Source organism: Vigna unguiculata, chromosome 2 (genome assembly GCF_037176805.1).
Source record: "Vigna unguiculata cultivar grain cowpea cultivar isolate G323 ecotype 2 chromosome 2, ASM3717680v1, whole genome shotgun sequence".
Classification (NCBI taxonomy): domain Eukaryota; kingdom Viridiplantae; phylum Streptophyta; class Magnoliopsida; order Fabales; family Fabaceae; genus Vigna; species Vigna unguiculata.
The window spans coordinates 7,005,839-7,077,927 of NC_140793.1; the positions used below are offsets into that span (position 1 = coordinate 7,005,839).

Here is a 72,089-nt window from a genome sequence, read left to right on the forward strand (position 1 = left end):
GGTGTTGAGTGCATGAAGATATGAATGTTGTGTGGAGGTGCTGGCGATTCTTTAGAGAATGGAGGTTGAAGATGAAAATTAGATTTTTGTAGTGGATGGCCTGGATGAAGGAGAAACTAGTTTAGAAAGGGTGAAAAGTAATGATTATGGAGAATCGTGAAGGTGATTTTGTGTGTCTCGTGCTCTCTCTTAGGAAAAAAGTGGTCGTGATGGTTTGAGTTGATTCTGCTTTTTGTTGAATGTTATGTCAGTATGGTGAAGGAATTCAGGAAAGATGGAAGGAAAGTGTAGGTGGAGAAGAATGATGAATGGAAGTGGTACGAAGATGGAGTGGGGGAAGATGATGGCGAAGGTGAGCCCCTCCTCTCCACTGTCTTCCTTTTTTTACTTTTTTTAAGCATTGGTTTAAAGGATGAAGATGGAAAAAATTGAGATGGTTGTGTGGTTAACTATAGAGGTCACAACAGATGGTGAAGAAGTGTGGTGATGGCTGTGTATAGGTGATTCTACTGTGTGAAGAATATGAAAATGGTAGTTGTTGTGTGGAGTAGTTGAAAAAAAATTAATTTAATTCATAAAATTAATTTTTGTCACGTGGACAACACATGTTAACGGATGTAAACAGGTCATACAGTTTACCATAAGGTTGTTTGTCACGTTAGAAAAAATTTAATGCCATTAGAGACTAAATCCATTTATTTCTAAAATTAGGAGACCAAAAAGAATCATAGTTTTAAACAACGACCCATTCCAATTTTGCATTATAGTTTAGAAACTAAAAAAATATTTAATCCTATTTTTTTCATTTTCTTTTTACTATTTATAAGAAAATCTTAAAAATTGTTTTTAATATTTATAAGCTTAATAATCCATTTTTCAATTTTGTGTTAATAGACTAATTCAATCAATTAGGAATGGCTAGAAGATAAAAGAAACAAGAAAACACAACAATTTTTATACTGGTTTGATTCACTAAATCAGTAGAGTTACAAGAATTAAGGCAATACCTATATAATTCAAGACCCTAAAGACTAAGGAGCTTGATCTACAAATCAATAACTCCCCCTAGATGCAATTCCTCCACACAATTGCACCTAGACCTTCACTCACACAGTGAATCAACAGTGAATAGAAATACAATCTAAAAGAAAAATAAGGAACAAATACACCTATATGAATATGTAGATGTGACATTCGATCCTAATGCCAAGCTTGACCATCCAAGATTGAATCCATCGTCAATCTTCTTGAATGCCCAATAGAATGATCTCCCAAGAATGCAAGAACTCTGTATATCTCAATCTCTTAGAAAAATCTCTTCTTAGTTCAGTGATGCATAATTTTGGGGTGGATTTTAGATTTGTTTTTAAATCAGAGTTATGCTGATGAGATTAGTGGATTAGGAAATTTAGCTAATCGATTATCATGGGTGAATTTTTTACTGCATCAGTGCAGTGCCTTCTAATAATCCATTAATTAAATATCTAATCCATTAACGAGTTATGCATTTGACATATTCAAGAGTCTAGTATCTAATCTATACAGTTCAAGCTTGGCTTATATGTAATCTTATGTATACATCACCTATACAAATGATAAGTTCAGGACTAAGCCTAAAGTAGTGATACAGGGTTTTTGTATGACATTGGACATATCAAAATCAGCTTTGTTAAATTGAGCAGGCTCCCCCTTTCAACACAATCTAGCCTTTCCAGCGTAACAAAGAAAATAGAACCTTGTCTTGCCCTCATGCACACTCGTCTCAACATTTGCTCCTTTCTCCATTTCAGCTCAACTTGGATTCTTCCTCCTTCTGATTTTCATCATTTTTTTAAATAAAGGCCAAATTTGGTATCACCGTAGAGTCTTCTTCGAATGCTACTGAATGTTTCCTTCCTCCGCGTAAGTTAAAAATTTCAAATCTACATCTTGTATCCAAATCCACAGATTGTAGTAAAATCCACAGGTTACTTGTGGAATATTCTATTTGTTTTCTTCACTTTTGACTTGAACTCTCACCTCCTCACTATTATGTGTCACATTTGTGTTTTTTTTTGTGTTTCATGAAATTTTACTAGTTGTTCATAAACATTGATGTTTCATAGTGCTTATTACATGAAATTATGAAATATGATGTGTGAGACTTGACTTGATGTATTATTGACATGAGAAGCCAAGGTGATTTGCTTCTTGAAGATTTGATGAAGATTGAATGAAGCTCTTTTGAACTATCTTGAAGCCATAACCATTGGAATGAAGCCTACATTGATGAAGGAAATGAGATTTGATGATATCCATGGTGATCAAGGTTGGAATGTGTGCTCTCCATGTAGTTACATCATTAAGAAAGTGTACTTGTAGTTTGTAATTCATGTTGTAGACCTTAAAACATTCATTAGATGTAGTTTGGTCTTTGTTGTGTTTTTAATCTGTTGAATGGTTTTTTAACAGGTTAAAATGTCTCTTTTAATCTGTTGAATGGCTTTTCAACAGGTTAAAAGGTTGGCTGCAGTAGTCTTAAACTGCAACAAATTCAATCAATTGATTTAGTTTTTAATCGACTGATTTCACTTAAGACAAGTGAAATCAACCGATTGATTTGAAAATCAACCTGTTGAATTTCGTAACAGTTTGACTATAAAAGCTGTGATTTTCGAAAGAGAGGTCTGTTGATCATTTTAGAGCACGATTTGGTTCTGGAAACTTGTGGAAACTCTCTCCTTCATGATTATAGGTGTTGTAGCTGTTGAAGATTGATCTTGGATCAATTCTTGGAGCTTTTGGCTTGGTTTGAAGCTTGGAGAAAGTGGTTTGTGGTAGGCAAGGTTGTGCTACCACTAAGGTTTGATCTTTCTTAAGCTTTGTGTGTGTGCCTGGTGGTTTTCCAGGTCTGCAAGAGGGTTCTTGTTGTGCTAGTGTGATTCTTGTGTGATTCAAGAGTCTTTTGTGGTGTTTTTGCATATTTTGGAAGTGTAAGGGTGGATACTTTGCAAAACTTTTGAAATAGTGCAAAGTCAAGCTAAGGTTGCCTTGACAAACTGGATGTAGCTCAGATTTGAGTGAACCAGTATAAAAATTCGTGGTGTCCTCTCTTCTCTAACCTTTCTCTCTTGCATTTTCATTTTAAAGTTTCAAGAACTTGTGCTTTAATCATCTTTTTCAAGTTCTTGCATGTTTTCATAACATCTAAAGCATTGAGCATGTTTGTATAATCATTTGGAACTGATCTTGATCATTCTTAAGCATTGTTTCTGGTTTAAAATTCAAATTCGCATTTCTGCATTTTTCCTAGTATTTCTGTCGACTGTTTTTCAATTTCAATCGATCGATTATACCAAAACAGAATCTGTTTAGTAAAATCAATTTGTTAACTCTGTTTTTGATCGATTGAAAGTGTATAGTTAAGTACTGTTTGCATCCTAACTTGGTGATCTATTTGATTCAATTAAAGGTGGTTTTTAGCTTGTAAAGATAGCCTAAATTTTAAATAGCCAATTCAACTCCCCCTTCTTGGCTTTTCAACCATTTCAAAACTAACAATGTTGCTATGAGATATGATTGATTTTGAAATAAAATGTGGAATATAAGGGAATTTCATGGAGTAATTCTTTTGGTTGTAATGTAGTGTATGAAATAATTTATGGATTCAAGTAAGGTTACATCTTGACACTTTAATGATCATTCAAACTTATATATAGTAGAATGGTTCATGTGGTAAAAGTAGCATGAGTTCCTAGTATAAGGCAAGATAATGAATGACCTTAGATGATCATGAATTAACCTTGTGTGTGGTAGGATGAAATCCATTGGCAATGGTTGTGCAGAGCAATAAAGACCACCACAAGTGCAAGTTCCTAGTGATTCCGATTTCATTACATGTATCTGAATAATTGAGTTAAAGTGTCTTTTGTGCTTAGTACTTGTTAGAGATATCATATATCTCCTAATTTTAATTCTATTGATGGATATATTATATATTTTATTCTCTTGTATTATTATCAAATATTCATGTACTATGATGATATATTAGGTTTTATTTTTTCTCTTATATTATGGGATATTGTACTCTATATATTGGACAAGTTTGCAATAGATCAATATGAAAACTATATTTTAGTTGCTTTTCATCAAACACCTATTGTGCATATTTTTCCTTCTTATAGCTTATACATATCTAATATGCTACCAGAGTCATTACCTTCTCTTCTCTGATATCTAACATGGTATCAGATGAGAAAAAAAATACCTTTCACAATTTCTCATTTTTTTATTGATTTCTTGCCATGGCGAATCCTACTGGTTCTCCCACAAACCTCGTGAAGGGACTGTTTTCTCACGATGTTGACTTTCTCACCGTCTCAGCTTCTTAAGGTTCTCGAATTTCTTGAAGTTTCTCGTTTTTCTCAAGTTCTCATTTTTTCTCAAGTTCTCGGTTTTCCTCAAGTTATTAGATTTCTCGTTCTCAGCTTTCTCAAGTTCTCGACTTTCTTGTTCTCGGCTTTCTCAAGTTCTCGGCCTTCTCAAACCAATATCTCAAGGTTCTCGCGTTCTGAAGGTCCTCGCGTTCTCAAGATTCTTTTCATCCGGCTACTCTCCAAAAACTACTACTTTCAAGCTGGGCCTTCATAAGCTTCATGTCCATCTTGAGAGGGGTGTTAGAGATATCTTATATCTCCTAATTTTAATTCTATTGTTGGAAATATCATATATTTTATTCTCTTGTATTATTATCAAATATTTATGTACTATAATGATATATTAGGTTTTACTTTTCTCCTTATATTATGGGATATTGTACTCTATATATTGAACAAGATTCCAATAGATGAATATGAAAACTATATTTTAATTACTTGTTGTCAAACACATCTTTTATATATTTTTTCTTCTCATAACTTATACATATCTAACTGTACTACATAATACTTATACACTTATATTGAGATAACTTAATTATTGTTTGATTAATTTAAATTCACTAGCTTAGTATTTTTTTTTTTAAAAAAAGAACTCCTTTTTTATATTCATAATTTTCCTTTGAGTTGTTTGTGCCTTATATATCATTTTTTTTAATAACTGTTCTTTATATTAAAATATATGATTTTTTTAATAGTATTTTTTTTACTAAATAGGACGTTAAAAAAAACTTAAATAATTTCTCCAACAGACTAAATGGCTAATTTAATCTTTGTTCTGTATATCTAATTTTAATATAACTTTAGCTTTTCTAAATGTTTATTATTGTCAAAATATTTTATATATATATATATATATATATATATATATATATATATATATATATATATATATATATATATATATATATATAAATTGAAATAATAAGATAGATAATAGATTAATTTTATTTGACCTATTTTTTGTAAGGCCCATTAAAATGTCATATTTCTTTCTGCCCTATATTAAAGGACTGCCCCATGTGAGTTGGGTCTAAGGGCTGGCCCAAAGGGGAACTAGACCCTAAGTTTGCCCTACCTCACGTTTTCCTCTCACTTTGCTAAAACAGATTTCCTAACTCCTTGAGCAGCCGTCACCCTCTCCGCTAGGGTTCAGTCTTAGGCCTCCGTCGCACTTGTTTGAGCCAGTTTCGTTCCACGTAAGTTACCTCTCATCCCATACCTCTCTTGTTTAGCACAGTTGCTTTGAGTTCCAACTAGGTTCGTACTGAGTAGCTTCGTGTCTCTTTGTTCTTATGTTTCCAGCTCACTGAACTGCTCTAGGAGCTACTATGTTTCTCTGTTCGCCCCCAAGAACCCATTTGTTAGCCCTTTTCCAGGTAAGGGAAGCTAGGGTTCACCCTTTTGTTGTGTGTATTCGGTTTATGCTACTGTTTTATAGTTATAACATGCTTGGTGTGCTAATACGAATATGTGAACGACATTATTGAACCATGTGTGGGCTGTTGTATGCTTGTACACGCGAGAATAGTGGTGAACTCTGGTTTTCTTGCCCAAGCGAGCATGTCTCGCCTATGCGAGATCAACAGAAGCTCGCCGAAGCTGCTTCACGCGAGCGGTCACTCAGGCGAGAAGGGTCTCTCCTAAGCGAGATCCCGCGTGAGGCTACTGTTCCTCTTTTCGAGCCCTCGCCTAGGCGAATGGGGCTCGCCTAAGCGAGAGCCTCTCGCTTGAGCGAGGAGTTGGGCGATGGCAGTGTGATGCTTGGTTGTTTATTATTCTTGGATGATTGGTACTTGCTTGGGTGTGATTGTTATGATGAAAAACATGTGATGAACTGCTATATATGAGTGATATAATTATGGACGGTGAATGATGGGTATGGTATGAACTTGGCATGTAAACTAAATGAGATGGTTGGTGTTAAAGTGGCATGAACTGAGATCCCATAACTATGGTTTGAGAGAAAAGGATGGGTATGGAACCACTGGGAAAGAAATGAAATAGGTGAATTATCAAGAGTTGGTATGTGATGTATATGTATATGTGTGATAACTCTTTCTTGATTGGTCTGGTATGCTTGGTCCGTGTCAGTATGTAATACCTTGGAAATCTCTAGGTGGGATTTCAGGGTCGTGCTTTAGTGGTCGGGACGTAATTTCATGGCCCCTATTAGTGGGTGTCCATGGTAGTGCCCCATCTATATAACTTGGTAAGGATTGCATCCTAACACTCTACGGGGTCAGTTAGTCTCACTTAGAGCGGACTGACTCATGTAGTGAGAGTAGCAGGAGGCTTGAAACTCATTAAGGGATAACCTTGTGTGTGAGGGAATTGATTCATTATAACACTTGTAACACATAGCTCGGGGGTGAGCAGATGTATCCACCACAAGTGCAAGCATCCGTTGAATCCGACCAGGTTATATGTATCCAGATGAGTCGAGTCGAGTCTTAGTGTATTGAATTGAGGAGTCATAACATGCTCGGATGATGTGTGTATAATTGACTGCGAAAGTATATCTGATTGCATGATAAAACCACTTTTGGCTCTAGCTTACCCTTCTGTTTTGTTGTGTGTCCTGTTGTGTGGCTCTCTCTCTTTTGCGATGATCGTTAACTTGTTGACGTGAGCAGATGCGAGGAACACCCGTGGTCAACAGGGAGGTGATGGTTCTGCTGCTTAGCCTTTGGATTGACTTCTGCTTTTGGGCTTTTCATTTGGGGCTAAGGCCCATGTATTGTTTTCTCTGGGAATTTGTTTAAGTCATTATCACTCTCTTACCTTACCTTGTACCTGGCATCGTGGTATACCTCTTTTGTTCATCCTTTAAGTAATTGAGATATCTATAGGAGTGACGTTATACTCTTTTATTTTTGCTTCTTATATTATACTGTGTGACATATCTTTTATTTAGTTTTATTAAATAAATAGGGTGTTACATTTTTTTTTTGGGTAAAATTAACGCAGAGTGGATTATAAATTTTGATATCATCATTGAGTTATTTCATCAATTTTTATTTTTATTAACTTTATTTTTATTAATATTTATTAAAAATACACTTAAATTTATATATAAAATTTAATTAGTTAATATTTTAAATTAAATTAATTAAATATCTATTATTTTTATATATTATTTTATTTGAATTATTAATTAAATTTAATTATAAATTTAATAATTTAAATTATAATATTATTATAAATTTATATTATTCAAACTAGTGAAATTTTACATATACGAGTACTCACACTTTTATAAATTATAAATTAAAATATGTATAGTTTTATTATTTTTATGAGTAATCAATTAAAAAGTAGGAAGAAACAATAAATTGTATATATATATATATATATATATATATATATATATAATTCTTAAACACTAAACTAATTGAGGTGCTAAATTGTGATGAAATTTGCACCTAATAATATTATGTCATGCTGCTTATAAAACATATAACCCTAACTGAGAAAAAAAAAGAAAAAAAATTATCTCTGCAAAAAAATATTCTGATAGTGAGGGAGTTGGATACTAGAGAGAGCATACTTTCTCATGTAGGGGCACCACACCCAAACAAAACACTGTGATACTTATCATCATAGAAAAAAATTTATTATTATCATTATTATTTATAAAAAATAATGATAATAATTTTACAGTGAGAAACAGCGAAGACAATTTGAAACCTTATCCGTCACTACTTAAAAGTGTGAAATTGCCGCTCTGTCCCTGTTCGGTTCCTCTTGTCCTCTTCCTTTCAATTTTCTTTTCAAATTTAAAAAATAATTGACACGTGGTGTTTCAGGAATTCATCAAGTGTCCCTCTATATCCTCTGTGCTTCTCTCCTCATAAATCCTATTTCTCTACTATCATTGCCATTTAAGATTTCTTACCATTTTATTCATACATTTTTCCAACAAATTGTAGGTAGGAAAAATTGTGCCTGTAACTTATTCAAATGGCTTTCTATAATGAATATTTTCATTTAAATTGAGAATATAATTGCATACATTTCAAAATTTCTTTGAAAATGAGCATGAAAAATATTTTTTAAATAGGATTAATTAAATATCCTTCTGCAGAAAATAACTTTGAAGTTGACTTTTGTGTAAGACCAAAATGATCTATTTTTAACTCTCTACTAATGATATTAATTATAATAATGAAAGATTATGAACTCGGTCATTTAGGATAAATTTTGAACCTTTAATTGAGTGTGGTTGTCCACACCACCTGTGATATTTTCAATTTACCATATTGGATAAAAAGGTTTCATAATTAAATATTAATATAATAGAGTGACTTACTACTTATAAAGTTTAGCTCCACTTGTTTAATTTTCATTTATTCCACTGTTCGGTTTATAAATAGAAAAAAAATATTTTTCTTAAATTTGGACTAGTTTTATTTATTTATTTGTCTTTAAAATATGATAATTTTAATTAATGTCAAATATGTAGTCTTACCATTATTGATAAAGACAATACTAAAAGAATTAGTAAAATTCAATATATTAGATTATCTTCATGAGATGCATGAATTTATTTACTTCTATGAATGAGTACATACATTGACACCATTATTATTTTATTTCAAATATAAATATATCATTATTTTTAAATACTTTTTTAAAAATTAAGCAAAATTTTAAAAGGAAAATATAATAAAGTGAAATTTTGTTATGACAATATTCATCAATAGAAAATGTTAAACGAATTTCAATTTATGAAATGCATAATTTATTATCATTGTGGTTCTTAAACTTTGTTAACTTCTTATAATTAGTTTTATAATCTTAACAAAATAGAAGATGATACTAAGATAACTGTTAGCTAATTAAGTTATTTTAAGAATTACTATAATATAGTCCCACCAAGTCAAGAAGGAAATAGGATTCTTATTTTAATATTGATATACATATTTTTTTAAAGTAATGTTTCTTGGATAAGCACTGGATCCGGGTCCACCAGTGATGTGGCACGTAATTCAATGTGACATCCAGCTGTCCACAGCACTGGGCCGGGGCTCCGAATTCGAAGCTCCATTTTTCCACTTGAAGGTTATCCTCTCATACCATACTCAGCCAATCACACTTTCTCACATCACCAACATCAATGAGTCTATATGACGTGGCCATTTTTTACTGGGTCCAGAAAAGGCTCACGCTATTTTCGGTGTATCAGAGTGCCACACCCATGTTGGGGACATAAGATTAGGATGACATATATTAGTATCAAAACAGCAAGGAATCTCAATGCAGAGATGAACGGTTAGGAATATGCCACGTGTACAGAAGATATAGAACCCAATGAATACGCGAAACGTGGCGTGACCTACGAGCTTTGCAGCTAATTTCAGACAACCCTCGCAGGTGGGTCCCACACGAAACATAATCCTCGGTGACGGACTTGCCGAAGGACAAAGGATAAGGACGAACTCATGAGACATTTGCATGCTACTTTCCGCACATAGGGCAAACGGTGTACGACGAATTGAGAAACGTTGATTTTGATTACTTGAAAGTCCTGTGTAATGATCGAAGGGTGGGGAAGTTTCCATTTTTGATTGATGGGGTTTTAAGAGAAAAAGAAGTTGTTTTTAGTGGTTGACCCACGAAAACAAGTGAGCTTCCAAAAGTATCACACTGTTGCATGCTGTCTAGGCTCAGTGGAAAGAGATATCATGGGGTTGGGTGGCCATTGTGGATCAGTGAGAAAGCTCTTCCAAAAGATAATTCAAGATTTTTTCTCTTTATTTTCTTTGTAATTTATATTATTATTACTACTACTATCATTTTTTATTTTCTTTTTCTTTTATTCTACAAGGAGAAGGTTTATTTTTCTTGAATGGAGTGGATTGTGGATTATGGATGTGGATTCTAAATTTTTTTACATTCACCGAATGAAAGTGAAATTGGAATTCAGGACTCAGCCAAACTGGTAATTTTCTTGAACTGTTAGTTAATTCCATTTGAGTTCCTTGTTTTTATCTTTCGTTTGCTCATTTGGTCTTTTAGGCCATCTGGTTCTGACTTCCAAGTTCAGTCCATTTATGACATCAATCTCTGGAGGGTTGTTTGGTTGCTGTTTCTTGTTGTAGCTGTTTATGTGATCTGAATCTATTCCATTCCTTTTGTTCTCTCTCTTTCTCTCTCTCCTTCTCTCTCTCTCTCTCACACACACATACACTTGGATTGCTAGTTAACTACATGTTTCATCTGCCCCTTGTTTTGATCCCTTTCTCCAAGCTCGTCTTCAGACAAGTTCTGCACTCTCCTTTGATGCCCTTCATTGTTACTCATCACAGATTCACCACCTCCACCTCTTGCCATTTCATGCTTTGCAATTTCTCTTTCACCCAATTCAGGACCAGTATTAGTTGACCCAGAACTCAAAACGAAATCTTTTTGAGTTGGTGGCTCACCCCCACACTCTTCTGTTCTTCATCCATTTGGTTTATCTGGGTTTGCAAACCCTTTTCGGTTAAACGTTATTTGGGCCTTGTTTGTGGCATGAATATTGGTGGCTATTGAGGATTACCTTGGATGGAACTTGTTGATTATGTGGGTATTTAGTGTATTTGGAGACCCTGTGAGTTAGCTTGTGAGCGATTACAAGGCTATACAATACAAGGATGGTGTCAAAATCCTATTCAAACCTATTGGAGTTGGCCTCGGGAGAGGCTCCTTCATTTGGGTACATGAACAGGAGAATTCCAAGAATTATGACCGTGGCTGGGTTGATATCAGATGTTGATGACGACCCAGTGGATAGTGTTTGCTCTGATCCGTCGTCGTCGGCGACGCACCGTGACCGGATAATCATGGTGGCTAATCAGCTTCCCATAAGGGCTCAGAGGAGGCCAGATGGGAATAGGAGTTGTTGGTGTTTTGAGTGGGATGAGAATGCCCTTCTTCAGCTCAAAGATGGGTTAGGGGATGATGATTTAGAGGTTATTTACGTTGGATGTCTTAAGGAGGAGGTGCATCCAAGTGAACAAGACGAGGTTTCGCAGACACTTCTTGAGACCTTCAAGTGTGTTCCAACTTTTCTTCCGGCTGACCAGTTCTCCAAGTTCTATCATGGCTTCTGCAAGCAGCAATTGTGGCCACTGTTTCATTACATGTTGCCCTTGTCACCAGAACTTGGTGGCAGGTTTAACAGGTCACTGTGGCAGGCTTATGTGTCGGTTAATAAAATTTTTGCAGATAGAATCATGGAAGTTATCAACCCTGAAGATGACTATGTGTGGATACATGATTATCATCTGATGGTGTTGCCAACTTTCTTGAGGAAGAGGTTCAACAGGGTGAAATTGGGGTTCTTCCTTCACAGCCCTTTCCCTTCATCAGAGATATACAAGACATTGCCTGTTAGGGAGGAGATCTTGAGAGCCCTCCTTAATTCGGATTTGATAGGCTTCCACACTTTTGATTATGCTCGCCATTTCCTCTCCTGTTGCAGCCGGATGCTAGGCCTTACCTACGAATCAAAGAGAGGTTATATTGGGATTGAGTACTATGGTAGGACTATTAGTATCAAAATTCTTCCTGTTGGTATTCACATGGGTCAGCTTCAATCTGTTTTGAAGATGCCTCAGACTGAGGACAAAGTTTGTGAGCTGATCAAACAGTTTTCTGATCAGGGAAGGACATTGTTGCTTGGGGTGGATGACATGGATATTTTCAAGGGAATAAGTTTGAAGCTATTGGCCATGGAGCAGCTTCTCATTCAGCACCCTGAGTATCAGGGAAAGGTAGTGCTGGTGCAGATAGCCAATCCTGCTAGGGGACGGGGGAAGGATGTGAAAGAAGTGCAGGCAGAGACAAAGGCCACAGTTAAACGGATTAACGAAACATTTGGGAAACCAGGGTATGATCCTGTGATTCTGATAGAGGAGCCTCTCAAGTTTTATGAGAGAGTTGCTTACTATGTTGTTGCAGAGTGTTGTTTAGTAACTGCAGTAAGGGATGGAATGAATCTCATACCGTATGAATATATCATCAGTCGTCAGGGAAATGAAATGTTGGATAGAGTTTTGGGTCTAGCTTCCTCTCCTAGGAAGAAAAGCATGCTGGTTGTGTCTGAATTCATTGGTTGTTCCCCATCTTTGAGTGGAGCAATCAGAGTGAACCCGTGGAACATTGATGCAGTAGCCGATGCAATGGACACTGCTCTTGAAATGGCTGATTCAGAGAAGGAGCTTAGGCATGAGAAGCATTATAGATATGTTAGTACTCATGATGTTGGGTACTGGGCTAGAAGCTTCTTGCAAGATTTGGAAAGGACTTGTCGTGATCATGTGAGACGAAGGTGGTGGGGGATTGGGTTTGGATTAAGCTTTAGAGTTGTTGCACTTGATCCAAACTTCAAGAAGCTCTCAATGGAGCACATAGTTTCAGCATACAAGAGGACAACAACTAGAGCAATCCTTCTTGACTATGATGGTACACTGATGCCTCAATCATCCACAATTGATAAGAGTCCAAGCAGTAAATCCATTGAAATCCTTAGTAGTTTGTGTAGAGATAAGAACAACATGGTTTTCCTTGTTAGTGCAAGAAGCCGAAAGATGCTTTCAGAATGGTTTTCTTCTTGTGAGAATCTGGGAGTTGCAGCTGAGCACGGTTACTTTCTTAGGTAAGTGTTGCCTCTTGAACATTGGTGCTTTCTTTAGGTATAGTTACAAGTTAACATCGCTTTCTATATTATGTATGGTTTCAGAATGAGGCGAGATGAAGAGTGGGAAACACATGTTGCAGCAACAGACTGTAGTTGGAAACAGATTGCAGAACCTGTGATGAAACTTTATACTGAAACAACTGATGGATCCACCATTGAAGACAAGGAGACTGCACTTGTTTGGTGCTATGAGGATGCAGATCCAGACTTTGGATCATGCCAAGCTAAGGAACTTCTTGATCACCTTGAGAGTGTGCTTGCAAATGAACCAGTAACAGTCAAGAGTGGCCAGAATAATGTAGAGGTTAAACCACAGGTGTGTACAACAATATTCTCTAGGAAAGAGTTGTTTTGGTACATTCAATATATTTCTTGGATATTGATATCAGTGGCAGCTTCATCAAGATACTAGTTAGTGTATTAAATTTCTTTCACCTGTTTTTGTTAAGTAACATAAAAGGAAACATAGTGAATGTAGATCCAGTCTTGGTTCACTTTTTGCTTTGTGGTTCTGTTTTAGAGAAATTCCAAGTGTTTTCTAATAAGTAGATGTGGTGATGCAGGGTGTGAGCAAGGGACTAGTGGCCAAAAGGCTACTCTCTGCCATGCAGGAAAATGGAATGTACCCTGATTTTGTTCTGTGCATAGGAGATGATAGGTCTGATGAAGACATGTTTGAGGTGATCACCAGCTCGATGGGCGGGCCGATCGCCCCACGGGCCGAAGTTTTCGCCTGCACCGTATGCCGAAAACCCAGTAAGGCTAAGTACTATCTGGATGACACAACTGAAATAGTGAGATTGCTCCAAGGCTTAGCCTGTGTTTCAGAGCAAGTAGTTTCATTTTCTTCAGAGCAAATAGTTTGTTAAGGTGGTGATATGGTGATGGTGAGAGGTATTATTATTAATGTTATTACTGTTATTGTGCTTGCTTTACTTTGTCAATGAGAATGTAGGCTCAGTTGTGCTGCTCTTGAATCTTAATATATATTATATAAATATATACACACACAACTAATGTTATTGGTTTCTTTGATATTTCCATGTAAATTATCCTAGTTTTTACTGAGAGAAGTTCTGTATCGGATTCTGCTCCTTGAAATGCTTGATTTCTATCAGGAAAACTTGTACATATAGTTGGTTCTTTTCAAACCATGAACTCTTTGTTGTTAAAGTAACTTACACATTTGTCATAACAGTGAAAATCAACTATTCATTTATTAAAGTATAAATGAAAATGGGTACAGAAGGAAACCTTGAATCAAAAAGAATTATTGTATTGTTTTGGGTGTAGGAATGAAGTTGTAATTTTTTTTCTTTTTACTTTTTATGTTTAATTAAAAGTTACAATTGCAATAACAAGTTGTTTTTATCATTGTTAAATTACATTTCCTTCTTTCTCTTACTTGAAGTTTGAGACTTTTAGAGGATCAACACTTCTCTGATGTGCCTAATTATGGCCAAATTTTCTTGAAGTATTCATAGTGGTTGAATCTAGAGGAGTTACTTGAAGTTTTAGAACATTGTTTGTCTCATTTTTTTGGTGCAAGTGTTTGTCTCATTTGTATGTTGGACCACTTAATAAACAAGGTAAGATATTATTGATTCATGAACTTAAGGGACAAGGATTTTATTATTAATGTTTTTTAAAGTAAGGTATTAGGTATAAATTTGTGAACAGAAAAAAAAATATACATGAAGAATTTCTTTTCTTAAATATATATATATATATATATATATATATATATATATATATATATATATATATATATATATATATATATATATATATATATATATATATATTTCACAAAGGCTAACTAGTCTACTTAGAACATTAGTTAAAGAATTTAAAGTAGATTTTAAAAGATGTTATTAATACTCATCCACACATTTGTTTTTCAATGATTTTTAAAGTAAATCTTAATAAAAACACATTTTGTGTTGGATTAAAAGTGATTAGTGTGGGTTGAGAACAAATTAAAATTCTAACTCAACTTGTCACTGACTAAGATATTATTTATTTATATATATATATATATATATATATATATATATATATATATATATATATATATATATATATATATATATATTACAATTCAAATGAATTTAGCTCCATGAAAAATTATTTGGATTGGAAAAGTCGATATTTTGTGTTGAGAATATATTTAGTTATAGATCACTTATACAAAGTAAATAACAAAAATAAAAAATACGAACTTGTAAAATTCTGTAAATAATAATTAATAACAGAAAACTTAGATCATTAATTTGATCTGAAATAATTGAATTTATAAATTATAAATTCAACATTGAATTTAATCATCCTTGAGTTTAATTAGTTCGATTCGAATTCAACTGGAATAGTTTAACATCATAACTAATTTAATAAGTTGAATTGAAATTTTTAAATATATGAAATTAATCCAAACATATAAACACTTAATATTCTAAGTACAATGGTTTGAAAGATAATTATGCCTAATTTAACTTCTATTAATTAATTGAAATTAATGCGACCTTGCTATTATTAACGAAAGTTAGGATACTGTTGTTGGCAAAGCTCAAAAGTCTTGTGCATCAATCTAACCCTACATTTATTTAGTTGGTCCCCCAAAGATACAATTAATATAAACTTTTTATTGGGAGTTGAATAATTTTATTATTAAAACAGAAAGACTTGTGATTTTTAAAATTTAAGGTCAATTTTATTAGTTTTCTATCGCTTCATGTTTTTTAGAAAATTAAAATTAATTATATATCTTTTACCCAGTAAGAATTAATTTCTTAATCGTTATGAATAATAATTTTAATTGTTCAAAACATAAATTTTTTCAATAAAAATTCGATAAAAAATTTTACACACTTTAAACTCGATTAATTTTTTTTATTTTTGTTATACAAATTATAAATGGTATTTTTTTAAATGATCCATAATATTCTTCTTCATAATTATTTCTATAATAACACAAAGAGGAAAGTTATATATGGCAAACAATTAGAAAAAGGAAAAAAAAAAAAAAGAGAAGAAGAATACTTGATATTAATCTGAGATAAAGTTGATTTACGAAAAAAAGAGAGTAGGAGATAAAGTAGATTCATGGAAGAAATGGATGAAAGGGAATACTTATCGTGCATTTTACCTTTTTCTAACAAAAAATAATACTAATATTTATTGATAAAAAAGAAAAATAATTAATTTAACATGATTTTATTATCATCAACTAATCAAATATTTTTAAAATATGGACGACTTAAGTTATTATAAATAAAAATAAAAATTTATTATTATATGAAACCCATTTTCGTAAAAATAACATTTCAAACTCGCATAACATGAGAAATTATTAAACATTGGATTTAACTTGTTTTGTAAACCAATTTCCTTGTTTGGAATGTATGATAAAAATAAAAAGAAGTAAACAAAAAAATAGAATTGTTTATTTGAAAAGCCTTAAATATGAAATATTTCTTTATTTGTTGTTAAAGTGAAATAATTTGAATGAACATTTTATTGTACAATGCTAAGATATATAAATCGTGGGGATTTTATTAGAAATACGAGTATCAATATGTCTTTGTCTCGTTAACAATTAAAATTAAGCTTAAACACATTAATTAGTGATATTTTCTATTAAAATTTTCTTGAAAAGCATATTTTATTTTAAAATAAATTCATGTTAAATTTTATTATACACTTTGACATCTTAGTTAAGTTTACATCTCAAAGCACATTAATCATTTGCCTTCACAATGTAACAAATTATTAATAATAAATAAAAGAAGTACACAAAAAAGTTTAAATAGTCATTTGGTCTTAGTTTTAGTTAACTTTTTTCAATTTGTTCATAGTTTAAGAAGGTGTAGGAAATTTCCAAGATAAAGTGGGTGAAGGTTTAAGAAGGTTCGAACCTGAAATTGTAGTTGAGGATGTGGGTGAAGGTGTAGAAAATTTACAAGCTCAAGTTGGAGTTGAGGATGTGGGTGAAGGTGTTGGAAATTTAGAACTTGAAGTAGGAGTTAAGGACGTGGGTGAAGTGTAGAAAATTCACAAGCTCAAGTTGAAGTTGAAGATGTGGGTGAAGATGTAGGAAATTCACAAGCTCAACAACATAAGTGAAGCTTTCAATAGTGTTATTGTTGATGCAAAGGAGTAAGTCGATTATCACCATGTTGGAGGAGTCCGACTATATATTATGAAGAGGTGGTCTAAAAACAGACCCAAGGTCAAGAAGTACGAAGGTGAAATCTGCCCTAAGATTCGTACCAGAATATCGAAAGAATAAGAAAAACTAAGTATTGGCTACCAAGGTACATTCATATGGTCCTATTATTACTTAAGTTTTTTCAATTTGGTCCTACTTTAGGTGATTAATTTTTTAATTTGGTCATACTCTTAATTTTTTTTTCAATTTGGTCCTACTTCTGGTGTAGTTGGTCAGGTGATAAATTGTTTGAAGTTAGGCATGTGTCACATGTTGGAGACATGTACATCATCAATACAGAAAGCCATGAATGCAGCTGCAGGAAATGGCTTATCAGTGGGATCCCATACTGCCATGCAATTGCTGCCATGAACTTCCTCAATCTAAAGGCAGAAGATTACATTCCCATTGGTTCAGACATATAACATATGAAGAGATTTACAACTCCATAATACTGCCTGTCAATGGTCATCTTTTATGGGAAACAACTGCCTTCCTTGATGTCCTACCTCCACGTAAAAGAAGGTTGTTAGGGAGACCAAAGAAGAAGAGAAAGTTGGAAGCTTGGGAACTGAAGAAAGATAACACCCAAATGAGGCCAGGTGGCCATTAAAAAAGATGTTTAGTAAGTCGAGCACTTAGGCATAAGAGAAATACTTGTCTAGCACTTCCTCAGCAAGGCTGTGAAGAATGCCTCACTGAACCTTCAACACACCCAGATCCAGCACCACAACCAACTCAACAAACACCAAGTGGAGCTGCAGCACCCAGTCCACCAGCAACACCAATTGCACCACTAGCACCCATTCAACCAGCAGCATCCACTCCACAAGTAGTACCAATTGCACCACTATCACCCAATCAACCAGCAACATCAGCATCACCCACTCCACTAATAACAAAACTTATGCCACCACCAACAAGTGCAGCACCACCAAGAGCTGCAGTACCACAACCATCGTATGACATCAGAAAGGTGAGGCCAAAAATGTAAATACGAGGGCCACCACGTCCATGATTGTGGATGTTGTTTTAGGAGATCAAACTTTTGAATGTATTTTGTGGAAAAAAACATTTTGTTTTTTAATTAATTATTTTGGGGGGAAATAATGTGATGTTTTGGGAGATCAACTCTGGATTGTATTTTGGTTTATCAAATTTCTATTTCTGGATTATGTAATGTGTACTATTTTGGTGGAAGGCTTAAAAGCCTTAATTTGGAATGTAGCAACTCTGCAATTTATCACATTTGTATTTATGAATTAAGTATTTCGTGATCTACTTATTTGTCCAATTCTGGCTTTTTCATTTCATTTTGATTTGGTAAATAATTACTCTTAGTTTGGAACATAATTTAAAACTTTACAGAACATGTAATTATACCAAAAGGAATCTCATTCATTCATGAATAAAATTACAAGTACAAAAATCATAATCATTCAACCTAGCTAATGGGAATTACAACCCCTCAAAACTACTATGTTCATTACAACCAGAAAACATATCACAGCTAATGACAATTGCATTTGTTTCTTCCAAATCCTCACTAAATTTTCCAGAACAGCGATCTTCCTCCTTTGCCTAATGATAATGGCATCTCTTCATCAACACCATCTTCGTAGCACCATTTGAAAAAATTACACCCCAACACATCTTCACTTCGTCTTTGTTTAACAGAAAAACAACAGAAAACATATTCAAGTACCATAAACCCCGTTCTTAAACCTCAAATTGAAACATTGAAACAAACCTTAGTTCGCACAACCCCAAAATTTTTTACCTAAGCTTTTTGTAGTTCTAGTTGTGCACACCACTACAATGTCTCCGCAATCGCAAATGGGGGGTACACAATCAAAAAGCATCCATTACTAATTGTCATGTATATTTGATGTATTGTTTAGGGTTTCATGTGTTTCTGTGCATTTATTGTTTGAACTTGCAATTTACGCCTCAACCATGACTTTTAATATTTTTAACAACTTATACTTGATCTAATATTATCTTCTATTTACATCTATTAAATGTTAAATCCTACACTTACATTTTATAATAAAGAACATTTTTTTTCCTTAACACAAGAAATTCATCAAAACCTCCCTTAATAACTTCAATAATTTCAAGTTAATGTTAGCCATGATTAAGAGGGCAACCTATATAAGTTAAGATATTATGTATAATGTTCATATTTTGTTATTGTACCTGCTAAATCTGAAATAGACTTAGTGTAGAAACACTTAATTTTTCTATCTCCCTTTAATGTGTATAAAGGTTTATTTATAAAGATAAAGGTAGTTGTTTTCCACTCTAATGCTTAAGGATAGTGGGGGTAGTGATACTATTATTAGGGTTTCTTATTCTAAGTAGGCACAAAGGCCAATACCAAACCCAATTTTTGTTAACTTATTGTACTTGTCTAAATATCGAGATTCAATATCACGAACGGATCAATTATCAATTTTCTTTGGTTGAGGTTTTATGTATGATTAAGACTTTTAGTGAAAGGTTTCATTATTAAATATTTATTGAAAGCTTGTTGGCTTTATAATACTAAAAATGATTAGTTATTTTATAATTTTGTTCTATTTTTGTTTTTTTTTTTGTTAACGAATTTGTTTGTTAAAACTTAAAAGCAACATATGTATGGGGTTCTTGAGGTGAGGTATACTCTACAAAGTCTTCTAAAAAGCGTCAAAGAGTCCATGTCCTTAAACTTGAAGGTTACTCGTCCTTAAACTTGGTCCATTGACGTAGTTCGAGTACATGTCATCCTAGAGGGTCGACATGTACTCAATCAGGTCGTATACCTTTTGGGGTACTCCGGCCATGTACCGCACATATGGTATGCTTTATAATTACACTTTACCTATACAATGCATGAGATTTTTGGAAAAATTGTAAATAAATTTTATTTAATATAAGTAATGAAATGTTTGTAAAACAAATAACCATTTTGACTTTTTTCTTATTCGTATATCAAAAAGACTTTATCAAGTGATAATTAGTTATAAAAAATAATATGCATTTCACTATTTAAAAGTTGAAATAAAGAAAATATTAAAACATAAGAGCTTATCATTTCATGTTGTTCACAACAATGAATTCATGATAATATTAAATGATAATTAGTTCAAAAAATGGATTCAGCACTACACCATTTTTCACTTTAGGTAATAGAGAACTTGCCAACACATATAAAAGATGTTGCCTAAACATATAAAAGACAACGTTTTACCATTGTAGTTTAAAAATGGCCAAAGACTACACTTTTTTATAAGTGCGGCTTAAAGATTATAAAAAATCAAATATGATAAAGTGTTGTTTATTTGTACCAAACTTTTTTAAGTGTTGCCCTTATAATATGTGGTCAAAACAAAGCAAATGTTGCCTTCTATTTTCTCGTAACACAACATTACACAAAAGAAAATTGTTAAACTTTTTACACATCGAGTAAAAGCATATTCCTTCCTACTGGCCAAATCATGTTTTCACTTTTCCCCCTCAACACTTTTCAATTAAATATTTTTATAATTAAATAATTAAAAAACTATAATTTTAGTAAATTTTATTTCCTTTAATTTTTTTAGTATTTTCCCTACCTATGTTATTTCTAAACCCTTAGATTAACTCTCGTAGGAACTCTCACTACCTTGTACCATACAACCACACATGCTCTTGTTGCATCTGCTGGTTTATTGAAGCTTAGACCATTGCAGAAGCGAGAATTTAATTTGGTATGCTTTAGTAAAAAAATTTAGGTTTCTTTTCCATTTCATTTTGATTTCTTCTATTCAATTTTTTTTTGCTTTAGGGATTGTATTGTTCACTAGTTTCTTTTTTGATACGGCTAATTTTTCTTTCTCTAGGGTGAGGGAGTTCCTTTCAAATTTCGCAAATGCCAATGAGCGAACAAGGACGTGAGGAACTTTGTAGGCAAGACTGCATATGATGTGGTGGTGGATAATAGACAAGACTCGCCTAAAATTCTCAATCCTCGTACATTTTATATTGCACCCATTCTCAACAATCCACTCCTATCTCCAAACATATATCACTTCCAATGAAAATACATTAAAAAAATAACACATAAAAATATATAGCAGCAGAACATAAATAAAGTATTTTCTTCCATCATCTCAAAAACTCATATCAATTAAGCTATCATGTGCTTAAATTTCAATTGCATAATTTTTATTCATTGTTCCTACAGTTTCAACAAACTCAACTTGAAGCATGAAAAATACAACATATTTATTCACAGAAAACTTCATCATAGCTGTATAAAATTCACATAATTTCAACACAATCACCCAATCACTAACATATCCACTCCTGTTATTCCACCCACCCACACATACACCAAACACTCAAAAGACACAAAAGCCCCAAATTTTATTTTCGACAACCAAAACTCAATAGTTTTTAAAACTTATCAAATTCATTCAATCTCAAATATCAAGAAAAGAATTTTAAATTATTAAGTCCCTTTATCTTAAAGAAAAAGCCTACCCATGTTCTCTTTGGACACCACCACACTACTTAAGCCTGACCTATACACACAACAAAATCCCTAACGATGATTGGCTTGTGATTCCACGACCAGCATGGAGTAAGGGTGCATCTAGAACACAAAGGAACAATATGCAACTCAAGAGTTTTCATGCCTTGGAAGATTATAGTGGTTTCCTAAAAGAACATATTTCACTCACCTGAGGAAAATTGATAGAAACATTTTTTATAGCATGTTGCAGCGATTCCTTCCTTTGCTTCAATTCTTAAAACCGACGGACGGTGTTAGATTCTGAAATGAGTAGAGTAGAGGGAAGAAGAAACTTTGAAGAGGATGAGAAGGAAAGTCACACACACACAGAGGAGAGGGAAGGAGAAACTTTGAATAGGATGAGCAGGAAAGTCACACACACACGCACACACACACATTTTTATATTTTATTTATTTATTTACTTCTTTTTCTACTTTTTATTATGGTCACTTTTTCATTCATTCACATGGCTTAAAAGCAAGGGGCCTAAAGTGTCATTTAATTTATCCATTAACTAATATATTTAAAGATTTTTAATTGAATTTTTATTGAAAAAATTGTTGTTAATGAGACTGACGTGAGTATTAATTATGTGTTTCCATTTTGAACTTGGATTAACTTGTTCTTCCACTCTCTAATCCTCTTCAACTTGCTAGTTAACTTGTTCTTTCCCTCACCAATGGTAAGTTGACCGAGGAAATTGAAGAGAAATTGTACAACTTGATCCACAAGTTTGAAATAGAAAGACAGAAGTAACAATCATGTGATCTTATTGGTGGGCAAAGTAATTATAAATTATGAAAGGATCAAATTACAAATTAAGAATGAAAGAAATAGCATGAAAAAAAAAAGGTTTAATTAGTCGGAAGATACCCACTTTCATTTAGATGTGTCAGTTTGGTACCCATTTTCAAAAAGGTGTCAATTGAGTCCCAACTTTTGAAAAGATGCCTCAATTAGGTCCTTTTCAGCAAAAAATTATTAACATGGTTAACGATATTGATATTTAAAATGACTTACAAAATTAAGTATTGATATTTATATTAAAATTTAGTGGTAAAAAGTCATGAATTAAGTTAACAACTTTAGTAAGTTTTGTCTGAAAGGGACCTTATTAAGACACTTTTTTAAAAGTTGGAACTAGATTGACACATTTTTAAAAGCGGTACCAAACTGACACATCTGAACGAAAATGGGTACCATCTGACTAATTAAACCAAAAAAAAGAAAGACTAAATACTTTAAATATAAGTTAATCATTAATAACTTGTTAAATGACCATGTAATTAAAAATTATGAAAGGGTAAAAATAAGAATGAAAGAAATAATATAGAAAAAAGAATTAACGCTTTAAATATAAGTTATTCTTTAATAATAAGCATATTAAAAATCATTGGATAAAAACTTTAATTATGACTAAAATATATTTAAGGACATAAACTAAAAGTGTAAAAACTCATTCTTTTAAAGTTAAAATACCTTTTTGGTCCCAATTTTCGTCAAGTTTTTTCAAATAAGTCCTAATTTTGGTTGTGTTCAAATAGGTCCTAATTTTCGTCAACTTTGTTCAATTGGGTCCTTTTTTGCTAACACTGTTTAAATCATTAACGACCATGAACAATGATTGCCACATGTCACTTCGCAGCTTTTTTGTTTTTTTTTTTAATTTTTTTAAGTTTTTTTTTTAATTTTTTTTAAATGTACATGGGTCAACCCAGTAGCGTGCCACGTATCACTTCGTGATTTTTTTTTATTTTTTATTTTTTATTTATTTTTTAAATGTCCATGTGCCAACCCAGTAGCGTATCACGTGTCAAAGTCAATGTTTTATATTCAATTTGGTCCCTATATTTGTTATTTTTGTTCAATTTAGTCCCAATTTTTGTTAATATTAACCAATTTGGTCCCTATCAAAGATGTGATCAAATTTAATTTTTATATCAAAGTTATAATGATGTGAATTTTAATGTATTATATAAAAATATTTAATAAAAAATGTGAATTTTAATATAAAAATTAAATTTGGTTTCAATATGGAGAGAGACCAAATTTGTTAATGTTAACAAAAATTGGGACTAAATTAAACAAAAATAACAAATATAGGACCAAATTGAATATAGAATATTGACTTTGACACGTGACACGCTACTAGGTTGACGCGTGGACATTTGAAAAAATAAAAAAAAAATTCAAAATTCAAAAAAAAACACAAAGTGACACATGGCATACTACTGGGTTGACACGTGTACGTTTAAAAAAAATTAAAAAAATTAAAAAAAAAATTAAAAAAATTAAAAAAAAAACACGAAATGACACGTGACAGTCACTGTTCATGACCGTTAATGATTTAAATGGTGTTAGCAAAAAAGAACTCAATTGAACAAAATTGACGAAAATTGGGACCTACTTGAACACAAAACCAAAATTAAGACTTATTTGAAAAAATTTGACGAAAATTGGGACCAAAAAGATATTTTAACCTTCTTTTAAAAATACAATATCAATTGTTTTAGTTTCAAAAAACACAAGCCTCTCTCTTTTCTCTTCACTCCAATTCCTTTTTCCATTTCAACTCAACCTCATTCTTCATCTTTCTCATATGAATCTTCATCCTTTCTTGAATCAGAGGCAATTTTTGGGTTCGTGGCAGAGTCTTCTACGAATCCACCCGAACAATTGCTTCCTCCACGTAAGGTAAAAATCTAACCTTCTTCTTCTAGTTTGGGGTTTTTGTTTCTGCTTGAATTCTGACCAAAGTCTCATTCTTTTATGTGATTCTTTCGTTTAGGCTTCTCGAGGTTGATTTGGGGTTTGGTAATTAAAATCATCTTTGGGGTTTCATTGTTTGAATATTGGTCTACATTTGAGGTAAGGGAAGATATTTCTTTTGATGGATGTAAAATTTTTCTTGCATGTTATAATTTCATAGATTGAATTGCTTAAATTGTTGTGTTTAATATGTTGAATTGATGAGTACACGTAAATTATGGTGGTTTGTGTTTTCTGGTTTTGCATGCTGAGAACAGGTGAAATGTGTTATTTTAGCTTAAGCGAGAATCTTTAGCTTAAACGAGAGCCCTTGTCGCTCAAGCAAGAGCCCCTGCCGCTCAAGCGAGATAAATCTAGCTCAAGCGAGATAAATCTAGCTCAAGCAAAAATAGCCAAAATTTCACTTTGCTCTTTGTTCGAATTTTAGCTTAAGCGAGAGTCTCTATTGCTTAAGCGAGAGCCCTTGCGCTAAAGCGAGAGACCATGTCGCTTAAGCGAGAGCTCCTATCGTTGCAATGAGAATTTCTAGCTTAAGCGAGAATGCTGCAAAATTTTAATTCCTTTTTTTTAACCTTTGATTAACTGGGTTAATTTTAAAAATATGATGAGTGAAGCTATGCATGAATGATGTGGTATTTTTGAGACTTGACTTGGTATGTTGTTGGAAAATATGTGATTGTTTGATATTGGGAATTTGAGATGGAATTATTGATATGTGAATATGAAAATATGATTAAGGATGTATTTGATTGTGAAAGTATTGTTGTGAAACTATGATGATAATGGGTTTGTGAATACACACACACACACACACACACACACACACACACACACACACACACACACACACACACACACACACACACACACACACACATATATATATATATATATATATATATATATATATATACACGAGTATTGTATGTGTTTGATGTAATTCCATGGGTCTCATGGGAAGATTTTATGGTGGTGTTATTTTAGTGTATGCATTGGACTATAGATTCAAGTAAGGTGACATCCTGAAACTCTAATGATCATTCACACCAAATAGAGTAGAATGATTCATGTGTGACGGTAACAGGAGGTCCTAGTCTAAGGGAGGATAATGGCCTTAGATGATCATTCACACCAAATAGAGTAGAATGATTCATGTGTGATACGGTGAAATCCATTGACAATGGCTCTATAAAGCAATAAAGGTTACCACAAGTGCAAGTCTCTAGTGATTATGATTCCAAATGCATGCATCCGGATAATTGAGTTTAGTGTCAACTATCTATGTGCAATTATGTGAATTATGGAAATTTGTCTATGTATGACTTATAATTGATATATTTTAATGGTCTTAGGATAACTCTTTTGTATACTAGCTTACTCTTGCACTATGTGTTCTTGTGTTGTTTTCTTCTTTTGCGATGATCATCATTTTGGTCGGAGCAGATGAAGATACGGGTTTAGAAACACCTATGAGAGATGAGAAGTTTGTAGTTAGAGTTGTAAGCTTGTAGCAGATCTATGAAGGGTTGTACATTCAGTATAGGGATACCTTTAAAGGTTTGATGTTGTATAAATGGTATATTTTTTAATCTGAACTCTTAAAAAACTGTATTAATATACTTTTTATTCCATAAAATCTACCTTTGAATATTATTATGAAATGTCTTATATTATTAGTTTTATACTACTAAATGGAATGTTATAAAAAGAAGTAATTATATTTTAATTTAAAAATCAAGTAATATTTAAAATAATTTTCAGAGATGCTTATCATAGTTTAAGTTGATTAAGAAAACAAAGATAGAATTTTTATATGGATAAACAATTTGTATCGTTAATAAATATATATTATTTTTAAATAATAATATTTTAATAAATAAAAGTAAAATATAATTTCATAAATTTAACTTTATTAAATGACCAAATAATTAAAAATCATAAAGAAAAACAAAAGTACAGAAAATAATTAACACTTTAATAATTTATTAAATGACCCAACAATTAAAAATTTTTAAAGGATAAAATTAAGAATAAAAAAATTGTATAGAATAAAGGAGTTAATATCTTAAATATAAATTATTCTTTAATAATAAAAATATTGAAAATACATTAGAAATTTTTTGTTAATGGTAGATAACAAGTTACCATAAATACGTTAAAAGTCCAATAGCACAAGGTAGAAGTAAATACATTGAAACCAAAATCCAAACTAAGAAGTCCATGTTAATGTGTTGTGTTAGTTCTATCGTGCTTACTATCTTCAACATATTTTACAAAGACTTACTAATTGAAACTTCTGTAGTTAACAACTTTAAAAGTAAATGAATATAATCTATTGGCATTACACCGTGCTTAGTTGACTTTGCTTACTTTAAGAGCTCCCAGGCGTTTTAAAGAGCTTAATCGACTATCAGTAACTAAAACTCACTCGAAAGAGACTCCAGATTATCAAAACAATAAAAACAAGTTTTTAAAGATCTTGTGATTTGGCTTGCTAAATGCTCCAAAAAGTGGAGGTGATATTACGCAAAAGTTTTCTTTTCTTTTTCTCCTTCGTAAGTAACCCTTATCATAACTCTTTCTACAACTAACAAAAGTGTAAGATTAATGTAGGATGCTGCAACGAAATCATTAAAAGCCACATTTACACAAAGCAAGTCCTTCATACTAACGCAATATCTACATCTATTCCATAAAACATCCGTTCACAGCTAGTTGTGATCAATACAAATGCAACCCACTCAATCTGTATGCCGAAGAGTACCTTCTATTGGAGACTTTCTCCTTCTTGATCTGGAGAAGCTGAGGATAAACACACCATGGAAAACTCAGATAATGATCCCTATTCATTTCTTCATTGTAGGAACCCCAGTAACTTGGATGATAAGTAACATGGTACCAAGCAGAAGCTTTTGCATATGCATCATCAACACTTCCAGAATCCACTCCATAACTACCCTCATTGAACCAGGACCTGGCCTCTTTCCTTAGGGACCTCACAGCCATATTGATTGCTTCTGCATCCCTCCTTTTGTTGAAGGATTTTGCAAGTTTCATGATATTACCGCTGAGGATTTCAGCTTCAGTTTTGATGCCATAGTAGTCCATAAGATTTCCCAACTTGTAGTCATAATTGGTTTTGTGATAGAAAGCATCATCAACATAATCCATGAAGCCATCAACTTCCATGTCAACGTCATAAGACCTTCTCGCGACCTCCCGGGTGAAGGATGAAATAGAGCTACCATCACTTGATGAAATTGCCTCTTTAACTTCCCTATAGAGCTTTCCTATTACATTAGGCGATTTATAGGTGACTTTGTCAGATTTCTCCATGAAGTCAGGATATTCTTTGACATACAATTCACGAGGAATAACAGCTGGAACACCAGTTTTTGGAAAGTCGACCGCGGTTGAAAACAGCTTTGCAAGCTTAAGACATTCTTCAGACATGGCTTTTCCTGGTTGTTTGTCAGCAAAGACAGTGTGCGCATTGGCAATTATTCCCAGACTATCATTGACTATGTAATTGGTAAAGTACTCTTGAACATGCTGCACAAAGAAAGCAGTCACAAACTTCTATACATAATTTTAAGCTGCAGGACAAAACAAATAAGATAAAAAGAACCTAACAACTCATGGATAGTGCTGAATATTGGGACAGGTATTTTAATTTCAGTAGTCATGAAATCTACAAAAATTTTAGATTAACAAGAAAATTCTCCAATCAAAATTTTACACAAAAACTAACAATTTTCACCACAATTTTAATAGTCCCTAAAAACCTATAGAAATTAAGGGGACTCAAATATTTTTTAACTACTGGACAAGAGTAAAAATAGTGAACAATGAAGATAGCTACAAAACAATGGGTGAAATTTTATAGATAAAAATGTGCATGGTCACTGAAAAAATGAGGGTATAAAAAGACAAGCAATGCAAGTTAAAGAATAAGTTTGTCATAACCAAATGTAAATGTAATGGTGTTATTAAGCAACCACATAATCTATTCTATCAAGGTAACGGTTGTAATACCAAAAAAATGCTAAGAATACATAAAAAATTGCCTATGGATGTCAAGCTTTGAGAACGATACCTCAATTTTCACATCTTCATCCAGCTCTGTAGTTGGGGAAGGAGTATAGTCCATTGGTGGGATTTGGCGGGAAGGAATCAATTCAGGGTCCCAACAAACAAAGTAGATATCTCCATCCAGATCACTTCCCGAACATTCATTTGGATGAGGTCTAATATTAAAAATCAGTTATCAGAGTGGTATCAATACACAGTTAAAAGAAAATTTAAGGAAATAAATATCTGATACTCAAAGCCTCTGCTGAAAAGTTCTGTTGAAAATTCATTTGTATTATACGCAGTAAAGTTATATATCCACTTACCAACTTGATGGCTGCCCTCCTTTTTCCTTTCTATACACATTGTAGAATTTGAGAGATAAATGTTGGTGGATAGTTAGAGGAAAGTTTTAAGGTAAAAGGGTTCCAATCCCAGTTTCCCAAATAACACACAATTTTTAACACCCATAATAATCATAAAAAAAAAAAAAAAAAAAACTAAGGAAACATTATTCCACCACTCTCATTTATTATTTGAATTTTAGAGACTATAAAATTCTTTATTGCACACAATCTTTAAATGTTAAATAATTACCTTTGTCCCTTTTGAGGGAAAACAACACAGTCCACCATATGGTACAAAGCTGGCACATCCACAGCTTGTAAAACACGCACATCACCAGGGTGCAAGCAAGGGTTTTTGGCTACTACCACCTGACCATTAACCATATAACTTTTTGGCAAATCATAGGAAAAAGAATCATCAGATAGATTCTGCAGCCTATTGCCAGAAAACTGCACAAATACTTGACCATATTTCAGGGTACAAGTTTCATCTAGACATCCCATCATCGCTCTTCCTTTTGGAATAAAGATCCTGGATTTGAGTCGCAATTCCAACAGTTTTGAGGCTCTAAACATTTGCAGCATCATTGAAAGGAATGGTTCCTCATTAGGCTTGTAGCCACAAATGAGCATCTCCTTCAGAACATTGGTGATCTCCCCAGAAGACATTAAGTCCAGAACTTCCTGCGCTTTCAATGAATCTGTTAGTATAGTGTTCAGTTGATCCACAGCTTCTCTTTGTTTTTTCTCAAAAACACCATCCCTGATGCCAAGAGTGGATAAGAGAGTAATTAACTGCCGATTCAGATAACAAGGCTGAAACTTACTACGACCCAAAACATCTAACTTGGTGTTATCTGAATCATACTTCCGCATGCTATTCCTCAGTGATAACTTAAAACGTGATGTTGGATCAACAGCTACAACTCCTTTGTAACCACCGTAACGAATCTGAAAGGCAGATGGAGTGCAATCATAGCCACATTTTTTAGCCACTCTCTTGGCAAATTCAAGAGAGATTTTCCCAATACCATCAGAGAAGACATATTCCTTTCCATCACAAGTCCTCCTCACATCCGGAATAATTTCAATTTCATACACAGGGACGCTTAGAGTTTCAGTAGATGAACCAAAAGATTGTCCCAGCCTAGCAGCATACTTTGCAACATTCCTAATCTTGCTAAAATCTCCCATCCAATTCCTTATGTCTTCGGCAGTGTATCCAGTCTCTGTAGGAGCAAACATCCAGAGAGAGTTTTCCCGCAACTGACTTGATGAAAATGCCAGAAATTCAAACTTCTTATCGCCAATAACAATGCCACTTTTAAGGATGTCAAGAATTCTTTTGTATAAGTCAGTTTTCTTATTCTGTGCACGTGATGATAAATCAGTTGAAAACAGTTTATCCAACTCCTCATCGACAAATGAAACACGAATAAAGTTATCTAAATGTTTATGGAACTCACGGAGAACACGATTTGAGACGTTAATCTCCGGACCACAAAAGTAAACTTTGCAAGGGGTGATCTGAACCCTGCGAACATACACCAACCCTGTATCCAAAGATATTGCAGGCGACCGAGGACGATTCTTTGAATTTGATTGAAGGTACCTTTTGTACTGATCAGTCAACCACTTTGTGGGATCATAACAGAATTCCTTAGAGTAGTACATTTTTTCCAAGGCATTTTCAATAAAATCAAGGGGCATTCTGCCCGGATCAACCAAGCGATAGAAGTCACCATTGAGTGCAGGTCCTGCAAGACATACATGCTGAACCAATGAATTGACTTTGAACAAGATGTCAAATGGTATTTCAACACCTCGAGGAGCAACAATGGGGACAAGACCCCGATTTTTAGAAAAGGGAACTCCTGCCTGTAATGTGTATTGCCTCTCACTTTGCTCATAATAAGCAAAGATATCCTTGAAATTTGGTAAATTCTGGCCACTAGGAAGCTCCAGACATATGGCAGAGGACTGCCCAATACAACTACCCGTAGTGAAATCTGTTGTTCTTGTCCATTGCTCATCAGGGACATCTTTGTAGTAGTTGTACAAAGGATTCTCAAATATATTGTCATATTCATATTCATCTGTGCACGTAAATGCATCGTTCTCAAATATCCGGGGGGCACCAAGTAACTAGCAATTGAAGCAAAATGAATAAGATTCAGCATTTGTCCATCACATCAATACTATTTTTGGTAAAATCTAATGAGAATTGAAGTAGTTGGCTTTAAGTAAAATCTTATGCAATAAATAGCTACATATCTTCCTCATTTCAAATGTTTTGTGCTCTGTTGTTTATTTTTGGTAAATGAGTTCTGGTTCACCATGATGCTTTGACATGCGAGGGATTTAACTGGTGCTTTAGCAAGCAAGGATTCAAAACCCAAGCAATGTATTTGCCATGATTCTACTCCAATTCACAGTAGCATTATTTTTTCAACATACCCGTCAATAAGTTCACTAAGAAATCAAAAATTGTCTTAAGCTAATGAAAAACAAATTTGACTACCTGAAGGAGGAGATAACGTGCAGTTTTATCCCGTGGTCGAAGCAGATCAACCTTCCAAATGTTCTCGTATGAAAGCTGAAGTTTGTATTGCACAAAGTCATGCGGAAATTTCAACTCCACCTTGCTCTTTCCACTCCCAAAACTTAAACTGACATTCTGCATTCTCTCCAAAACAGCAAACCCTCCTTTAGAGATCTGGCAGCCAAAATACAGTTTCACACCTTTCAAACTAGCCACATCCACACTTAGCTTTGGATCAATATCTCTTTCCATTACCCTAGCCTTTAAATAAGCGGCTCCATACCGCAATGCTCTTGAAACGTTATTAGCTCTCGACATCATAGATGCAGCAAAGTCTTCTGTGGTGAATTGAATAATAGCGAATGCTCTTGGAGCCCGACCTTTCCCATGCCTTACCTTCATAGTTTGGATAGTTCCTTCACCAGTAAAATTCTCTACAAATTTCTTCACATCAGGCGCTTTAACAGAAATAGGAAATCCGTACAACTCAATTGTTTTACCCATCCTAAATGCAAAGTCTTTTGCCTTACCTGAGCAGAAGAACAAGAAAAAATTTAGAATATGAAACAGCAATGTCACACCGAGTAATTAAAAGATATCTATTTGTATTAACAAGGAGATTCACAGATTTCTGATGAATAAAATAGTGAAAGTTTATGAATGTTATTCAAGTACATTTACATAACATTATATATTTAATGCACATATACACAATTTGTAAAATTTATGACCTCTACATCTGCAACAACTTAATGACTTCCTTATGATAGAATTATCTCTCAATGAATGTTATTCAAGTACATATACAGGACATTAAATATTTAATGCATATACACAATTTGTTAAATTTATGATCTCTACATCTGCAACTACTAGAAGTGTTTCTGAATGACTAAACTAAACATAAGTTGAGTGTAGGCCTAATTGAGAAACAACATGTTTTCACACATTCAGTTCTTTAATGCATGTGATGTTCTTGCACGTACAAACTGAGAAAAGTGTTTCAAACTAATGATTAACATTGAAACCCAGTATACTCTTATCCTCCCTACTACCAGAATGTTAAAGATGTAACTTAAATATGCAATAAGCCCTTACCGTCAAACCACAAAAACATATGTATGATGTCATACAATCAAAAGTGATGTTTTTCATGTTGGGTTTTTAATAAACTTAAATGTGTTAACCATTATGGGTAACTAGCCGTTGTAAGAAACTAGTCGTTATGAGTGGTTAATGCACTAGCCGTTGGAGTCTAGGTAATTAATGAGTTAGTCGTTTATAGCCGTTGAGAGTACAATGATAAGGAAATGTGGGTCTATAAATATATTATGTATTGTATGAATAAACAATAACACAAGACGTGAATAAAGTTTTTTCACAAGATTATAGAGCTGTTGTCTACAAAGTACTAACAAAGTGGTATAAAGAGCCAGTTAACTTGAGTGTCTGAGTGGAAAAAAGAGAGAGCTAGAGAGTTTGAGTGTTTGAGAAAAGAGAGCTAGAGACCTAAGTGTTTGAGAAAAAAGATAGTGAGATGGTCAGTCTTACAAACAGTGTTTCCCTGCCCAAGTTGACAAAGGTTGTCAACTATGACAATTGGAGTCTCAAAATGAAGGCCCTTCTTAGATCCCAAGAAAATTGGGAGGTGGTTGAAGATGGTTTCGATGAACCAACCAACACTACAGGTTGGTCAAATGCCCAGTTGAAAGTGCTGAAAGACGCACGTGTGAAGAACAAGGTAGCTTTGTACATCCTGTACCAAGCTGTGGACGAGTCTGGCTTTGAGAAGATTGCAAGTGCCAAATCTTCAAAAGAAGCGTGGGATATTTTGGAGAAGACCTATAAGGGAGATGACCGAGTGAACCAGGTGCGACTTCAAACACTCAGGGGCGAGTTAGAGAGCATGAGAATGAAAGAGACCGAAGGAGTAGCCGAGTATATTACTCGAGTTGAAACCGTGGCAAACCAACTTGCTAGAATCGGAGAGACGTTACCTGCTAGCCGAGTTGTGGAGAAGATTTTGAGGTCATTGACAAACGACTTTGAGAATGTGGTGTGCGCGATTGAGGAGTCCAAGGACCTATCAAAGCTCACGGTTGAAGAGCTTGCAGGATCTCTTGAAGCACACGAACAATGAAAGAAGAAGTGGGAGCCACTTGATCAATTACTCCAAACGAAGATGTTAATTAAAGATGAGAAAGCTCAGAACACTCAAGGTAGAGGACGATATTGAGGAAGTATAAGAAGCAGTCCTAGTGGTAAAAGTTGGGGACAAGAAGAGAAAGAACAATCTGGTCAACAAAATTGGCACGGAAGAGGACGAGGTCCATGGAGAGGAGGTCAATCAAGCAACTCAAATGTTGAGTGCTTCAAGTGTGGCAAGTATGGTCATTATGCAAAGGAGTGCTACTCGGACAAGTGTTTCAGTTGTGGTAAATCCGGACATTTTGCCAAAGACTGTAGATCTGAAAGTAGAAAGGAAGAGACGATCAACCTCACAAAAGATGTTGAAGAAGAAGCGACATTGTTGATGATGGCGCGTAGCTCGGGAGTCGAGCATAAGCAAGTGGTGAATTCGGCAAGAAGACCAAGTAGCATGGAGAATTCAACAAGAAGGCTGAGAATAGTCGATAACTCGACAAGACAGTCAAGTAGTGTGGATAGCTCGGTAACACAACCAAGTCAGTTGCATAGGATGGTGAGACATGCAGATAGGCCACACAGGGTGGTGGAGCATGTAGATACCCTAGACACCATGGTGGAGCATGAGGCCAACTTGGTTAACTTGGTGGAACGCCTACATAGCTCGGATAAGTTGGTGGAGCAAGTGGATTACTCAGATAGCTCGGTGGAGCATGTGAAAAGCTTGAGTAGCTCAGAATTTAAAGAAGAAGAGCTTCTAATCCAAAGGTTAGAAATTGCAGAAAGAGACTTGCAACAAAGTATTGAAAAGGAGGTTAGAGACAATTTAATTCTACAAGCAAGCTTAGAGAGAAGGAAGCAGACTTTGCAAAAGCAGCACTTGGAATTTGAAGAAGATGTTTCAAGTTTGCAAGAACAGTTACAAGTTGAGAAGGATCTGAGAGCTGCACTGGAGGTGCAAGATGAGAAGTGGCGACTAGAAATGGATGAGGAGATTGAGCACAACAATACGTGGGTGTGGTCTAATCTTTCAAAAGGAAGTCGGCCTATTGACAAGAACTCAGTTAACGACAAGTCGGTCACAAAGACAAAGAACCCAATGAGTAACAAGTCGACCAAAGAGAAGAATAAGTTTGCCAATAAGAATGCAAAAACTGAGAGAGCAGAGAACAAGTTAGCCACAGAGAAAGCGAAGTACATGTCGACCATAGATAAAGTGAAAGGGAAGTCAGTCATGAAGAAAGTGAAGAACTTAACTATTCATGAAAGGGACAAGCACAATGTGAGAAGAGTTATTGCACGTTGGAAGCCGTGATGAAGAATAAAGGAACGGAGATTGAGAATAAAAGAAGCATTTAAGTTTACGGGGGGAGTTTTGTTGGGTTTTTAATAAACTTAAATGTGTTAACCATTATGGGTAACTAGCCGATGTAAGAAACTAGCCGTTGTGAGTGGTTAATGCACTAGCCGTTGGAGTCTAGGTAGTTAATGAGTTAGCCGTTTATAGCCGTTGAGAGTACAATGGTAAGAAAATGTGGGTCTATAAATATATTATGTATTGTATGAACAATAACACAAGACGTGAATAAAGTTTTTTCACAAAGATTATAGAGTTGTTGTCTACAAAGTACTAACATTTCGAAACTGAAATTTATTTTCCAAGCAGCAAAAGTTTTAGAAACAAAATGAAGTCCATATATATAGATACCATATTTTATTCTTGAGGTCACTGAGTTTCCTAAAAATGAACTGAACTTTTTTGCTTTCATTCTTAAATATGCAAAGAGTTCATATAGTCCAGTCATGTTCTGTAAAACGTTCCAGGACATTGATATAACGAAACACGTCAAATTCAGAACAGAAACACAGAACAAAAACAGATAGTTTTTCTTTCATTTTCCTTTCACGAAATTTTCTTTACATTTCTCTCTTGTTTTCTCACGGCATCACTTATTACAAATCTATCATTTTTTTTTCTCAACTTTTCCTTTTCCTCTTCAGAACCCGGTCTTCCTTCCACCCCAATACACCGCAAAATGAGTGTTTAAGTTTACAGTTTCTTTCAGGAAAAACATTTCACCGTAAAAACTAACAAAGAAAGAAAACGTAACGGCTAGACATAAAAGCCATTAGGATGTTTCAGAAAAACTGTCTCCACCCTTGGAACACCATCAGAACCGCTATAATATGTTGGTATAAAATCCAACAAATATTTTGTTCTCCATTTTTCTTAAACTAAAAGAAAAAAAAAACAGATAAATAAAACCTTACGATCAAACATGTCTTAAAAGAAGACCCAAGCGAAAACAAAGAAATAAACAACAAAAATGTAACATTTTGTTAAGGAAAAACAAAAAGTTCTTGCACACAACCATCAAGACATTCTTGGTGAGCAATGTACATCGTCACACTTCAGTCATGAAACCATGAGTACATAACTTACCATCAAATGACAAGATAAAGACTTTGGCATATGAGTAAGCATAATCAAGTGATCAAGAACACCCCACAAGAAGAATGAGCAAAAGAATGAAGAATCTGAAACTTACCCAAATATTTACTGAAGGTATATTTTGAGACAAACTGAGTACGAGAAAAGACGTCGAAGTGAAGCCAACAACGACACAAGCACTGCAATGAACACTCCTTGAAGAGTGTAGTGAGTAAAGCAATTTATATAGATTTTCTTAAAATAAACTTTTAGAATGATTATAATGATTATCAGTGATTCGACACTGTTACGGTGTGGATTTTAGGTAGTCAAAAAAACAAAAATCTAGGGTTAATTTGCAAGGATTTCGGTGTAGCTTACCGCACCAGATACTGATCTCTTTACACGTGTACAAAGTGCAGTGAGCTAAAGGAAACCAACAGACACAAAAATAAAAAGAGAATATTCATTTAATTGTTGTCATATCACAATTTTATACAAAATATATATTTAACTAAATTACGTGAAATTAAATGCGTCTAATTCAAGAAACAATTTCATTTTAACAAAAAAATCCTTTTTCATGATTTTTACTCAAGTAAAAAAAAAAATATAGTTTCCTGTTCATGAAAAGAATAAAATATTTTTCCATCTAAATCGACATTGAAACTTACATTATTATTATATCTCTGATTTTGAAAAAAAATAAAAACTAAACTAATATATAAATATATATATATATATATATATATATATCAAATAAAGTGGATTGAAAGGAAAGAAAAAGAAAATAATAGTAAAGTAATAATTAAATAATAAATTGAATAATCCAATAATAAAATCACATAGAAGTACTAATCCGTACATCATCACTTTATTGTTTTCTTTTCACCGACCAATCAAGCACGACTCCTTCTTTCACAAGCTGTTGTTAACTTTTTCTGCATCACTTATTCCTTCATTGGAAGACTTTGGTAAGGTTCCACGAAAAAAAATACAATACATCACTCACCTAGGTGATTGATTAGAAGTAAAAATCTAGAAAAGTAACAAAAAATAAAATTCATTTACATTATAAGAGGTAAAAAAGAAATTAAAAATAAATAAATATAAAATATAAATTTGATTAAGTCTTATGATGGTTTACATTAATTGTTTTTAAATCTATTAAATATTTAAAAAATTATTATTTTTCTAATGGGTCTCATATTTTAACTTTATTATTAATAAAAGAAAGTAAAGAAAGTGATGTTTTTTTATTACGTAATCTTTTCTCTATGTGTAATGTTTCATAATTAATATAAAATAGCATTATTGAAAAATGAAAAATGATTTTATTTTTTTAATATTATTTTATATTTATTATAAAATTGTACATTTCTAAAACATCAATATTTAAGAAAACAAGAGTCGCATAATGCAGTTAAGAAATTAACTTAATCGAATCAAAACTTAATTGAAAAATATCAAAATTAAGAAAACTAAGTAAAAAAAAAGTAAATAAAAAATCAATTAAAAAAATAAAATTTATATTTTGTTATTTTTATTATTTTAATAATATCTTTTTAAATGACCATAAGTTTAGAGTTCAAAATATATAATAATACTTAACTATATCTATATATATATATATATATATATATATATATATATATATATATATATATTATTTTTTATATTTTATTTTATTTTAGTTTTATTTCTTACTTTTTTTTTTTATTATTATGGATCATCTTTCCATTCATTCACCTGTTTTCAAAACAAGATCAACTAGTGTCATTTAATTTATCTATTAACCAATAAATTTAGAGATTTTAATTCAATTTTTATTAAAAAATAATTTGTTGTTAATAGTACGACATGACCATTACTTCCATGTTTCCGTTTCTATCTTATGGATTAAATCATTTTTCACTCTCCAATCCCTTTTAATTTGTTGGTTAAAATGGAATAGAAAATGCATAAGTCATCGACGAGTTTAAGGTAAGAAGAAAGAAGAAATGATAATGTGACCTGACTGAAGCCAAAATTAAATGACAAGGTATTTAAATGAAAAAATATATTTCAACAAGAAGTACGCAGCTGAGGAATTTTTTTACTCTTCAGGGACTTTGAAAGGTTCTTAAGAACCTTACTATCTATCCTATATTCAACATTAAGAAGGTACTCGACTTTCAACTTAAATTTGTTAAGATGTTTCAAATATAGTGATAATTGAGGAATATGGTCAATATATAAAAGAAAAAAAAAATCTTCTAAGAATTTTCAAACGAACACTACTTTAAAAAAATTATATTTAAAATTTTTAAAAGAAAAAATGTAAATGGAAACAATGGACTGTGTTATGTAGCACAAGTATACATAACTATGAATTTAATCAATACTCTTTTTTTTTATGTGATTTTTTCAATTATTCTTTAGCAAAAAAAAAATGAGTTTCTTAAAGAAAGCTACTACAGATTCTTGGTTGGATTGTTTTACTTTTCCCTTTTTCTCCGCAAATCAAGTATAACTCCTTGTTGCATAAGTTTGGATTACGGGACTAGAGTGTTGACTTAGAAAAGGATAAAGCTAAAGTAATCAAATTCGTCTTGGGTGAAACTATGCCACAATTATGTAATACTATTTTTGTGGTATAATGAGTAATTAATAAATTAATTTTTGGTAAACATAAATTGAGAACTAAATGATCTTCTAATAACAATATAATCTCGAGCATGGTTGGGATGAAATTTTATTTGAAAACTAATATGTGCTTGGATTAAATTATTTAAAACAGTCATTTACGTTTTAAAATTTTCCAAATGTTTTTATTAGACATTTTATAATTTCTCTTAATTAACGTGAATTGTATATTGTATTAAAATATTTATAAATATATTTGTATCGATTCAGATTAGTTTTATTTAGTCTACTTAGACTTTTAGTTGAAAATATTAAAGTTTAATAGGTGGAAACTAATTTGAAGACATTGTGCTCACCAAAGAGATTCATAACAGGTGGTGTAATCAAATTTGTTTTTGAGTGAAGTATATAGTCTATATAGTGTTGAATGAATATAATATTTTAGAACGAAAAATTAGCAGTATACTATTTTTTTTTTCTAATATCAAAATATCAATCTTTTACATGAACACATTTAAGTTCTTCCTTTACTTTGATTTATTTATTTGTGCTCTTATCTCCTTTTTTTTTTTAGTTTTATGGTATTTGCTTATTATTTATTTAGAATCCATTCTTTCAATTTGTAAACACTTTTCCTTTTAGTAATGTTTATATTTATTTTTTCTAAATTAGCTATTAAAACAAGTATCTTATATCATTTTCTTTCTTTTGTTTACATTCTTTTAGGATAAATATATTTGTCTCTAAAGTAATATATAAAATTGGAAATCGTCAATGATAGAAACTTTATACCGGTAGTTCCTTATACACTGATACTAGTAATGAGTGCCCCCAGAAATCCAAGTGGAAAATAGGTAATGCAAAGTCCAAAGTTATCCATATGCATGCCTAAGAGTACCTTCTATTGAAGACCTTCTTCTTGATTTGGAGAAGCTGAGGGAAAACACACCATGGGAAACTTAGATAATGATCCCTACCCATCCCCTGGTTGTAGCAACCCCAGTAACTTGGATGGTAAGTAACATGGTACCATGCAGAAGCTTTTGCATATTCATCATCACCATTATTGCCCTCATTGAACCATGACCGAGCGTCTTTCCTTAGGGATGTCACAGCTTTATTTATTGCTTCTGCATCCCTCCTTTTGTTGAAGGATTTTGACAGTTTAATGATATTACCGCTGAGGATTTCAGCTTCAGTTTTGATGCCATAGTAATCCATCAGATTTCCCAACTTGTAGTCATAATTGGTTTTGTGATAGAAAGCATCATCGACATAATCCAAGAAGCCATCAACTTCCATGTCAAAGTCGTAAGACGTTCTCGCGACCTCTCGGGTGAAGGATGAAATAGAGCCACCATCACTTGATGAAATTGCTTCTATAACTTCTCTATAGAGCTTTCCTATTACATTTGGTGATATATAGGTTTCTTTGTCAGACTTCTCCATAAAGTCAGGATATTCTTTGACATACAGTACACGAGGAATAACAGCTGGAACACCAGTTTTTGGAAAGTCGACGGCTGTTGAAAACAGCTTTGCAAGCTTAAGACATTCTTCAGACATGGCTTTTCTTGGTTGGTTGTCGGCAAAGACAGTGTGTGCATTGGCAATTATTCCCAGACTGTCATTCACAATGTAATTCGTAAAATACTCCTCAACCTCCTGCACAAACAAAACCGTCACAAAATAAATACAAGAAAAAAGAACCTAACAACGCATGGATAGTGTTGAATACTGGGGCAGGTATTTAAGTTTAAACATAGGAATGTAGAGGAAGAAGAGGAAGCATCACGAGTCATGATACCTCAATTGTCACATCATGATCCAATTCTACAGTTGGGGAAGGAGTATAGTCCATTGGTGGGATTTGAAGGGAAGGAATCAATTCAGGGTCCCAACAGACAAAGTAGATATCTCCATCCAGATCACTTCCCGAACACTCATTTGGATGAGGTCTGATAACGAAAATCGATTACTAGAGTGGTATAGGTAGACATTTCAAAAGGAAATTATAAAGCATTTAACTACCCAAAATATCAGCATTTCAATTTACAGGAGAAATCTGCACAAAGAAAAGATGTACTTGGACATATGATTTCATACTGATAGTTGCTGAAGTAACATAGCAAACAGAACCAGAGCAAAACTGAATTATTTCAGGCAACAAGAAAACTGCAACTGCCTAGCAATGCTCCATTAAACAAAATTGACAGCTTACCACGAAAAATAGAATAAAATAATGCAATGGAAGAGCAAACAGCATAAAATACATATTCATATAAAATAATGCTTTCTACTCATTCTCTAGGTCTCTTTAATTCCAATAAATTCCAAGCTCCAATCCTAGTTTACCAAATATCGCAAGCATTTGTTAACACGCATAAACATATAAAAGCAATATAGATTGCAGCTACGGAAGCACTATTCACCACTTTCATTTATTTGAATTTTAGAGACTATAAAAACTTTATTGCACACACTTTAAAGGATTAATTTAAAAGAAAGAATATTCTTATTCAATAGATTAATTTGAGAGAAAAAGGTTATGCATTTGACACCGGTATTCTAACAACTTCTAACAGTTTGTAGTTATACATTTAATATCCTACTAACACCATACAATCTTTAAATTACATCATTCCATAACATAGTGTTGAACGCTCATAGAAACAGAAATATTTAAGCATCTTACCTCGGTCCTTTTTGAGGGAAAACAACACAGTCCACCATGTGGTGCAAATCTGGCACATCCACAGCTTCTAAAACACGAACATCACCAGGGTGCAAGCAAGGGTTTTTAGCTACTACCACCTTACCTGTAACAGAGTATTTTTTTGGCAAATTATAGGGCAAAGAATCATCAAATAGACCCCGCAGCCTATTGTTGGAAATCTGCACAAATACTTGACCATATTCCAGGGTACTAGTTTCATCTAGGCATCCCATCATTGCTCTTCCTTTTGGAATAAAGATCTTGGATTTGAGTCGCAATTCCGACAGTTTTGATGCCCTAAATATTTGCAGCATCATTGAAAGGAATGGTTCCTCACTAGGCTTGTAGCCACAAATCAGGAGCTTCTTCAGGACATTGGTGATCTCCCCAGCAGGCATTAAGTCCAGAACTTCTTGTGCCTTCAATGAATCTTTTAGTATAGTGTTCAGTTGATACATAGCTTCCCTTTGTTTTTTCTCAAAAACACCATCATTGATGCCAAGAGTGGATAAGAGAGTAATTAACTGCCGATTCAGATAACAAGGCTGAAACTTACTACGACCCAAAACATCTAACTTGGTGTTATCTGAATCATACTTCCGCATGCTATTCCTCAGTGATAACTTAAAACGTGATGTTGGATCAACAGCTACAACTCCTTTGTAACCACCGTAACGAATCTGAAAGGCAGATGGAGTGCCATGATAGCCGCATTTTCTAGCCACTCTCCTGGCAAATTTAAGAGATATTTTCCCAATACCATCAGAGAAGACATATTCCTTTCCATCACAAGTCCTCCTCACATCCTCAATAATTTCAATTTCATGTCTAGGGACGCTTAGAGTTTCAGTAGATGAACCAAAAGATTGTCCCAGCCTAGCAGCATACTTTGCAACATTCCTAATATTGTTAAAATTTCCCATCCAACTCCTTATGGATGCGGCAGTGTGCCTCCCTGTAGGAGCAAACATCCAGAGAGAATTCTCCCGCAACTGACTTGATGAGAATGCTAGAAATTCAAACTTCTTGTCGCCAATAACAATGCCATTTTTAAGGATGTCAAGAATTCTTGTGTACAAGTCAGTTTTCTTGTTCTGTGCACGGGATGATAATTCAGTTGAAAACAGTTTATCCAACTCCTCATCGACAAACGAAACACGTATAAAGTTATCCAAATGTTCATGAAAGTGACGGAGAACACGATTTGAGACATTAACCTCTGGACCACAAAAGTAAACTTTGCAAGGTGTGATCTGAACCCTGCGAACATATACCAACCCTTTATCCAAAGATATTGCAGGCCACCGAGGACCATTCTTTGAATTTGATTTAAGGTACCTTTTGTACTTATCATTAAACCACTTCGTGGGATCATAACAGAATTCCTTAGAGTAGTACATCTTTTCTAAAGCATTTTCAATAAAATCAAGGGGCATTGTGCGCGGATCAACCAAGCGATAGAAGTCATCATTAAGTGCACGTCCCGCAAGACATACATGCTGAACCAATGAATTGACTTTAAACAAGATCTCAAATGGTATTTCAACACCTTGGGGAGCAACAATGGGGACAAGACCCCAATTTTGAGAAAAGGGAACTCCTGGGTGTAGTGTGTATTGCCTCTCACTTTGCTCATAATAAGCAAAGATATCCTTGAAATTTGGTAAATTTTGGCCACTAGGAAACTCCAGACATATGGCGGAGGACTGCCCAATACAACTGTCTTTAGTGAAATCTATTGTTCTGGTCCATTCCTCATCAAGGATATATTTTTTGTAGTTGTACGAAGATTTATCAAATACACTGTCAGATACATCTGCCGACATGTGCACGTCATACTCAAATATCCTGGGAGCACCAAGTAACTAACAATTGAAGAAAAATAAATAAGATTCAGCATTTGTCAATCACACCAGTAATAGGAAAATACAAAGACAGTCTTAGAATTTGACAAGAATTCATAATGAGAGATGAAGTAGCTGGCTTTAAGTAAAATCTTATAGAATAAATAACTACATGTCTTCCTCATTTCACATGTTTTGTGTCCTGTTGTTTTGTTTCTTGTTTTTTGGTAAATGAGTTCTGGTTCACCATGGTCATGGATCATGATGCTTTGGCATGCAAGGGATCTTTTAACTAGTGCTGACCCTAGAAAATTATAAGTAAAACGAGGAGTTTGTAACTCAATTGGTTAGAGTGTCCGTATGGTATGGTAACTGGGAGGTCTCATTCAATTCTCAAGAGCAACCGCCATTCTTTTTCTGCCAGGCGGGCCATTCTTTCCGCTGGGCTCGGGGGGTTTTAAAAAAAGTGAAAAGAGTGTATAAGTTGAATTTGGCTCATAAATTTTTGGGGTAGATATGTAGAACGGTTTTTTTTCCATGAATCTCTCCTAGGCTGAGAGATTCTTAATTCTCACAAATGTAAAATATTCATTGTATTGTAAAATAATGAGCCACACCTAGAGTGTGTACAAACAGAGTTATATAATACTATTGAGTTTGGAGCGAGTTCCATTTTCTTAGTCAGAAATGAGATGTGTTAAAGTGATATGAGAAAAACTCTGGTAAGGAGAGATAGGGGTTTTAATTGTCTGTTTTATGGGAATCTACTTCATAAACTTCAATAAGATTTACATTTGATCAAGGAAAGGATTTGAAGGAAAAGTTATATTTTTATACGTTCCAAACTTTAAACACTTTTGAGTTATTTTTCAAAAAATGAGGTTTTTGCTTTGTTATGTTAGCTTGCCCTTCTGTTTTATTTGTGTTTGCATTTTTTTAATGTGATGATTGTGTTCTTTACACAGGAGTATGATTGTGATGATTGTCAACAAATAATTTTCCTATCTAAAATGGTGATGCACACCAAAGAAGAATGAGAGTTTGGAGTAGAATCAATAGTATTGGTAGTCTTAGAGTTTTGTTTCACATTTATTTTACAATTTTTGCTTGAATTTTAATAAAGTGGTGAGAAATTTTATTTTAAAAACTTATTATTCGAAATAGGGTTATTTATATAGTTATTAAACTTAATAAAGCGAAAAATATTAGTGTTACACTAGCAAGCAAGACTAACCAGTTAATAACACCAAACTCCAATTCACAGTAGCCTTATTTTTAACACATCCATCATTAAGTTTATTAAGAAACGAAATTTGTCTTAAGCTAATAAAAAAACAAATTTGATTACCTGAAGAAGGAGATAACATGCAGTTTTATTCCGTGGTCGAAGCAGCTCAACCTTCCAAATGTTCTCGTATGAAAGCTGAAGCTTGTATTGCACCAGGTTATACGAAAATTTCAGCTCCACCTTTCTCTTTCCACTCCCAAAATTTAAACTCACATCCTGAATTGTCTCCAAAACAGAAAATCCTCCTTTGGATATCTGGCAGCCAAAATACAGTTTCACACCTTCCAAACCAGGCAAATCCATTCTTAGCTTTCGATCAATATCACTCTCCATTTCCCGAGCTTTTAAATAAGCCTTTCCATACCGCAATCCTCCTGAAAGGTTTTTAGCCATCCCCATCATATGTGTAGCACAGTCTTCTGTGATGAATTGAATAATAGCGAATGCTCTTCCAGACCGACCTTTCCCATGTCTTAGCTTCATAACTGCGATACTTCCTTTACCACTATAATTCTCTACAAATATCTTCACATCACAAGCTTTCACATAATTAGGAAATCCATACAACTCAATTGTTTTACCCATCCTACAGAAGAACAAGAAAAAACTTAGAATATGAAACACCAATGTCACCTATTTGTATTAACAAGGAGATTCACAGATTTCTGATGAACAAAGCACCCAAAGTTTATGCATGTTACATCATACATTACATTATCTATTCAAAGCACATATCCACACAATTTGTTAAATTTATGACCTCTACATCTCCAAATATTCAACTTCTCAACACAGATGTTCTCATTCATGAAATGTGAGAGACAGCTTCCAGTTGTGTCTCTAATTTACAACCTTCCGAAAAACAAAATTACACTCTCAACAACTTTCATCAATTTCTTGTTGCTGTCAACAAGTACAGAAAGGAACACCATTCAAAGAATTTATATACATTTCCAGAAATTACTAAAAAAAGGAATAATATACCATTGAACCTTGACAACAAAAATATAAACCTTAGGACAACATAATTGCAATTAAATCAATGGTGTATAAACAGAATCGTAAAACCATATTCTTTCTGATATATTGTAAATTATGCCGTCTCATTTATCAAAATAAACATCAACACAGAGCCCCTAGTTGTAAACTAACAAAGAAAGAAAAACCCATTAAAGTAATGGCCAGGCATAAAACCCATTAGGTTGTTTCACAAAAAAAGAAAAATGTCTCCACTTCTTGGAACACCATCAGAACCTCCATAATCATGTCTTAAGGAAGTCCCATAAAACAAAAGAGAAAGAAAGAACAACAAAAACGCAGCATTCTGTTGAAGAAAAACAAAAATTTCTTCCACATTGACCATCAAGAAAAACAAAAATGCATGCACATCCTCAGACTTGAGTCATGAAACATGAGAAGATATATGATCATCAAAACAAGATAAATACTTTGGGATATTAGTATGCACAATGAAGTGATCATGAACACCCCACAAGAAGAATGAACAAAAGAGTGAAGAATATGAAACTGACCCAATACTGAAGAGTGGAGGTATCAGCAAATGGAGACAAACCCAGTGAGAAAAGATGTCAATGTTAAGTCAACAACACAAGCACAGCTGTGAACATGAAGAGTGAAGTTACTGAAGGAAAACCATTTTTGCGATAGAACCGGGTTCGGAGATCTTCCCTGATCTGATGAGTAGTGGAGGCGAAGAGGATGCTTGTCATAATCTCTTTCGAAATCGAGTTGTATGACCATGAGATAATGATGTTATTTGCCCTTGACCAAGTAGCGAAAGAAGGATCATCGTCTGAAGGTGCAGTTAGGGTTCCATCGATGAGCAGAAGTTTGTTCTTGACAGAGAGAGCAACCCTCGTCGAATGACTCCAAGTGACGTAATTTGTGTGATCTAAGGGCTGCAAAGTGAGAAGGAGGTCGTGACCATTTGAATGGTGTAAGAAAAGAGGATGGGTAAGATCGTGATGAGGTTCTTTGACAATGGTTGTGGAAGAATTGATTGAGGCGGCAGTAGAAGCAATGGAAACCGCAAGAAAATGAAATAAGGGTAAAGAACGGAAAAGAGAGAACCCAAAAGGGGAAACAAAGACTTAATTCTCTACTGATACCATATTACAAAAACCAGAACTTTCTATTGAGAGTGATGATAAGAACGTTTACAAAAGAGAATATAAAAAGCTACAAAGAAAACTAACTAAACCAAATATGGGTTATCAACCCACTCTTAATACTGAAATGGTTCTTTACAAAAAAGAATCACTTATACTAAAGAAGGGTCCATAACTTCTATTCAAGCAGTTTGTGTACCTGTAGACGATTTAATAAACATTGCTCCTGCTACAACATTTGCACATTTAGATGCTACTATTGTACTATCAAGAGGATTAACCGCCAAAGGTATCTATCCAGCAGTAGATCCTTCAGATTCAACCTCAAATAGTTGGTGAAGAAGATTATGAGATTGCGCAACATGTAAACTTTGTTCACTTCCGTCTTCATTTTTTTGAAATGTTCAAAAAGGTCTTAATTTTTGTAAATTGTGGTAAAAAATGACTGTTATATGTCACTTTGTGGTTTTTTTAATTTATTTTTTAAAACTTTTTTACTTTTTAAAAAAGTTGTCCACCTGTCAAGTCAGCATTATGACACGTGACAGTGTCAAGCTAGTGTCATTGCCACATGTAAAGTCAGTACAATTGCCACGTGTTAGTGTCTCATGTTTTATATTCTACTCAGTCCCAATTTTTGTTAATTTTATTCAATCTAATCCTTATTTTTGTTCAATTCAATCCCAATTTCGCCCCTCTCTAAATTGATCAAACTTAATTTTTATATAAATGTTATACTAAATTTTTTATTAAAATTTAAATTTACATTAAATATTTCTTTCATTATTTTTAAACCAACCATAATTATATTATTAGAAAGAAGTTATTAGATTTATGTTTAATGGTTGCTACATGTAAAAAATAGGTTTAGAATTGGTTTAAAAATAATGAAGAATTTTCCTTCTAATTTTAAAAATGAAGAAGAATTTTCCTACTAGTTTTATAAATAATAAAGAATTTTTCTTCTAATTTTAAAAATAATGAAGATTTCCTTCTAATTTTAAAAATAATTAAGAATTTTCCTTATCATTCAAAAACTAATGAAGAATCTTCCTTCTAATTTTAAAAATAATGAAGTATTTTTCTTCTAATTTTAAACTACTCTAACCCTATTTTTTACATGTAGCAAAAATAAAGCATAAATCTAATAATTTCCTTCCAAAAGTGTAGTTACGTTTGGTATAAAAATAATAAAAGAAATATTTAATGTAAATGTGAATTTTAATTAAAATAATGTATAATATTTATGTAAAAATTAAATTTGATCAGTTTGGAGAGGGACAAAATTGGGATTGAATTAAACAAAAATAACAAAAATTTGGACTAAATTGAACAAATTTAACAAAAATTGAGATTGAATCGAATATATGATACGAGATACTAACACATGGTAATAATATTAACTTGACAGATGATAGTGACATAGGCTTGACATGTGGCATTGACTCTGCCACATGTCATGACTTGACACATGAACAAATTTTTTTAAAATTAAAAAATTAAAAATTAAATATAAAATATAAAAAAATTAAAAAAATCACAAAGTGACACATGACAGTCACTTTTAGAGCTGTCATTTTTTATTTTAGCCCCTGGGCCAGCCCTGGCCCCCTGTAAAGTTAAGCCCCATTTTTGTGGCCCACTTATCAGGGGGCTTTTTTAAAGCCCCTGACCCCCAAAGCCCCCCAAGCAGTGGGTTAGGACAAGTTAGGGCCGGGTAGCCCCCTCATAACCGCTCTTCATTCAAAAAACAATGTACACGCGTCTTCTTCCTTCAACAACTATTCTTCTTCCTAAATTTCTTTCACCCAACTTCAAGCTATATCTAACGTTTTCCAACCGCCACCGTCTACGACGAAGCTTGACGGCAACATACGACGGTGTAGAGCGGTGGTGATAGTGATAGAAGAGGAGAATCCTGATTCGTCAACGAAAAAGTGATATCAAAGGTAACCCTTTTGTCTGTGACTAAGAATACCTCTTTGAAATCTAACTACAAATCCCCTTTTGCAATTTTTTTCTCCAGTTTTTGGACTGCAATTCTGATATAGAGCAACTTTCGTGATATTATATCAAAGAAGAAATAGGGGTAAGTAATCTCAGTGTTGTACCAATCAAAAGTGGGTAATTATGAAATTAGTTATATATTTAAGTGTTTGTAGTAAAGTTTATGGTTGTTTAAAGCCTAACTATTCTGGGTTCTCTTAATTTTCAAGTTGATTTAGAACTTGTGGAAGTATTAGCATTCAGGTAGCATGCTTATATGAATATATCGTAACAATTTGAATATGGGAAGTTTCTATAGGAGATAGAATTTTCAGATTTCACTGATCCGGGGGTTGGGGGATATAGGGAATAAATCTTAGTTGTAGGGTCCATTTCTGTGTCTTACAGTGTCTAGCAAGAATAGTTTGCTATGTTAACATATCCATTTTAGCTATATTATTGTCTATGGGAGAATATGTTTGAAATGTTTATATTCTGCAAATTCTGTTGATGAATTAGTGATTTCTTTCTTTTGTGATTAGACTACAATATGGATTATTGAGAATTCTTGTCTTGTTTCATCTAAATATTTGATTGGCAGACAAAGTCATAATTCATTTTTTGAGGTCAAACTTTCTGATCTTCTGTGTATATAGATGTTTCTAATAAACGATTATATAAATGCAACAAGTCTATTATTTTGGAACATCCTCAACAGCAAAGATTAAAAAAAGAATGGTTAAAGATCTAGGGTAGTTTGTAGTCAAGTAAAACTATTTGTAGTTTGATTTTGTATACTAATTCTTTAAGTTGTGTTTTATGGGCAATCTCAGCATATTACTGAAAATGTCTTGTTATTTTATAACTTGTTTAGGTAAAAGAAATGGATTGTTGGATCCTAACAATATCAATATCTTAATTAATAAAAATCTAAGCCTTCATTCATTTTCAAAGCTGATTATTTATTACTAGTTACATGTTACAGATAAGATCTCTCATCTTAAGTTGGTTACATGTGAAGAGGTGAATTTTCTGTGAAAGTGTACCTTAACTACAGAGATGCATTTTTCACCTGAGATGGAAGGTTTTACTAGTTACCCTTATGAGAAAAGGAGAAAAAAGAAAAGGAGTGGGTAAATGATTTGAATGAAACAAAGAAAATTGTGAGAATGATTGAACCAGACCAAAGCCCCTTCTACTGGAAAATCAAATGTTGCATTCACGTTACAACTTTGGATACGTACATGGTAAAAGTGAGGGGCTCACGTGTGTAAAAAATGTAAAGTAAAAAAACAAAAATCATGCAATTACTTTTAATCGTAGTAAGTAACAAAGTTACTCTTAATTGATTGAATTAGGTTTCATTTTGTTAAACAGTATTGGGTTAAACAAATGATAAAGTTTGTGTTCTATTTGGGCTGTGAAAATTATGTTTTAGCTATTGTATTTATTTTATTTTAGCTACTTTTAGCCACTTCGGTTCCCTATTTGTTTTTTATTACAATTTTTGAGAGTGGTGAAAACCTATGTTTTTAAAACTATGGTAGATGGTTGATACAGATGTTGAAAAATGGGTAAACACAAACATTTTGTTAGTATATTTTTTTGTCCTATCTTTCTTCTCCTTTTTTCGTTTAGATACGTGTCATTATTTAGAAGGTTTTGTTTCTTTTTCCTTAGCAGTAACCAACGTACTGATGCAGAATCTAAGTTGATTATTAACATGAATCTGTTTGTGCTTAAAAGCTTCTTGACATCTAGTTCTGCCTTTTTTGTAAAAGCTTTTAAGTGCATTCTGTGAACTAGGCATAATATTAATGGACTTTTTTTCATTACATCGTTGTTGACTTCGATATGATGTTTTTCAGGCTGGTATTATAAACAATAAATTTGTATCTTCTATGAAAAAGGTGTGTTTACCATCTCAGATGAACTTCCCTGATTTACTTAATTTTCTTTTTATTAAAGTTGGGCTCATAGTGCATGTACAAGATCTTGGGAGATGGGTAAATGTTACAGTACTTTTGGTATATATTATCTTTGATACCTCAGTATGAAATATTTTCAAATGGAAACTATTGAATAACTTAACTTCTGTATATATTATCATTTGTGTAACTTCTGTGTTTGTAAGTTCTTGGTGTGCCTATTTGTATTTTGATTTTGTATACTAATTCCAATATAGACATCTTCATAGTGAAAAATGTCTAATTATATTGTTTAGCTATCTATATTATCTAGCAATTTTAACTATTACAATGAGGATTAAATTCTAAAATATTTTATGCAGTTGTGTGGAATAGCTTTAAAATATGGATCCCTCTAAGAGTAACCCTTTGAATTTGGATGATGATCTTGTATCTGAAACTCCTTGTCCATCTGAAAGTACTGCCACAAATAAAAAAGAAGTATCAAATGTTTGGAACTTTTTCACAAGAATAGGTAAAGACAAGGATGGAATTGAAAAGGCTACGTGTAAGTATTGTGGCCATCACTATAAAGTTGGCAAAAACCCTAAAACCAAAAACAATTATGGGACTTCACATTTAAGTCGTCATATCGATTCATGTAAAAGTATTGCAAACTTAGATGTGGATCTCAGTCTTGATCAAGAAGGAAAGTTTGGGACACGAAAAATCAATCAAAAGGTTCATCTTAAGTTACTTACGAGAGCCATAATTAAACATGGTCTTCCTTATAATTTCGTTGAGTATGAAGGAATTAGGGAGTGGATAAAATACATTAATCCAGATGTTGACATGAAATGTAGGAACACCACTGTTTTAGATGTGGAGAAGGAATACATTGAAGAGAGGGATAAAGTTAAGCAAATCATGTCTAGGATTCCTAATAGAATTTGTTTAACTTCTGATGTTTGGACTGCAATTACTTCTGAGGGTTATATTTGCCTAACTGCACATTTTGTTGATGAAAACTGGAAATTGACAAGTAAGATTCTGAACTTTTGTCGAATGAAACCACCACACACGGGTGCTGAACTAGAAAGTGTTGTATTTGATTGCCTAAAGCAATGGGGTATTGATAAGAAAATTTTCACCATTACCTTGGACAATGCTTCTGCTAATAATACCTTGCAAGATATTTTAAAAAGCCATCTTTGTGTTCAGAGAAATTTATTATGTGATGGTGAGTTTTTTCACGTTCGATGTTGTGCTCATACTCTTAATTTGATAGTTCAAGATGGTTTAAAGGTGGTTGACAAAGCACTTCATAACATTAGAGAGAGTGTTAAGTATGTTAAATCATCGGATGGAAGAACTCTCAAATTCAAAGAATGTGTTAGTGATGTTGGCATAAATATGAGCATTGGTTTGAGATTAGATGTGATTACAAGATGGAATTCGACTTATTTGATGCTTGAAAGTGCAATAAGATACAAACAAGCTTTTGAAATTCTTAAAGTGGTTGATAGAAGTTATAAAAATTGTCCATCTTCTGAGGAATGGGATAAGGGAGAGAAAATGTGTCAATTCTTAGAACCATTTTATGAAATCACAAACATGATGTCTGGTTCATCTTATCCCACTTCAAATTTGTATTTTATGGAAATTTGGAAGATTCAATTAATCATTGAAGAGAATTTGTTGAATGAAGATGTCATTTTAAAGACAATGGCTTTGAATATGAAGGAGAAGTTTCAAAAGTATTGGAAGGAGTATAGTATTGTGTTAGCTTTTGGAGCTATTCTTGACCCACGACTAAAGGTTGATTTTATAATGTATTGTTATAAAAAGTTGGATCTTCTAACTTATGAAGAGAAAACTAAGAAAGTGTTAGAAAAGTTCAAGATGTTGTTTGGAGATTATGCAAAGAACTTGTCTATCTCTAGTGGTTCTCTTTCCCAATCTCCTACGGAATTCGTCTTCATGTCTCAATCCAATATCGAAGAGAGTAAGGCCAAAAGATCAAGGATTATTTCGGTAAGTATTTTATACTTGGTGTTCACTATTTTCATTTTTTTCTTGTTTCGTTTTGATAATTAATATGTAATACATTGTAGGATTTTAAAATGTATCAAAATGAATCAAAATCCATAATTGGCAAGAGCGAGGTAGATGTTTACCTAGATGAACCAACAATAGATGATGAAGAAAGTGAAGATTTTGATGTACTCAAATATTGGAAGACTAATGAGAAAAAATTCCCTATGTTGTCTATAATGGCTCGAGATGTGCTTAGTATTCCCATTACTACTGTGGCATCAGAGTCAGCTTTTAGCAAAGGTGGGCATGTACTTTCCAAATATAGAAGCTCTATTCTTCCTGATCATGTGCAAATGTTGATTTGTACTCAAAGTTGGTTATACGGACTTTCTGAAAATCCTAGTGGTAAGTTTATATATTATTGTTTTTAAAATTACTTTACATTGTATAATTAACTCTAGACTAATAGTTTGATTATCTGTTAATTGTTTCTGAGATAGATGAAGTTCTGCATGATATTTTTGGACATGAGGGAATCACTGATGAGTCTAAACTTCTTGAAGATGTTGAAGATTAACAGGTTCAATTACTGCTTCAAACATGCTTTTAGCTTTTGTTTTCTTTTGAAAAGCATTACTATTTTAGATTCAGATATTTTACATAGTCATTATATATGTAAATCTGTGAAATATATGTTTAGATCTTCAATGGATTTGATATGAATCTATTTGACAACCAAAGTAAGCATTGATAACTATAATTAGCAGTGACTGAGTAATATAGTGTATTTTGTTAGAAAATTTTCAAAATGAAGATATCAAAACATATCTCTAGAAAATGACAGTCCTTGAAGATGAAAAAAAATGTCTTCGACTGTTTTTTATTTATTTTAGAATCAAAAATTTATTTATTGCTTTGATAGAGATAATTTTTCAGATTTATAAGGTTAGAAAAGACCACAAACCTTGACCAAAACAGTATAATTTTTACATGTAAGTTACTTTATTTTTGTTTTTCCATTGTATTTTACTTTTCATATTGTCCTTTATTTGTTCCATGTGCCAAATTTCTATCCATTAGTCAATCTTGCTTTTCAAATTATCTTTCAAAGTGTGTCTCCAATCAACTCTCGTTATAGGCTGCATAATTGTCAAGTTTTATTTAATGAAAATGGATTATATCGTGCTTTTCTGTCATTCAGGCTAGAATATTTAATGAAAATGGATTATGTTCAATTTCATATTTTGAGTTTGGTTTCAAGGAAGATATAGATACGACTATTTGGAAAGCATTTCAGTAAGATCTAGAGGGAGTTCTTCAAAATAGAAAAGAAATCATGGAAACTTCTATAATCTAGATTTAATATGACAGAATAAAACCCCTGTAGTTTCATAGGTTAATGATCGCAATATTTGGATAGGCATGGTTGTTTCCTTTTTTTTTGTGCTTTTAGTTATGTAGTAAGATTCACCTATGACTAGTAGCATGTGGGTGAATTTGGATTTTAGCTTTTTGGTGGAGTTTTGTTTCGCGGTGTCTATTGTGATGTTGGCTGATCTGTTTCACTAATAATTTCAGAAGTACTTCCTTATGTGTTATAGATTTCATGATTTTGAAAAGGGGATGGCATTGATAACAAAAAATTTGTTTTCACCATTTCCTTTACAAAATTTACAGAGTTTTGCGCGAAATAGTTTTATTTTGCATATTTGAGGATGTTGAATATACCAGTTTGAACAGAGAATAATACTGCTAAAAAACTGAAGTTTGATGTTTCAAACCATGAAAGTGAATTGCCTAGTTTCTCATCCTTAGTTTATTTTAAATTCCGAACTTGATTTTATTGTTCTTTCTATTTAGTTTGTGATTATAATATATTATTTGTACACCATGTGATTGAAAATTTAATTTGGACAATCCATCACTGGCGCCACAAGAAGCATGATTATTTTGGAGTGTAAACATGACTTGATACTATTTTCTGTTACATACATAATAAATTTAAACTCCCACATGATGTGGTGGATGATATTAAACTGATATGCCGAGTAGAAAAATTCACACTGATTTTTTGAAAAGAACCATTTGCTACTGCTATTGTTTCAAGCCATGAAAAGAACCATTTGCGAATGCTATTGTTTCTAGCCATCTAAGTTGCTATTTTGTACAAATATTTGCTATCTGGTGGTGCCTAGTCAGAGTGTTATGCCAAAAAAAATGGTAGTTGAGCAACAAACTATGTAAATCTTGGAAGATACATGGAATTGCGATTCATGCCATGACTAAAATGCTTGAGCAAGAATTTTGGTTTAATTTTCACTAATTTTTACTCAAAAATCTTCTTTCATAAGCCATACATTTTGTATTTATATCTACTTACATGGTTTTTTTTTTCCATTGACAGAGGGTACTCTTATTGAGCACTTAGACTAATTTTTTTTGTTCTTTTGTTTTCCAGTGATATCAAAATATCTTAGTAAGGACAACACAGACTTTGACCATCATACTTGAAGTGGCTGTATCCAGGCAATCTATGATGTCTTCTATAGCTCAAGCTATTAGAGTGTTATTCTTAAGGTCTATTAGCTATTGGATCTTTGGATGAAAGGATATGTTAATGATAATATCCTTTTATGAATGGAAAAATAGTATAATTGTGAATGTGTTGTATGAAATCACATCTCTTTTTGGCATGGGTTGTTCTGATTTATGTTTAAATTTAAGTGAGTGATGTTTTTATTTCTCTTGCAATGGCTGGTACAATTAATTAGGATTTGGAAGCTTGGACTTTTGTCATATAATTTTTTTTCATGTTTATAGAAAAGCCCATGGGTTGGCCCAGGCCCACAGGGCTTTTGTGGGCTTTTTAGCCCTGTGGACTTTTTTAGTGGGGGGCTTTTTGGTCCTGTGGGCTTTTTTAGCCCCAGCCCACATGGGCCAGGGCCAAGCCCTATGAGTGGGGCTAAATTGCCAGCTCTAGTCACTGTTCACTTTCCATTATCAATTTAAACGAAATCTAGAAAAATGATTAAATTGACCACAATTTATAAATATTAGGACCTTTTCGAACATTTAAAAAAAATATTAAACAAAAGTGAATAAAGTTTATAAAAATTGAGAACAATGATATATTTAACTCATTTTTCAATTATTCTTTAGGAAAAAATTGAGTTTCTTAAAAAAGGCTACTTCATATTCTTTATTTGATTGTTTTACTTTCCCTTTTTCTCCACAAATGAACTAGGACTCCTTGTTGCATAAGTATGAATTATGAGACTTGAGTATTGACTTTCAAAAGGATAAAGCTAAAGTAATCAAATTAGTATAATGAGTAATTAATAAATTAATTTCGGTAAAGATAAATATAGAACTAAACAATCTTCTAATTAACAATCTTTTCAATCTTGAGCATAGTTGGGATGAAATTTTATTTGTAAAGGTAATCATGTGCTTGGATGAAATTATTTAAACCAGTCATTTACATTTTAAAATTTTACAAATCTTTTTATTAGAAATTTTATAATTTCTATTAATTAACGTTAATTATATATTATATTAAAATATTTATACTTGTATAAATATCAATTCATTGTTTTACTCTACTTAGAGTTTTAGTTGAAAATAATAGTTGAATAAGTGAAAACTAATTTGAAGATATTGTCCTTACCAAGCAGAATCATAATGTGTAATCAAATTTGTTTTTATGAATAATCTATTTTTATTTTTGTAATATCAAAATGACATCAATCTTTTATATCAAATTTTTCTTATCATTCAATCTCTTCCTTTACATTTATTTATTTATCTGTGTTCTTATCTTCTTCTTTTTTAGTTTTATGGTATTTGCTTATTATTTATTTTGAATATGTTCATTCAATTTGTAAATACTTTCACTTTTAGCAATATTTATATTGATTCTTTTTTAATTAGCTCAAGGGTCTTATACCACTTTCTTTCTTTTGTTTACGGTTTTTCGTTTTGAAGTTGCTGAAATTTTATAAAATTACAAAATTCTAATATTACAATATTATATAATTAAAAAAATACAAAATAATAAAATCATAAAATTAGATACGACATAAACTAAGGAAGGAAAATATAACAATCACTTTATCCACTTAACACTTGCATCATTTCGTTAATAAAAAAATCTAATAATTATTAAACAAGTGAAAAGTTTTAAATTATTGAAAATTTAGAGGACAAATAATTAATAAAGAGTTGAAAGTTTCTAAATTGCCGAACTTAAAACTTATATATATATATATATATATATATATATATATATATATATATATATATATATATATATATATATATATATATATATATATATATATATATATATATATATATACACTAGTATGAAACCTGTGCATACTCACGGGTTTTTTTGTTGTGTTGTTGATATTGTGAGTATTTTGTTTAAATATTATACATTATAATAATAAAAAACTTAAATTAAAGTATTATTATTATTGGAATAATTTATGTGAAATTGTAAATATATTATTTAGATTTTGGTTAATTATGACAATCTGTTTTATTTTCTCATTATTCAAGACCATTGATTAAATTCATTATATATTGATATAATCCATATTTTACACAATACATAGTTTATAATTATACTTAATTTATATTGAAATATTGAAATCATTTGAGAATAAATATGAAGGGTGTGATTTTGATGGCAAGGTATAGTAATAAGGTGTCTTGTGAACTTTTTCCCCGTACATATGTATTGTTGTTAAAATAAAATGTAGGTATATTGTGAACTTTTGTCCCGTGCAAAAGTATTATCCACATACAAAGAAAAGTGAAAATTAAGACTCGTGCTTATGCACAGTTTTTTTTTTCTAATTTAGAGTAAAAATGTTAATATAATTATTATAACATTTATAAATTATTTATTCATGTATATACATATTTTATTATAATTATATATAATATTTAAATAATATAATAAAAGTTAAATAATTAATTTTAATTTTAATTTTAATGAATTAATTAAAAGTAAATAGTATTATTTTAATATTATTTTTTATGCTAAAGTAATAGGTTATAAAAAATACGACAAGTAATATTAATAATAATAGAATATACTAATGATAATAATAATAATATTATAAAATAATAGCTAAATATTAAGATTAAAAAATAATATTTAAATATGAATTTATTTCTTTTAAATTATAAAATTGAAAAAAATTAATTTTTAATAGGTAGTAAAATAATATTGTTATATGATTAAAATTTATAATTAAATTTTTGTGTTAAATATTATATTAAAATGAGATGTGTGTACACGATCATTGTTAAATGTAGAATGTAGGCTTAATGTATAAAATGGTCCCGTAAGTAAAAGCAAACATGAAATTAATGTTAAAAGTTTTAAATGAAAATTCGTGTAGATATAAATACATGTATATTATATTAGGTATAATTAGTCATTTGGTCCCATAATTTTTTGGTTCAATTTAATTTGGTTTCCTTATTATTGGTTGATTCAAGTTAATATCTCAACTATTTAAAAGGGTTCAACTTGATCCTCTCCGTTAAGTTAGAATTAACCCCGTGTCCATACAAGACACTTGTCAAGCCACTGCCACGTTGAAAACAACTATTACAACTGTCATGTGTCATGACTGTAAACTGTCACGTGACACGACAGTAATCTGACACGTGGCAAATTTATAAATTTTTAGAAAAGAAAATTAAAAAAAAAATCACGGCTTGACACGTGTCTTATAAGGACACAGTGTTAACTCCAACTTAAGGGAGATTACCAAATTGAATTCTAATAAATAATTAGGGTACTAAATTGAACCAACAAATAATAAGGAAACTAAATTGAACTAAATAAAAAAATTAGGGGATCAAATCAGTAATTATACCATTATATTAAAATGAAATGTGTATGTTGTAAACATATTGTATAATGGTCCTGTATACAATATATACAACATGAAATTGATGTTAAAATTTGTAAATAGAAACACATGTAAATATAAAAAACATGTATGTTATATTTTATATTAAAATGAAATGTGTACACAAATTGTTGTTATAGTAAAACGTAAGCGTATCGTGTAAGATGATCCCGTACAAAATAAATACAACATAAAATTGATGTTAAAACTTTTAAATGAAAATACATAGAGATATAAATAGGTGTATGTTATACTAAAATGAGATGTATATACATGGGTAGACATATTGTGTAATATGGTCCCGTACAAAAATAAATATAACATAAAATTAATGTTAAACCTTTTAAATAGAAACACATATATATTTTATTAAAATGAAATATATATTTTATTAAAATGAAATATATATTTTATTAAAATGAAATAGGTATGCAAGGTTGTTATTTTTTTTTTACATTTTAATTTATTTTACTAAGTAAATTAATATATTTTTTATTACATTTAAATAAATAATTTTATTATATAATTATGTAAAATATTGAAATTATGTATAATTGTAGATATAGTATTTAAATCAAGATTTTAACAATATAAAAAAAAATCATTTTTATTGTTATTATAAATAGATTTGTGAATATTAATTAATTAACTTGATTAACTTATATATATATATATATATATATATATATATATATATATATATATATATATATATATATATATATATATATATATATATAATGGTCTAGACCATATTGCGTGCTTACCTACCCAGTGTTCTTTTTGTTAAATTTTTTATTTTTTAAGAAAAATAATATAAAATAAATTTTCATTTTTTTATTAATAATATATATGTAATAAAAGTCTCGTGTTTAAAGAAAATTGTAATAGTTATTAAAATTTAAAATAATCTACGATATGCAAATATAATAAAAGTAATTAATTGTATCTTTCTTCTTAAAAATTTAAACTACAGTAAAAACATATATGTAATAAGAATATTAAAACTAAATAAAATTATAATAATTACTGAAATTAAAAATATATCTACATATGTAACTGTAATAAAAATATTTAATTATATTTTTAATATTAACTGTAGTAAAAATATATCTATAATAAAAATAATGAAATTATATAAAACTTAATACTTATTAAAATAAAAAATTATCTAGTATATACAAATCCCGATAAACAACAAATGAATAATAGTTTTGTATAATAAATAGATTGAATATCAAAATGAAAAGTTTAATCTTTTAAGAAAAGAATTAAATAATTATATCATTATACTAAAATACTTATATAGTTAATTATTATTAATAATATTATTTAAACAATTTATCGTATAAATGTATTTATTTTATTATTATTATTTTGTATTATTAAGTTATGGATTTGTATTATATATAATATAGTATACAAATATACTAAGGAAAAAAAAGGCATGATAATGTAATAAAAGTTAGTAATTTAATTATTATATAGTAAGATATACTAAAAAACATTTTTATACATAGATTAATGAGTTTAGTTGACAGATAAAATGAAATAAATGGAATACTGAAATGACATGCATGATTCATTTTTGTGCCTCTACCAAACTGATATACGATAAGAAGTTTCAGTGTCACTCAGTTTTACATTTTACATTATTTCAACTTCTATTACCACTCCAATCCAAATCATAATAAGCTGGTTACATGTAGCATTTCCTTTTAGAGTTTGGACTTTATTTTTATGTAATTTAATTATCATTTATATTTTATAAATCTTGATAGCTTGTGTGGTGTTGGTTACAAAGCATTAAATTAAAACATAAGAATGAACTGAGTAAAAAAAAATTAACATTAAAAATTATAATAGATCAAGGTACACAAGACAGAAATCGAAACACCACAAACAGGAACTTCAACATAACATCACAACCCAACTAAAGACTTAATTTGTCACATATAGCTAAGGGAAGGGTTCTACCATTTTAAGAACACATTGGAACAATACCATTTGATGTCCCATTTGTGCCACAGATGTAACTACCTGTGACACGAATATTGTGAACAGAAACACCAATTCCACTAGCTGATTTGCTAATGATAGCAAACTCCTTCAAAGTGTCATATATTCCCTCTAAATTGACGAACTTAAAACTTATATATATATATAAAAAATACATTTCGAAATAAGTTTTTCGGAACAAACTTTTAAAATATGCTTTTTGATACTAATAGTACTTTCCATAACAATTTTTTTTTGGAACAAACTGTAATACATTCTGAAACGAATATTTTTTCACAGCAGCAGCATTGTGTAAGTATGGCCGTGTAATTAGTAATAATAAGGGTGCAGGAAGAAAACGCCTTCAATTGGTGTAGTGAATTGGAGCTGACACAAGCAATTGAAGCTAGTCTTCCAGCGAGGGTGAAAGGAAAAGAAGGAAATTCTTGAATCTAACAGTGGATTTTTTGGTGCCCTGGGTGATTAAACTCAAAGACTAAGATCCGAATCCCATAAGATCATGGAAAAATGGTGAGAAAGTCACAGGTAGAACAATTCACTCAAGTGCGAATCTAAAGTACTCAAATTCACTAAATATCCCGATAATATATAGTATAAAATGCAAATCTATATTTACACAGTGATGACAGGTTCTCAAGCACTCAAATTGCTCAAAGCTGGGTTATTGTGAGTAGTTTGTAACCTAGGTGTAAGAGTTACGATGCTGTAGTAGTTAACCAACGAATTTACATCTATACTACATCTTTGACCTTCTCTTAATAACTGTTCCATTGGTCATTTTGTTTTAGAAAATGATGGAATCTATTGCCACATTAAACTCAGACCAAGGAACAGGTATGTATTGGAAATAAGCTACTATATATATGTAGGACCTTTATGGTGAGATCAAATGGTACAAGAATCCATATACAATATCAGTTATCAATCAGTCTTTGGAATGTCACTCACACTGTTGGAGCTATCTTGAAGTCCTTGAGAAGAAGAATAACGGCTTGAAGCACTCCCAGCACTCCCACCTATGATTGTTCTATCTCTTATCACTGAATGCTTGCCCTTCCTTCCTCCAGAAGTGCAATCCTTCAGAAATTGAAAATAGTGCTGTTAGTTTGAGCATTGAGACAACTTTTAGTTTTCAGGACAACTTTTAATCCATGCAAATATGCAAGTTGATTCGTATTTCAGAAACGAAACCAAAAGGAGATTACTTTGGTGAAGGATAACAACTACACCAAACAGATTTTCAAAAACAAAAAGACCGTATAGAGATGGACCTTTTGTTAGGACTAAATATGATACTGATAATATAGGTTAAATATAAATTTTAGTTCTTATATGTGTAGCAAACTCACAATTTGGTCCCCCATACAAAAAATCTTATAATTTAATACCTGCAGATGTTGTCTATTCAGTCTCTGACAAAGTATGTTGATTGTTAGCTCTAACATCTATCACTTCGTCCTTTTACAAGCGCAACACATTTTTACTTTGATCTCAATATGTGCAACGCACTTTTAATTTGATCTCACTAGGTGTGACACATTTTTAATCTGATCTCACTACGTGCAACACATTTTTAATTTGATCTCAGTACATGCAACACATTCCTATTTGGGTCCCTTACATGTAATGTAAGGACGGAACTAAGAATGTATTACACGTAGAAGGATCAAATTAAGCATGCGTAAGAGGATTAACAGTGACAGGAACCAAATCACCTAACTTTTACACCTTTAAGGACCAGATCTTAACGTGTGGGGACCAAAATTAAGAAATCCCAACATGTGAAACCTAAATTATAGGTTTAACAAAAAACATTAACCCAGAAATTTTGTAACCTACCTGCTGTGTTGATGATGATCCAGGCATCTTAAGTTCAAGTTCTGTGGCCACATCATGAGACTCGCTACATCTTTCAGCATCACTACCAGGTCTTCTATTACCCGATGACTTGCTAAAAGATTCCCTCTGGTTCGACACGTGGGATGTGGAAGCATACAGCACAGATGGTGGATCAACTGGGGCGTTAGTTGGAGTAGAATATGGGACATACATTGAACAAGGACTAGGAATCGGACCAGGGTTTTGGTTTCCAAAGAAAGGAAAAGGTTGAAGAGATGGGTGGATGGAAATTGGAGCAGGAGGGATAGGTATAGGAAGTGGATAAGAGTACGGTGGACTAATGACAACAGAATGGTCAATTGCAGTCCATGGGAACATGATTCTCACTCTCTGCTGATACTGGGCATTGAGATTTTCTATATCAGATTTAAGAGATGTCTTCTCTTCTCTGAGTTCATTCTTTTCCTGCATTAGCTGCAAATTACAAAATTGAAAGAAGAAATAAGCAGAAGATTGGAGCGGTAAACTTGTGATTAAAATTTAAACAAGTAAGAACCTTACTTCGTGTGACTCTTCAGAAAGTGCTTTATGTTCAGTTTTAAGCCTATTAACTTCAGCAGTTAAGTCCTTTAGCATTTGGACGGTTTCAGTAAGGATAGTTGCCTTGTCATTCTTGGGTCTATCCGGATCTGTATTGAGTTCAACAAGCATAAATATCGCACTAATGTTACGTTATAAATGCTACATCAAATTGGTAATATATGATGAAATAGACATAAAAACTTGCACTGGATATATATATACTTACAAAAGATATCTATACAAAACTAGATAAAAGTTCTAGAAAAAGCACCTCTGAATCTTAGAGGCCTCAAAGTCATATTAACATACTAAGATTCCCCTATAACAACCAGAAAAATTGTAACACCCCAGGTACAACAGGTAAAAGTTATATAAGGACTACCTGCTAGCACTAGCCATATCTGCTTCCCCAATAACACCACAGAATCAACTATATCAGTAGTTTCTTATGGCAAAGATTACGAGTAAAGGAGAATTGTGTACATTATCCACTAAACACCAGTCTAATTGACATGCTTTTATTCATTATTCGCTCAACTTTTGTCATTTAATTTCTGTCCACCATCAGGATAATTTTTGTTTGCACCGCCAAATAATTAAAATTACCTTGGATATGATTTTTAATAGTTATTACAGAATTAATATTCTTACAGTATATGGTTGGAAACAAAGAAAAAAACATTTAGTATGCTTTATATGCGCTGTTTGGACTGCTGTGTACATCCCCAGCCAATAAGAGGAGTGGGTACAATACTGGCTAAGAGGGGAAAACAGAGGCTCCGAGTTAAAATAGACTATGCACCAAGTATAAAATCGTTTCACATGTCCACCGATCACAAACCACTATGCAAGGTAAGTTTATTGACTTTAATAATAGTTACCTTAATGCTGTTTGGAAGAGATGGAAAGTGAGAGGAAAGAAAATGTAAAGAAGGAAAACACTCAAGGATAATTTTTTTTTCATGGTTTGGTAGAAGAAATAAAATTGAATGAATTAAATTAAATCCAAAAAAATATAAATAGAGAGAGAATAAATTATTAATGATTTGTTCAAGGTGGTTGTATAGTTCTATAAATTTAGTTTTCAAATGTAATTTTCAAATCAAAACGTGGTCGGCAAAAAATTTAGTTGAAATGATTCTTAACTCAATTTGAAACACTTTTACCTTTATTTTCAAAATTAAGAAAAAAACACTTCCTGAATTTGTCTTTTAGTTTTAAAATGCACACTCCTGATACCTTTGGCAATGACACTTCTCAGCGTTGTCCCCGTTACCACCACCAAAACCAACACAGCCACAACCACCACTACCTCTCCACCACCATGGTCATTGCTACTACCACTGCTACAACAACCAAGATCATTCACACTGCTACTACCATCACCGTCACATTTTTGTCACCAGTACTGTCACTGTCATTGCTACTATACTCATTGTTGTTGTCACTAGCACCAACCACTGACACTTCCATTACCTCTACTAGTACCACCACTGCCAACTCAGACACTATCACTACCATCATTATCACTACACCGTTATCCCCGTTACCATTTCTACGACTAACACTATCCTCTTGTCCACACCATCGCTATCAACATTCCTTTAAACTAATTTTAATAGAATAGAAAATTGTAAGCCAATTTATTTTAAATTAAAATTTAAAAGAATATTTTTAAAACTACAGATCACCTTAAATTAAGACTAATTTAAAAAATTTGGAAACTAAGAACTAAGAATCTTTTCAAAGGGATCCTAAACCAATCGATGAAAGTTTCTTCGGAAATAAAATTAGTCCCTAAACTTGGCATCCGATGCCTCAACACTTATACAACACAACAAAAAAAATAAAAGCAAAAAAGCAAAACTAAAAAATGAAATTGTAAAAAAAAAATAAAAAAGAGAAAGAAAGTGTCGAATGAACCAACGAACCTAACGTGTTTCCCAACTCTTGGAAGTGTTCGTTGAGTCGATCCCTTCGGAGTTTCTCGCGGTCAGCTTTCAGAACCTTCCGTGAGGCACTCGAATCCTCCTTTTCCCCTTCACCCTTGCCTTCTCTCTCCCTACACAGAGCACAACACTAAGGTTCATAAATTTCTTTCTGAAAGCTCTTCCTTGTTATAAAATTTGACTTTCAACCTACAATTTTAACCTATTCAATTCTTTTCCGTAGAAGTGTTCACACAAAATCTGATTGGAAAAACGTTCGAAGTGAGTGAGTAGCATCCAAACCTGAGAAGCTGGGAGCTGCGGAAACGGTTAGAGGTGGGAGTGGCGCGGTGGAGCGTCGACTCTGAAGCGAGTTTGGGTTGGGAGGAGAGTGGTGGATTTGGGTGATCCATTATGGCGTGCGTGGTTGGGGTCGGTGGGGTTTGTGCTGCCACGGCCACAATCTGAATCTCATCCAAAAACCGGTTTTGAGAGAGAGAAACGCATGAAGCGTGTGCACTCCACAAGCCAGCGAGGAATCCATATATGTCGAATTTCGCTGTTTGTTTTCAAGGACGTCGTTTTCGGGACACCTGCCCCTGGATTAGGACCCAGTGCCTCACACGTGTGATCCCACATGAGTTGACATTCGAGGCATATTTGTGCACACTTGCTTTGTGTTTGTAAATATTTACGATTGAATTTTACTCTTCTCTTCTTGAAAAACACATAATTTTAGTGTATGTAGAAAATAAATAATTTAAATTTTTATTGTATTCTTACATGTTTCATTAAATAAAATTATAACTGAAAGTCTTTTGTATCTTCCTTTTAGAAATTTTAATGTTATATTATACTTTTCTCATTTTAAATTGTACTTTAATTTTAATAAAATACTAATATGTATTAGATAAGGCACAAGGTTAATTATGAATATATTATTCTTGAAATTATAAAAGTAGGATATTAATTAAATATTAAAAGGTTGCAATGGGATATAGTAATAACGATAATAACAATCATGTAATATATATATATATATATATATATATATATATATATATATATATATATATATATATTAAGTAGGGTCAAGTATGTTTTTGGTCCCTCAATTTTTAATGATTGGAATTAGTCTCTTTTCAAAACTTTGACCTAATTTAGTCCCTCAACTTTAAAATTACGTGGATTTAGTTCTTTTAATAAGATTTTGTTAAGTTTATTTGACATTTCAAATGTGTTTCATGATAGTTTCTTAGCTAATACTGAAGCAAAAATGTGTCATTTCAAATGCGTTTCATGACATTTCAAATGCGTTTCATTCAAAACCTAGAAAAACTGGGTGACAGGCATGTGTCGCCTAGCGGTCAGGGTTATGCCGCCAGACTATTCCTCTACAGGAACCCAGAAACCACTCCATATGCATGAATCGCCTGGCGGTTACTAATAGCCCCCTAGGCGGTTTCTGGAAATTTTCCAGAAACACGAAAATTTCCAAATTGATAGAATATATACATCGAATAATTCATACATGTCATACAATTAATCAATTTATGAATTAAGATAGATGGTTCCAGTTCCCCTAACCTAGAAATCCTTACTTAAAAGACAATGCTAGAGTTCCTTCTTTGATCACCAATGATTTCTCTTAGCTCTCCCATGGTCCAGCTCCTCTATTCCACTCACTAATCACTATTTTTCTTTGAATTCGTGCACCTTACAATACCTCCTCCCAGACTCAAAACCCTTCTAGTCTCTCTTAATTGGTCTTTTAATGGTGTCTTAATGGTAGGTTAATGTCCCAAAACGAAAATGGGTTTAATGTTGGTGGTAATTGTCATTCAATGGATCATTATGGAATGTTTTTCAGCCCCTTGGCTGCTCCTTGGCCAGCTAGGATTCCTTTGCCCTTTCACATTCATGCCACAAAAATTTTGGCAAAAAGAAAGTAAAATTTAGTTCTTACCAAGATTTAAACCCATAACTATGCCAATGTCAAATCAATGCACAACCATTTAACCAATTCATGTTTTGTTATAATTTTTAAAATTCTAAGATTATATTATCACTCAACATGATCAAACACATCATTAAAATATTAATCAATTAAATAAACATAAATGACAAGTTCTCTCACACAATCAAGTACTCTCACCCATTTGAGCTAGTACTTTTTTCACATAATATCAATCAATAATTAATGTCATAAAGGAGGTTCCTACTATCCGTATTTATTAATTATTTATTTATTTAATTAATTAAATTTAGCGGGTGTTACATTCCTCCACTTTATAAAATTTTCGTCCTCGAAAATTAGACTTACCAGGGAATAGGTGAGGATACGACTTCTTCATGAGATCTTCCATCTCCCACGTCATCTCCTGAGTGACCTCATCCCAAAGGACTTTCACCGTTCGGGTCTCCTTCCCTCTAGGTTGTTTAACTTGAGAATCCAGAATTTTCACTGGTCCAACTCCAATAGTCAGATCTTCGCACACCTTTACATCGTCCTCCTCCAGCACATGAGTAAGATGTGCAATGTACTTCCGTAACTGTAACACATGGAAGACATTGTGCAGATTTGCTAAATGAGATGACAAAGCAATCTCGTACGTTGTTGGTCCAATTCTCCTCACAACTCATATTGATACTTGGATATCGGTGCTTCCGCTCACATGACGCCAAGTTCTTCAACGATGGATGGCATGGAACCATATTCTGGTAATCAGAAAGTTCTTATTGGAAATGGTAATGTTCTGCCTATCTGTCATATTGGTTCTCGTCGCTTGAACTCTACCCTACATCTTCTAGATATTTTGGTTGTTCCTGGTTTGCAGACCGTAATTATAGGTTCTAGAATTTCTGTAATCTCTATTTATTGTACATTTGCTTCTTTCCAATGCAATCACAGAAACAATTATACCAATCCTTACACATATTTTTTCAAGAAAAAATATTTTGCTATAATATACATGTTCACTTTATTTATTTTTTACAGAAAATTCATACATCTAAATTATTTTGTTATAATATTTTTTTTATAAATTATATAATGCAATATGCATTAATTATTTTGTAACGGAAGTCAAGAAAAGTAACTTACAATTAAATATTAAGTATAATTGTTGACTAAGTGTAAAAGCTTAACAATTGAAATATAAGAATTAAGGTCACCAATCCAATTTCCAATTCAAAAAGTTTTGTATTTTGACTATTAGTTATAGTTAAATACTTGATCCGTAATTATTAATCTATTGAACATCATTTATGTAAAACTTACTTCAAATACATAAGTTAAGTTATGTATTAAATATTCTTTGACTATTTAACATGAAATTTATTGATATGGGGTAGATTTTTGAAAAATTAACTTAAATGGATAAATTGTGTAGAAGCATAACTTTACAAATAAGTATATTTACAAATATGATAATGTATTAAAATTTTGAACGAGGAAGTTGTTGTTTTATAATTAAGGTAACTTGTTAAGAAACTTGATTTGACTTTTTAATTTAACTTGAGTATTACTTGAGCACTTTTTTAAAGGGAAAAATGTTATATACTTTTGAGAGTATCTATTTTTTCATATAGAGGTATACTCTTTTTCACATCCATGTAAATCATAAACATTTGATTTATAGGAAGTTTATAAATTATCATAGATGGAGGACCTTCATGAAAGAACATATTAGACTTCTAAGAAGTTTCGTGACTAAGAAGATGGAAGAAGAGAAAACTTCAATAATAATAATAAAAAAAACTACAAGGAGCAATGAGGCATCATATTATTCAGGGTAGCACGAAGGTGTCACCTCATCAAGTATGATAATGTTATTTTTTACCTTTTATTGGTGTTAAATTTTGTGAATAAATTCAACTTCTCCATAACTTTTAACTTATTGATTAAATTATTTCATTGGTTCCCATTTTCGGAGGAAAATGTCAAGTAGGTCTTCTTATTCTTTTTCTTGTCTCAATTAGGTCCCAATTTTAGAAAATTCGTTCCAATTAAGTACTTTTTGTTAGTAGTACACTAATAGAGTTAACTATGTGTCACGTGTCAGCACATGATTTTTATGATTTTTTTTCAAATTTTATTGTCTTTTTTTATTTTTTTAATATTTTTTAAAAAGCTTGTCACGTGTCAAGTTGACATTGTGTCACCTGACAAAGGTAGTGTGATGTGGCAGTAGTTGTGCCACATGTCACTATTAGTTGTGAAAAGTCTCAATGTAGTCCCTCTATTTGTTATTTTGTTTCAATTTGGTCCCAATATTTTTAAAACTGAATCAATTTCATCCCTATTCAAATTGAGACAAAATTTAACTTTTATATAAATGTCACAATGATATTTCTAACAAGCTTAAGTTTTTATTTGAAATTGAACTTTATTTAGATATTGTTTCAAATATTTATATGTCAATGATTTATAGACAAATGTTAGAGTTGGTTTAAAAATAACAACTTTATAAATTGAATTGTAAAATTTTAAATAAATATATTTATTTAAAATTGTTATAAAATTGTTTTAAAATTTTATATTTGAATTTATAAAGTTTTTATTTTTAAAGTAACTCTAACATTTATCTATAAATTATAGATATATAAATAATTAAAACAAAATTTAAATAAAGTTCAATGCAAAATATACATTTAAATAAATTTAATTTTGTTAACAATATCAATTATATTAAAAATACCATGGTAAATGTTAGACCTAGGAAATTCATACAAATAATAATTAATAAAGTACAAGAAATGGTGGGTTGAGAATACCATAAGGGAGTTTCTTGATAAGCCTTAAATAAGGAATAATACTAACTTAAGTGGTTGAAATTACTTGGTTATATTAAGAGAGTTTGGGTTCAAGTCCTATGTTTGTCATTTGTATGTTTATTTAATTGTGTTTTCTTTTACAAATATATTGTGAATGCAGAGTATGAGCTTGAACCTTGGTTAACATAAGTTATTTTTTATGTTTAATGTTTTTGCTACAGAAGGAAAAAAATCTAGAAACTCTAGAGCTCCTTCGAGAAACCAAAAGGGCAACGTTGAGGCAACTTTGGGGAAGTAGCACAAATTAATGGCCACTAACCTTAACTTTTAATTAATTTTCGTTTTAGTATATTTTTTTAATTTAATTTATTTTGGGGGGCTGAAAATTGAGAGGGAGAAGAGAGTGAGTGAGGAAGCAAAGAGTCATAGAGTGTGGCAGTAAGGAAAGGCATAGAGAAACGAAATTTGCAATTTAGGGAGAGAAAGGGAGTGCCGGAAAGGGGTTTTAAAGTGGGAACAAGGGTTGAAGGGGTCAAGAAAGGATCATTGGGAGTGCACTAGGAGCAAGGAAACTAGGTAAGGGGAGCTAACCTTATATCATGGTTTTGTTGGATTTTTGTTTGTTGGCATTGAAAAATAATTGGATGGAGAAGAATTGTGAAAAATCAATTTTCGTGACGTCTTGAAATTGAGGTTCAAGGTCTTGTATTTCATGATGGATTTGATGTGCTATTTGGGTAATTACTTAGTTGGGTGGGGGATTTTGTTGAGACGGGTTCCAATTTGTGCGATTAAGTTTTTGGTTTCCTTTCCAATTACATATTGCTCATAATAAAAGAAAATTGGTAGGACAGTTAAGCACAAATAACATATATTTTGTTTATGTTTTGTTTTTTTTTGCTAGTTGAAATTTTGATTGAAATTATAAAGATAATCATGGTTCGGTATGATCATAATATAATAAATGTTAAAGCTTTTTGAGTTCGATTTTGCATTAGTAGGTACAATTTCTTTTTTTTTTAAATTATTGTATTATAATTTGGAATTAGAAAGAAATTACAGTTAGTAATGGATGGAAATCATAAGAATATGTAAAAATATATAAAAGCTTGATAGGTTTGGAAATTGGTTTGGTCTCTCCTTACTTTACGAATAATTGGCATTGGTGGATATGGAAATATTTGATTTCGTGTATATGTTGCATGATGACTTAGTATTGATTTGTTATGTCGGTATCAATTAGCGTATAGTATATAATATGAGTATTCTATAAGATATTATTACTTTTTTTTAACTCACAGGTCTAATGTAGTACTATGTTATATTGTTTTCTTATTATTATATTAAGTTGATGGATGTTAAAAAGCATGGGTTGAATTCTTATAAAGTGGCAAAAGCATTACGCTGAAAATATTTTTTTAGTGTTTTTTTTTTGTTATGGGTTAAGTTTGGCTAAAAAGGGTTTTCATAGATTTAGTCTTTGTTTTTACTATGATTTACGAATTGGTAGTTGAATTTTATATAAAAATTAATTATAATAAAATAAATGTGCTTATACATGGTTGATGTATGCGAGGGGTGATATGTAAATTGGGGCTTGATAAATTATATGGATATCCAATTAGTTATATTATGTTAGTAATTCTGGGCGTGAAGTTTTAGGGAAAAAATGGTTGTTGTGAATAAAGTTTACTGACGAGGATGAACTCCTTTATGGGTTTATTTGGTATTCGGTGTGTTCGTTTTCTTTATTAGATGAAATAGTAGAATTTAGTTTTTTCTTCTAACAGTGGGAGCGCTTTAATATCATGAGCTATAGTAATGGTAAAAAAAAAACAAAAATTGTGAGGAGTTTTGGTAGTGTGGTTTTTTCTAGGGCAGCGGCAAAATAATTTGAGAGGTTTATTATTTTCAGTTAGAGATTCTTTTATTAATTGGGTTGACTTTAAAATGTTGATACTGCTATTAGAGTTAGATTTATGTTGTTGTCTTTTTGGTTCATATGCGTAATGTGTGTTACTAACCAAACTCAAGTGATGCCATGAGTTTAAATTTGTGAAGGTACTAGTGTTTATTCATGTTTATGTATGTGATTTGTGGAGGTGCAATAGGATTTGAACTGAATTGAGTGAATACTCAATTGGATTTTTTAAGGTGTGCATATGATGATTCGAGAGGGTTAAAATCTGTTGTGCAGTAATTAAACTAGTAAATTCACGCTACTGGTGTAGCGCCTAACGGTGCGGAATGGACCGCCAAGCGATAGGTGAATCAGGGAAGTCCTTGGAATGAGTGGCGCCCGACAACATGTTAAGACCGCAAGGCGGTT

At 32.2% G+C, this 72,089-nt stretch overlaps 5 protein-coding genes across 5 annotated transcripts; 2 read left to right on the plus strand and 3 right to left on the minus strand.

Annotated features, from left to right (window-relative positions):
- The first annotated feature begins 10,074 nt into the window (after positions 1 to 10,074).
- Positions 10,075 to 14,150, plus strand: LOC114173832 (alpha,alpha-trehalose-phosphate synthase [UDP-forming] 6-like). Its single transcript, XM_028058470.2, has 3 exons — positions 10,075 to 13,059; positions 13,144 to 13,417; positions 13,665 to 14,150. The coding sequence occupies exons 1-3, from the start codon at positions 11,054 to 11,056 to the stop codon at positions 13,968 to 13,970; spliced, it is 2,586 nt and encodes an 861-aa protein (XP_027914271.1). The 5' UTR covers positions 10,075 to 11,053; the 3' UTR covers positions 13,971 to 14,150.
- A 13,077-nt stretch (positions 14,151 to 27,227) lies between these two features.
- Positions 27,228 to 36,482, minus strand: LOC114173336 (putative RNA-dependent RNA polymerase 1). Its single transcript, XM_028057655.2, has 5 exons — positions 36,270 to 36,482; positions 31,555 to 32,105; positions 29,284 to 31,178; positions 28,712 to 28,862; positions 27,228 to 28,167 (listed from the first exon to the last, which is right to left on the minus strand). The coding sequence occupies exons 2-5, from the start codon at positions 32,077 to 32,079 to the stop codon at positions 27,337 to 27,339; spliced, it is 3,402 nt and encodes a 1,133-aa protein (XP_027913456.1). The 5' UTR covers positions 32,080 to 32,105; positions 36,270 to 36,482; the 3' UTR covers positions 27,228 to 27,336.
- LOC146888285 (uncharacterized) lies at positions 33,113 to 33,715 on the plus strand. The gene has a single exon (XM_085670035.1). The coding sequence runs from the start codon at positions 33,113 to 33,115 to the stop codon at positions 33,713 to 33,715; it is 603 nt and encodes a 200-aa protein (XP_085526161.1).
- A 3,030-nt stretch (positions 36,483 to 39,512) lies between the features above and the next one.
- On the minus strand, positions 39,513 to 46,841 carry LOC114173223 (putative RNA-dependent RNA polymerase 1). The gene is made up of 5 exons (XM_028057488.2): positions 46,157 to 46,841; positions 44,685 to 45,210; positions 41,472 to 43,357; positions 40,584 to 40,734; positions 39,513 to 40,441 (listed from the first exon to the last, which is right to left on the minus strand). Exons 2-5 carry the CDS (start codon positions 45,207 to 45,209, stop codon positions 39,665 to 39,667), a joined length of 3,339 nt encoding a protein of 1,112 aa, XP_027913289.2. The 5' UTR covers position 45,210; positions 46,157 to 46,841; the 3' UTR covers positions 39,513 to 39,664.
- Positions 46,842 to 61,200: 14,359 nt separating this feature from the next.
- LOC114174735 (transcription factor bHLH121-like) lies at positions 61,201 to 65,419 on the minus strand. The gene is made up of 5 exons (XM_028059585.2): positions 65,288 to 65,419; positions 64,988 to 65,118; positions 63,036 to 63,163; positions 62,475 to 62,948; positions 61,201 to 61,712 (listed from the first exon to the last, which is right to left on the minus strand). Exons 1-5 carry the CDS (start codon positions 65,395 to 65,397, stop codon positions 61,557 to 61,559), a joined length of 999 nt encoding a protein of 332 aa, XP_027915386.1. The 5' UTR covers positions 65,398 to 65,419; the 3' UTR covers positions 61,201 to 61,556.
- Between the last annotated feature and the right edge of the window lie 6,670 nt (positions 65,420 to 72,089).

Bases quoted from the DNA above. Each gene is read 5' to 3' on its own strand.
- LOC114173832 (XM_028058470.2), top strand. From the start codon at position 11,054: ATGGTGTCAAAATCCTATTCAAACCTATTGGAGTTGGCCTCGGGAGAG. The intron at 13,060-13,143 runs GTAAGTGTTGCC...GTATGGTTTCAG, and splicing joins GAGCACGGTTACTTTCTTAG to AATGAGGCGAGATGAAGAGT. The intron at 13,418-13,664 runs GTGTGTACAACA...GTGGTGATGCAG, and splicing joins ATGTAGAGGTTAAACCACAG to GGTGTGAGCAAGGGACTAGT.
- LOC114173336 (XM_028057655.2), bottom strand. From the start codon at position 32,079: ATGGGTAAAACAATTGAGTTGTACGGATTTCCTATTTCTGTTAAAGCG. The intron at 31,179-31,554 runs GTAGTCAAATTT...TTCAATTGCTAG, and splicing joins CACGTTATCTCCTCCTTCAG to TTACTTGGTGCCCCCCGGAT. The intron at 28,863-29,283 runs GTAATTATTTAA...TTTTAATATTAG, and splicing joins TTCCCTCAAAAGGGACAAAG to ACCTCATCCAAATGAATGTT.
- LOC146888285 (XM_085670035.1), top strand. From the start codon at position 33,113: ATGGTCAGTCTTACAAACAGTGTTTCCCTGCCCAAGTTGACAAAGGTT.
- LOC114173223 (XM_028057488.2), bottom strand. From the start codon at position 45,209: ATGGGTAAAACAATTGAGTTGTATGGATTTCCTAATTATGTGAAAGCT. The intron at 43,358-44,684 runs GTAATCAAATTT...TTCAATTGTTAG, and splicing joins CATGTTATCTCCTTCTTCAG to TTACTTGGTGCTCCCAGGAT. The intron at 40,735-41,471 runs GTAAGATGCTTA...TTTCGTTATCAG, and splicing joins TTCCCTCAAAAAGGACCGAG to ACCTCATCCAAATGAGTGTT.
- LOC114174735 (XM_028059585.2), bottom strand. From the start codon at position 65,397: ATGGATCACCCAAATCCACCACTCTCCTCCCAACCCAAACTCGCTTCA. The intron at 62,949-63,035 runs GTAAGGTTCTTA...TGTAATTTGCAG, and splicing joins TTTCTGAAGAGTCACACGAA to CTAATGCAGGAAAAGAATGA. The intron at 61,713-62,474 runs GTAGGTTACAAA...CAATTTCTGAAG, and splicing joins GATCATCATCAACACAGCAG to GATTGCACTTCTGGAGGAAG.